General features: G+C 39.9%; 1 protein-coding gene and 1 long non-coding RNA gene across 2 annotated transcripts; both read left to right on the top strand.

Moving 5' to 3' along the window:
- The first annotated feature begins 40,430 nt into the window (after positions 1 to 40,430).
- LOC102663663 (uncharacterized) lies at positions 40,431 to 40,940 on the top strand. Its single transcript, XM_006584287.1, has one exon. It carries the CDS (start codon positions 40,431 to 40,433, stop codon positions 40,938 to 40,940), a length of 510 nt encoding a protein of 169 aa, XP_006584350.1.
- A 7,281-nt stretch (positions 40,941 to 48,221) lies between these two features.
- On the top strand, positions 48,222 to 49,421 carry LOC100815992 (uncharacterized). Its single transcript, XR_415224.3, has 3 exons — positions 48,222 to 48,423; positions 48,510 to 48,677; positions 49,205 to 49,421. It is a non-coding gene; the product is annotated as an uncharacterized lncRNA (long non-coding RNA).
- The last annotated feature ends 22,668 nt before the right edge of the window (positions 49,422 to 72,089 follow it).

The raw sequence follows: 72,089 nt of genomic DNA, 5'->3' as shown, positions 1-72,089 counted from the left end.
CCAGATCAAGCCAAACAGCGTACCCTTTTTCCAACAAAACACGAATATCCACACGAATTTTGAAAGGAATGCTTACGCGTTAATGCGCGGGTTCTCCTAGGATATTCATGCATTTATACCTATCTTTCCCTCAATGAACGACATCCTACGAGATGCACCTACTTTCGTTTTGCAAAGACATTCCTTACGCTATATGTCAAAGTATCTGTACATATTTTGCAAGGCATTTTGCTACCTACCTACTCCATTTTGAATGGCATTTTTGCTATATGTTCACATTTTATTCACATACATGTTCATACATTTGAGAGGCAACTTCATGCTATATATATTCACACATATTTATATATTTTCTGAAGAACAATTTCATGTTGCACATTCATTGGAAAAGCAACTTTTGTATTACTCATTCACATTTTGAAAGGCAATTTCATGCCGTATGTTCCTATTTTGAGAAGCATTTTGGAGCCACATTTAACATATATGCACATTTGCGAAGCATTTGACTACCTATTAAACATTCATATGTACATGCTGAACGACATTTTCACACCACCTAGGTATAAAGAAATCATCATGGTGCACCCCGAACCAAGTGCTGGCCTAAAGGGGAAACCATGCCAACATGCTCTCACTTCCATGCCTTCTTTCATTTCAAAAATCAAAGGCTTGGGTCCCTAGGCCTAAATCATATTTTGGAATTTATCCTAACTTCCGCAAGCTGTCCACATATCCAAAAAATGGTAATCATACATGCACAAGCCCAACCTATAAGCAATATTCACAAACTTAGGCGGAAACACCATTGAGACTTTTCACCGAGCACTTGGTGGGCGCACTTTTGGGTACCAACAACAAGGGAATAGGGGCAATGTTGTTGGATCGAGTGGCCTCAGTATAATTAAGAAGGGGGGGTTGAATTAATTATTCCTAAACCTTTACTAATTAAAAAATTACTCTTTTAAGGCTTTTACAAAATTGTTAAGAGAATGAGGAGTAGAAGAGAAAACTTAACAGAAAGTAAAAGCGAAAATTAAATGCACAGTGGAAAGTAAAAGAGTAGGGAAGAAGGAAACAAACACACAAGAGTTTTTATACTGGTTCGGCAACAACCCGTGCCTACCTTCAGTCCCCAAGCGACCTGCGGTCCTTGAGATTTCTTTCAACCTTGTAAAAATCCTTTTACAAGCAAAGATCCACAAGGGATGTACCCTCCCTTGTTCTCTTTGAAACCCTAGTGGATGTACCCTCCACTAGAACTGATCCACAAGAGATGTACCCTCTCTTGTTCTCAGTCAAACCCAAGTAGATGTACTCTCTACTTGTACCACAAAGGATGTACCCTCCAATGTGTTAAGACAAAGATCTCAGGCTGTTAAACCTTTGATACTTTGTGAATGGGGATTCAAAAGAATTCTCAGGCGGTTAAACCTTTGAACACTTTTGTATTAGGGAATGGGAAGAATCAAAAGAATTCTCAGATTGTGTCGTGTTGAATTCTTTGACAAGGGAGAAGGGAGACACAAAAGAATTCAGGCGGTTAGTCCTTTGTTCTTTTGGAAAAGGGAGAAGAGTGACACAAAAAGAATTCAGACAGTTAGTCCTTGGAGAATTCTTTTTGGCAAAGGGAGAAGAGAATGAAAAGGATGAATAGCACAAGTTTTCAAGGTTTAGAAAACCAAAAAACTTCATAAAGCTTTTGGTACAAAGAAGAAGAAGAAGTTCAAAGAGATTCAAAGAGATTCAAGGCTTGTAAAGCATTGTATAAGATTCAATAGGAAAAGTAAAACAAAGCCTTGCTTTTATAGACTCTTCATGTCTGGTCAAGAAGGCCATTCAAAAGAGTTATAACTTTTAGAAAAACTTAAAACCCATTTGAAAAAGTCAAAACCTTTTTGAAGAGTTACATCTTTAGATTTTTCAGAAACAAACACTGGTAATCGATTACCAAATAAGTGTAATCGATTACACAAAGCTTTTGAGTGAAACAATGTGATTCTTCACTTTTAAATTTGAATTTCAACATTCAAGGGCACTGGTAATCAATTACCAAAACATTGTAATCGATTACAGCCTTTTGAAAATATTTGGAACGTTGTAAATTCAGTTTGAAAACTTTTTCAAACTCATTTTGCTACTAGTAATCGATTACAACAATATGGTAATCGATTACCAGAGAGTAAAAACTCTTTGGTAAAGGTTTTGTCAAAAACTCATGTGCTATTCAAAATTTTGAAAAAACTTTTTAATACTTATCTTGATTGAGTCTTTTCTTCATTCTTGAATCTTGAGTCTTGAATCTTGATCTTGATTCTTGAGATCTTGAGTCTTGATTCTTGATTCTTGATTCTTGATTCTAGGCTTTCTTCTTGAGTCTTGAATTCTCCTTGATTCCTCAACTCTTGACTTGTTCTTGATTCACTTGAGATGTTCTTTGATTCACTTGAGTTGTTCTTTGATCTTTTGAGCTTGTTATTCATCACCTTTGTCATCATCTTTTGTTGTCATCAATGTTATCATCAAAACATCTTTGAATCATTGTTGATTCATCATGAAGCTTTGCTTCCACAAATGTGGCTTGCCCCATCATTTCAGAACACAACCTAGGCCTAAGGCCATCCCCTACAGCCCCCCAATTCAAAGAATCAAAGCACAAATTTGCCCTAAATTGTCTCACGAAATTGGTCAAATCGTGTACAATTTAAAGCATAAAAGGTATTAATGGGAAGCTAGAAACCAAAGGATAGTGCATTTACTTGTATGGAGTGGCAAGGACACTAAAATGGAAGCAAAACGCACATAATGGTGGCCTTGGGTCAGAAAAAGCTAGCAATCCCGTGAGTGCAGTGTTCTTAAGTGAGGGGGAGAAGTTTCTTGGGTGAAAACTACACTCCCCCTCTCTCTTTTTAAATCATTTCGTGCATGGGGTGCTCTCCCAGGCGAGCTCAGCTCGCCCAGGTGAGCTAACCCTGCATTTTTTTTATAAAAAAAAAACAAAGGTACGTGCTCTCTATGGGTCGGCGTTCGCTTACTTGACCCGCCTAGGGTAAATTAGGCATCCGACCATCACCTCAAAGAAACAACAACAATAATAAGTAGGAATTTAATGGATACTAGGCTGCTTCCCAGTAGCGCTTCTCGCTTGTCCGGAGCTGGACGTGGGACGACGATCCGTTGATCATTGGCCTAGCCTCCACTCGTGCCTGTCCCTAAGTACCTGAAAGCAGGCAACAACATTGCGCAGCAAATCGTGGCCGCGTTACCGCTTACCTCGATTCGTCTCTATCTCTGGATTTGGCTCGGTATTTGACTATTGCCTAAAATGATCCTGCTCCTGTCATAAGATAACAAATATGCATGTGTATGCGTATGCATGAGCGTTTTCAAAGGCAATAATATTTTAGCAAAAGCTTGTCGGGTTCAGTTTCAATTAAGCGCATGGGGCATCCCATGAGCGAAAAGGCTCAAGTTATCAAATACTACATATCTTTTAAAGCACAAAGCGAGGACCGGAACCTCAATCCTATGTTCTTTTTTTTAAAGACTACGATGAGAAAATTACAGAGGACAGGAATCTTTGGGGGAAACCAAGAAGAACAAACAAAAATAAAAACATGCAGCGACTCCCTCAATTGCCCCAGATCTTAAGCGTAGTATCGCTTGACAACGTCGGAATTCACGGGTGAAGGTAGCTCCTCGTCATCCATGTTGGCGAACACTAGGGCCCCTCCGGAGAAAGCCTTTTTTACAACGAAAGGCCCTTCGTAGTTCGGGGCCCATTTTCCTCTGTTGTCTTTTAGAGCTTGGGAGACTTTCTTCAACACCAAGTCCCCTTCGCTAAACCTGCACGAGCGTACCTTCTTGTCAAAAGCGTTCTTCACTCATTTCTGATATAAATGCCCGTGACTCATGGCGGCCAAACGCTTGTCTTCTATGAGATTAAGCTGATCGAATCATGCTTGGGCCCTCTCCGATTCCTTTAATCCAGATTCCGCCAAGATTCTTAATGATGGGACTTCCACCTCAAACGGTAGCACAACCTCATTTCCATATACCAATGAGAACGGTGTTGCCCCGGTTGACGTGCGTATTGAGGTTCGGTAACCATGTAACGCGAATGGGAGCATTTCGTGCCAATCCTTGTATGACACGGTCATCTTCTGGATAATCTTCTTGATATTCTTATTGGCTGCCTCCACGGCTCAGTTCATCTTTGGTCTGTAGGGTGTGGAATTGTGATGTTGTCTACAAACGTCTGGCATTTGTGACACTTCCTCACATGGAGACAATAATCGCTCTCCATGGTGAGCCAATAGTAACCCGCCCTTAAGATCTTCCTAGCCATGGGGTGCCCGTTAGCATGCATACCAAAAGAGCCATCATGGACCTCCCTCAGCATGCTCTCAGCTTCCTTAGCGTTCACGCAGCATAGCAGAACCATGTCATGGTTTCTCTTGTATAGTATGTTTCCGCTCAAGAAGAAGTCGGCCGCCAATCTCCTCAACGTCCTCTTGTCGTTGTCGGAAGCCTTCGGTAGGTACTCTTTGCTTTCAACGTATCACTTGATATCGAAATACCAAGGCTTACCGTCCCGCTCTTCTTCCACTAGACAACAATGTGCGTGTCTGCCACGACACCTGAACTCAATGTACGGTAAGTCTCTGTGCGGTGTCAGCTGGAACATGGACGCTAAAGTGGCAAGCGCATCCGCCATTTGATTTTCCTCTCGGGGAACGTGATGGAAGGAGATCTGTTAGACAAATGGCCTCAGTTATCTTAAGAAGGGGGGTTGAATTAAGATACAAAGACTATTCCCTAATTAAAATTTTGCTCTCTCTTTTTAGATTAACAATGCACCCTTAACATGAATTATTCAAAAGACAATTCAGAATAAACTTCTTTAAAGCAAAAGATAAATGCAATAAATAAAAGAAGTTTAAGGGAAGAGAGAAATGCAAACTGATTTATACTGGTTCAGCCACTTCCCGTGCCTACGTCCAGTCCTCAAGCAACCCACTTGAGATTTTCCACTCTCTTTGAAAAACTCCTTTTACAAAGTCTGAACCACACAGGGACAACCCTTCCCTTGTGTTTAGGAATCCTTTACAACAAGAAACCCTCAGTCTCTTAATCCCTTTTCAGAAGTAAGAAGAAGAGAAGAAGAAGTCTCTCTTGAAAGAGATAGATTGTACAATGAAGATCAATCACAATTCCTTATTGAATATGCAAGTGTTTGACCAAGGAATCTTTGAGAGGATAAGACATTTCAATTCAGAAAAACTCTCTTAATCTTTTGAGAGGATAAAAGTTTTTGGGCAATGAAAACTCTCTCACAATTCGTGTTTCCAAGTCACATATAAATAGACCTTTGATGGCCATTCATAAACCATTTGAATAGATGTGAATCTTGGAAGTTATTTTCTGAAAATCTCCTCTAGTAATTGATTACATGATTTATGTAATCGATTACAGGTTTTAAAATTTGAATTAAAACGTTTATTAACTCCTGGTAATCGATTACCAATATTGTGTAATCGATTACACAGTCTAAAATTTGAATTCAAATTTTTAATAGCTGTTGTAAACATTTTTGGCCACTGGTAATCGATTACATCCTCTGGTAATTGATTACCAGAGAGTAAATCTCTTGAAAAACACTTTTTAACTTAAATTACTTGGCCAAACCTTTTGCTATATCAATTTGGAATTCCCTTCCTAAAATACTAGTGATCATCTTGATGTTGTGTCTTGTATTCTTGAATCATTGTCTTGAATTTAAACTTGAAAAGCGCATTTGCATCATTTGCATCAAATCATCATGATCATCATCAAAACATCAAAGTCATTTGTTTCTACAAGATCTCATAAAAAAAACCAGCCAATTCCTTGATATAGGCCTGGTAGGGTATCAGCTTGTGGTCTCTAGTTTCCCATTCTCTTCTCAACTGGTGAATCACTAGCGCTGAGTCTCTGTACACCTTGAGTAGCTTGACGTTGAAGTCAATTGCTGCCTGGACGCCCAGAGCGCATGCTTCATATTCAGCCATGTTATTGGTGCAGTCGAACCCCAGCCTGGCTGTGAAAGGTATACATTGATTGTCCGGAGAGACCAATGCTGCCCAAACGCCATGGCCTAGAACATTTGAGGCTCAATCAAACCACACGATCCACTTGTCCCTGTCCTTGTCTAGTTTTTCCTCGAACAAGGCCATGATGTCCTTGTCCGGGAACTCGGGATGCATGGGTTGATAGTCGTTGAGAGGTTGCTGAGCCAAATAATCCGCCAAGGTACTTCCCTTTATTGCCTTTTGGGGGACATAGGCTATATCGAACTCAGATAGCAAAACATATCACCGGGCGATCCGCCCCGTTAGAGCAGGCTTCTCGAAGATGTACTTGACCGGGCCCATTTTGGATATTAGCCTGGTGGTAAGGCTCAGCATGTATTGTCTTAGACGGTGGAATGCCCAGACTAAAGCACAACAAGTTCTTTCCCGCAGGGAGTAATTCATCTCACAGGCCGTGAACTTTTTACTCAAGTAGTAAACGGCACGCTCTCTTTTCCCAGACTCGTCATGTTGCCTCAGCATACTCCCCATGGACTCGTCCAAAATCATCATATACAAGATGAGAGGTCTTTTGGGCACCGGTGGCATAAGTACGGGAGGGTTCATGAGGCACTGCTTGATCCTACCAAACGCCTCTTGACAGTCCTCATTCCAACGGATGGATTGGTTCTTGCATAAGAGCTTGAACAACGTCTCACAGATAGCGGTGAGCTATGATATGAATCTGGAAATGTAGTTCAAACGCTGCAAAAAACCTCGGACCTACTTCTCGATACGCGATTCTGGCATTTCAAGGATGGCTTTCACCTTTTCGGGGTCCACCTCTATCCCTTTCTGGCTTACAATGAAACCCAATAATTTCCCTGACTTGACCCCGAAGGTGCACTTAGAGGAGTTTAACCTCAATCGATACTTCCTAAGCCTTTCGAACAACTTCCGTAAGTTGACAAGGTGTTCCTACTCGGTTTTAGACTTGGCGATCATGTCGTCCTCATAGACCTCAATTTCTTGGTGCATTATGTCGTGGAACAAAGCCACCATAGCCCGTTGATAGGTTGCCCCGGTGTTCTTGAGCCCAAAGGACATCACTTTATAACAGAATGTCCCCCACAGGGTGACGAAGGTAGTCTTTTCCATATCCTCTGGCGCCATTTTTATCTGATTGTAGCCGGAGAACCCGTCCATGAAAGAAAACAGAGCAAAATTGGTCGTATTATCCACGAGGATGTAAATGTGCGGCAGAGGGAAATTGTCCTTGGGATTGGCTCGATTTAGGTCCCGATAATCCACGCACATTCGTACCTTCCCATCCTTCTTAGGGATTGGTACAATGTTGGCAACCCACTCTGGGTACCGAACGACCGCCAAAAAACCAGCGTCAAATTGTTTCTTTACCTGTTCTTTTATTTTCAAGGACGTCTCGGGCTTCATCCTCCTCAGCTTTTGTTTTACCGGGGAACACTTAGGATTTAGAGGTAATTTGTGTTGTACGATGTCAGAACTCAAACCAGACATATCTTGGTATGACTAGGCAAAGATGTCTTGGTAGTTTTTTAGCAGGGCCTTTAATTCTTCTCGAATGGGTGCGGCCATACCCGTGCCTATCTTTACTTCCTTTTTCCCACTGCCAGTTCCTAAGTGTACTAGTTTTGTCTCTTCTTGATGAGGCCTCATCTCTTGGTCTTCCTGAGCGTTTATCCTCTCCAGCTCTAGGGGAAGTCTCACATCCTCATCCTCTTCACTCTGCATCCGTCTCACTTCTTGCTCGAAATCGACGGCCGGGTCTTGGGTATTTGTACCTTCGAGGGACTCGTCGTCGGATCTGGCGTATTAAGCGTAAAGAAATAAACATGCAAATGAATGAGAATGGGTAGAGGCGTAGGAACAGATGAAGAAAGATCTTTATATTATAAATTCAAGAACAAAAGATATAATGCCTTAACAAAAGGAAACTCTAAAGCCTAGACCCAACCGTAGAGTTTTAAAGCTACAAAGGGTTACATTATGCTCGTCGCGTAAACGTTTGGGCGCTCCTCCACTCGCCAATTTCCTAGTCGAAAACCAGGAGGTCATGGCCATACCAAATCCAACCTCCTCGGGGAGTCATCCTCGCATATCGCAGCGACTTGACCCTTGTGTCTTAGACCCGCACTTATAAAGCTTCTACTAATGTGGCACGGCGGGGCCCCTTCGGCTTGTTGTCCCAACCGCGAGCCTTGGCCTCTGTTCTTCCTTTCCGCGATACATTTCCTTATGTCCACTTGCGTGGGTTTATAACCTAACCCAAACATCCTGCGGTTTTCTCTGGTGCTTACCAGGCTGGTTCTGCCACCGTTGTTCTTGCCCAAACCCATTCCGGGCTCGTAGCCGTACCCCAACATCACCCGGGCAACCATCATTGCCGTAACGGACAGGCAACTTGCCCAGAGAGGGAATCTACGGAGGCAATGTTTACTACCTCAAAAGATTGGAAGGTCATTTCCAATGACTCCTCCGCGGCTTCCACATATGGCATAGAGGAAGGGCAACTTACCAAGACGTCTTCCTCCCTCGATACAATGACCAAATGCCCCTCCACTATGAACTTCAGTTTTTGGTGGAGTGTAGAAGGAACGACTCCCACTGAGTGGATCCACGGGCGCCCCAAAAGACAGATGTAAGCCGGGTTAATATCCATTACTTGGAACGTAACCTGGCAGGTATGAGGCCCTATCTATACGGGGAGGTCGATCTCTCCCCTCACCTCTCGGCGGCTGCCGTCAAAGGCACGGACCACCATGGAACTTGGCTTTAGATGGGAAGCGTTAAACGGAAATTTCTCCAACGTGCTTTTGGGCATTACGTTCAAACTGGAGCCGTTATCGATGAGTACCTTGGCCACGACGTGATCCATGCATTTGACTGACACATGCAAAGCCCTATTATGCCCTCTCCCCTCGGCAGGGATTTCCTCTTCAGTGAAGGCGAGTTAGTTGTTGGTGGTGATGTTATTGACGAGTCCCCTAAAGCCTTCTACGAAGATGTCTTGGGCTACATGAGCTTTATTTAATACTTTTACTAGCAAAGCTCGATGAGGCTCAGTGCTCATGAGCAGTTCCAAAAGAGAGACTCTAGCCAGGGTTTTGTTGAGCTGCTCAATGACTTTGAATTCGCTTTGTTGAATAATGCGGAGGAACTCGCTTGCCTCCTCGAGCGATACTTTTTTCTTGTCACAGCCATCCCTTCTCTCAGAAACACATTTTATTGGAACATCCTCGTCCGGAGTGGGGATCACTTTGACATTTTGTCCTTCCGTTATCTTCGCCTTCCCTTTGGTGAAATGTATCACCAAAGGTTTAGGCTTTCTAAGACCTTCCTTATCTGCGGATTGCATGCATATATGCTGCTCTTCACCCCCCCCTCATCGTCGACTTCCAGCCGGCCTTGGTCTATCATTTGTTGCAACAGATCTCCAACTGCTGAACATGCTTCCATGTTATGTGAAGCGTCGAGATGCATCAAACAAGAATCTTTCTCGTGCCCATCGCGGGGAATTATGCCCCCTTTTGTAGAGCCTCGTAGATAAACCTTCTGGGGGTCGTCATGTCCTTCAAAGGTTTGGACCTGTGTGGCCTACCCGACTTGACGGCATTAACCGCTCCCCCTCCATGATTGGCAAGCGAGTTTGTCTTTACGTTGGGCCGGTCCTCTTGAAATGTCAGCCTTCCGGGAGATATCACAGCCATCTGGTTGGCGACGAGGGATGGCAAGAGGTCTTCGTATGTCATTGGGATCGAGGCGAATTCTGGAGTAGGCCTCAGGGGAAAGTTCCTTATCGCGTTGGAACTGACGCCAAAGTGGGCATTGCCGGCCGGGCGAGTCGGGGTTGGAGCCAGAGCTTGGGGGGCCTCCCTCTGGATGGGCGCGAGCGCCCTAGGTTGTACGGGTGCTGAGTTGGAGGAGTCCCCAACACAAGCTGAGAAGCTCGGGTGATGTTGCGCATACTGATGGGTACCATGGGAGATCTGCGGCGGCTTGATCCATGCAGGCGTTGAAGTGACAACATGGGTATCTCCTTTCTTCCTCTTTGTCCCAGTTGCTCCGATCCTTCTAGCGTTGGTACCTGTGGAGGAGACGTAATCAAACTTCCCTCTTTTCAAGCCTACTTCGATTCTTTCCCCGGCGAATACCAAGTCTGCGAAGCTGGAGGGCATGTAGCCTACTAATTTCTCATAGTAAAACACCGGCAAGGTGTCTACCATCATGGTAATCATTTCCCTTTCGACCATGGGAGGGGCTACCTGCGCTGCCAGGTCCCTCCAACGCTGAGCGTACTCTTTAAAGGACTCGCTTTCCCTTTTAACCATGTTCTGTAGCTGAGTCCGGTCATGGGCCATATCAGAGTTGTACTGATATAGTCTAAGGAAGGCGGTAATCAGATCCTTCCAAGTGCGGATGCGTGAAGCTTCTAGATTAGTGTACCAAATGACCGTGGCCCCAGCCAAGCTATCTTGGAAGAAGTGCATCAACAACTTTTCATCCCCAGAATGCGCCCCCATCTTGCGACAATACATTTTGAGATGGTTCTTAGGACAAGTCGTCCCTTTGTACCTATCGAAATCAGGTACCTTGAATTTCGGGGGGATGACGACGTCCGGTACTAAGCAAAGATCAGCCATGTCTGCAAACGGATAGTCGCCAAAGCCTTCAACAGCTCTCAATCACTCTTTGATGAGATCGAGTTTCCTCTTTTCTTCCGCTGCCGGGGGCGGCCCTCCTACGGACAAAAATATTGGCTGTGTTAGGGGGTTTCGAGGTTCTCCCGTGAGGTTGGGCTGAGGTAGTGTGTTGGGTGCCGGCCCCTCGACGGGGACTAGGAAGTAGGAATCGATGTCTCCTTGGGCATGCTCTCAACGATCCTCGTGAGCCTCGTCCGACTGTCGAGGAGGCTCCCCTTTAAGGATGGGGGGAGGGACATGACCCGTGTCATCACGTATGACTGGTGGCGTGTAATTAGGTGGTAATCCATAGGGGTAAGCCACTCGGTTGTATCCCGGATAGGGGTTGCTGATGTGCCCCAGTGTGCTCCTTTGCGTCCTACCACGTTTGGGATAGGATGGTGTGTGGTAGCTGGGAGAGTTGGGTATGCTTCGGCAGCCAAACTAACAGCGGCAGCGGTGGCCACGTTATTCTCCATTAGTTGCCTCATTCCTAGCATGGCATCCATCATGGAAGCCATTTGCTCTTTCAAAGCCGACATGTCGACTTTCATCTGTTCCTGTACTTCCTCTTTGTCATTCATCGTCCTAGATTTGGATCTGGTTCGATAGGGATGCCTTTGGGGGCGTTTAGTTATGGCGTCTTTCCTAAAAAACCAAATGTGAGGAGTACGTAAAAAAAATGAATGCATGCTAGAGATAAAATGTGGGAGTGATTTGATTCACACTAATTTTGGAGTAAAAACGTGGGATAAACTTTTTTTATTCAGAAAGTTATAACTAGTCAAGATCTGAGTGACAATACAAACTTCCTAGCGGTTCCTAATTATATGGGCCATTAAGTCTATCATATGCTGACAATAGCTAAGAAGTCTGTGGATCTCCTCGGGGGCGGAGTAGGCGTCTGCCATTGCTTTGGCCTTGGCCAGCAATCGGGGAAGTTCTTAACTCCCGTTCAAAGTAAGAGCAAATCGGTCCATCCACATCATAGCCTCTTGATGTAACGAGTCAATCACCCTCCCCCTAGCCTCCTTTTCCGCATAAACTTGGGCATACTCGTCCGCCACTTTGTGCTCGTGGGTCGTGGCTAGATTTCATTCTTCTTGATACTTGCTGATGATGGCTAGCATGTTGGTCTCGGTCTCGCGTAACCGCTAAGACAAACTTCTCGTGGACCTTAGGCAAATCTTCAACTCATCCTTCAAGATCAAACTATCTACTCGTGATTGGTCCCTTTCCTCTCTCCGGAGCTTATGCTCACTGTTATTGCCCCACAGAGCCCCTCGGAATTTGTTCCGGCCATATTCTTCCCTACGGGCCCTTTTGGTCTCTTGTTCCAAGGCCTTGGTGGTGGCTATATTTACGTCTCTTAGTTCGGCATTCTCCTTTTGGATCTTAAGAGCTACTGATTTGAACTTTTCTTTGACTGTTTGGGCTTTCTCGAGTTTTTCCCTGAGGGCTTGCACCTCTTCGTCCTCCTCCGGAGCTTCAACTTCCACCCCCTTAGTGGTTCTCAAACTCGGGAGCCAATCTAGACCTTGCATGTGGGCTTTCATCCACCTACGGTAGCCGCCGATGGGCCCGTTGTTACTGCCTCTGAGTTCCTTGTCCTTCTTTTGCACCATCTCCCATGCCTTACAGACCTTCTAAAGTGCCTCCGCTTTGGTGCTATTGAAACCTCATGCAATAATAAGTGCGAGCTCTTCCTCTAGTGGTGCCCCTCTAATAGGGTAGCCAAGTTGTCTTATAGCCAGGACGAGATTGTAATTGATGCAACCCCTTGTCCCAATCAAGGGAACATTTGGAAATCCTTCGCACGAAATAAGAACCCCGGTTCTTCCTTCTTTCCATCGGGGGAACCAGTTGACAGACGCTCCTTCTTTGCTTGCTAAGAGTCGGTCCCAACTTGCCTCTTTTTTCTCTGTGCATGAACGGTGGCTTTCTAGCGGGCAAGCATGTCTCACCTCTTGGCGGAAAAGGTGTGAAACCAACCATACGTAGAGGGCCGGAGTACAACAAACAATCCTTGTACTGTTCTTTTCACATCTTCGGTCGAAGGTGTCATATAGATCGGCTAGGATAGCGACAACCGGGCTTTCCTTGCGGTCACGAAAGGCGAGAAAAGCGTCGATAGCCGCTAGGTCCACCAACCCATCCACATTTGGAAAGAGGACTCCTCCGAAGATCAAAAGCGCGACGATGTCTATGAATGGGACCCATTTGCCTTTACTTGCCAAGATTCTTGCTTTTGCTTCCAAACATTTCCTCGGTACTCCAACCACCCCATTTTTTACTTGCTTTCTGTGGTCTAATTCCTGCGCCGAGATTTGGACTCTCTTAGAAATCCTAGCTAAAGAGGGATAGAATCCCGAGAAGAGGTATGGTTTCCTTCCCCCTGGAGGGCATCCCAGGATCTCTTCAAACTCTTCCACCATGGGTGATAACTGGAAGTCCCCAAAGGTGAAGCACCTCAACGACTGCTCATAATATTGGGCGAGGGAGGCAATGGCCTCTGTGGAGACCTCTGCCATGGCTAGGTCCCAAATTTTACCGTAAGCTTTGCGAAAGGCTTGTCGCTGGAGCTGACCCATCAACTGCCCTAACTTTTTTAGACTGGTGACTCCTAGGCTCTTGACCTTGACTTGATAGAACCTCCTTTTAAGCGAAGGCGCCTGACTCGATCCCATGTTTTACTAAAGTGAAACAAAACCCAGTGCGAATCAAGACTCCGACATCTATCATGGGTGGAATGGATGAATGCATGAAGAAATTCATATGACACAAATGCATTTTATGAATATGGGAGCCCGGGAAGCTGTCCCCTTCTTAGATACAACATTCGGGCAGCATGGCGCCTGACGTATGCATTTAAGAAGGCGACACGGACACTCTGTCGATTTGACAAAGTGAGGGGATCAAGACGCAATCCGTGCAAGATGCAGATGCGGAAAAAAGGCACAACACGGGGATGCACATAGTACGACAATATCCACAAATAATCATAAGCAAAGGCGTACATGACATTTAGGACTACATGCATGGCAGTGTTTAAAATGGAACGGATCGTGTTTGCTTTATGCCCCTATTTTAGGGACCTACACAGGAATAACTAAAAGGCTTTTAGTGATAATTCCCAAGGTGTCATATCTCTCTTGATGGTTTCTAGAGGTATCATCCCCTTCAAAAAAAACATATTGCGGCAGTAGGGACTACCAGCAATAATATGTTATCAAAGAGAAAAACTCTAAATGAGGGTTCACTGTTATCAAGCAAGTCGGAGACCTAGCATGACCACAGATTCACCTCCACTCCTTATGTTCCCATGGACCCGGGTATAGGGCCCCCCTTTTTCAACTCACCGTGTGTGCAAATAGTGTTGGTGTTCGTGTGCATCAAATGAATAAATATCTATCTCATGCATACATTAAAAAAAACACACTAAAAGCATCAAAGAGGTTATATATACAAGAACATAAGGAAAAAGATAAATAAAAAGAACAAAGAAGAAGTCATGGTAAGGAAAGCACACTGATAGATTGGCCTAACTCTCTAAAAACAGTCCCCAGTGGAGTCGCCAACTGTTGCAACCTACCCTTCAGCGGGAGGGCGATGCGAGACTCACGGGTGCGTCTTCCAAGAAAGGAAAATGCACGGAGTCGCCACCAACGTTTATTCGAGGAAAACGTCGGAAAAACCAGAAAAGGTGTGGTCTACGAACTTTAAGTGTGAAAGGTTCGGCAGTTGTTTTTACGCACGGGGAAGGTATTAGCACCCCACGCGTCTGTCACAAAGGACGGCAGCCTTTAATCAAGTGTGCAAATGTGACTTCAATTTGTTTTATTTTCTCTTTTACACTTTTTATGTCTTTTTATGCCTTTTTATATTTTTTATCATTTTATGGTCAGCAAGGGTATTTCCCTTGCTCCTACGTATTCCTCAATTGTGGTAAGCAAATCAGACCTACGTAGTTCTTCGAGAACTAAACGTTGGTTAAGTTGTTTTTATCTTTTTTGCATGATATATTGTGATCAAACAAAAAGTCATTTTAAGGCATCGGACCATTTAAACGATCTTTTGATTCTTTTGAAAGCAGAGAAAATATTAAGGCATTGGACCATTTAATGATCTCTTGGTATTTTGAAAGAAGTGACAAAGTTATGTGTTGATTTTAGGCTTTTGAAAGTCCACGTTTAACCAATAAAAGCAAAGAGGACCATTTAAGGCGTTAGACCTTAAAATGGTTTTTTAGGTGATTTTTATGGACAAAGCTCGATTTGTAAGTTTGATTTTAGCTTTAGTTTCACTTTGGTTATTAGTCAATTCACTCAAGAAAAATCCCAAAGAAAAGCGCCCGATTGATTTTTTGATTATTTTATTTAAAGATATTTTTGAATATTTTATTATTATTTTGCCTCTTTTGGTTTTAAACGTGGTTACGGCGTGAAAGATTGGTTGGATTTTATTCTAACAGAGATTAAACGATATTACAACTCAAATGATCAGTGGAAATTCATTTTATTATTTATTAGGCGAGAAAACGACTTAAATGAAATGGTTAAAGCACGTCAAAAAGGGGTACAAAAAGCAAATTGAATAAAAATAAAAGCACACGAAACAAGTGGGGACCACTAAGGGCACATAGAATGAATTGAAAGGTTCAATTTCGGGAACTTACCGGTTGAAGAACGAAGAACGATGAAAAACGGTGGAAAATCTTCACGAAATCGGTCACGGAAACGTCTCAGAAGCGTTACGAAAACGCCTCGACTTGGATTTTCTTCAAGGAAACAATTTTTCTCACTAATTTCAAATGAATCCTAAATACCAGAAGGGCTGAACGAATTTACGCTGCCCTCTTTCCCCTATTTATAGGGGAAAAAAGGGAGGTGGTTGCCGCCCAGCTCGCCCAGGCGAGCTAGGTTGCTTCCACCAGAAGGCACCGCCTTCTGTTGGAACACCCTAGAAGGCCCAAGTAGGTCTGGTTACTATTTGCACACCCCTTTTTACTAAATACACCTCCCTTTGCCTTTTTGCTGATTCTTTTTCCATAATGTCACAGAACTTTACGGATTATGTAACGATACTTGTTTTCTTTCCGTAATGTCACGAAACTTTACGGATTATGCAACAATCCCCTCTTTGACTTCTGGAATGTTGCGAAACTTTACGGATTGTGCAACAATGCTTCCTTTCGACTTTCGACATGTCGCGGAACTTCACGGATTGCCTAACGATGGGTGTTAAGTACCTCGAAGCGGTCAAGCGAAGGTTGCATGCCACCAAACAAATGGTCCCCGGACGAAATTAGGGTATGACACCTAGCAAGCAAATTATTATGTGCCAATAAAGCATCATGTGATGATAGCTCTAACAAGCTTTTCTTTGTGGGTTGATGAACTTTGTCGCTCAGAATGGCATGATCGCTGGCTGACATATTCTTAATTATCTTAGTTGCCTTTTCAGCGGTCTTCAACTTTATTTTTCCCCCTGCTGAAGCATCTAGCAGTTGCTTGGCTTGTGGTCTCAGCCCATCTATAAACATATTTAATTGAATTGGCTCAGAGAACCCATGGGTGAGAATCTTTCTCAATAAACCTCTAAACCTCTCCAACGCTTCACTCAAGGACTCGTCAGGGAACTGATGAAATGAAGAGATTGCAGCTTTCCCTTCCGTAGTCTTTGACTCTGGGAAATATTTCTTCACAAACTTTTCAACAACTTCTTCCCAGGTTTTCAGACTGTTACCCTTAAATGAGTGGAGCCACCTCTTGGCTTCTCCTGCCAAGGAAAATGAAAACAGGCTGAGTCTAATAGCCTCATCTGGCACTCCTGCAATTTTTACAGTGTTACATATTTCAATGAATGTTTCCAAATGTGCATAAGGGTCCTCATTAGGTAATCATTGGAATAGGTTCCCCTGTATTAAATGAATCAAAGAATGAGGATAACTTATATTGTGAGCTTGCACTTCAGGACGTGCAATGATGGTAAAGAATTGCGGCACTAAACTGCTTGAATAGTCTGTTGAACAAGCGGCCTCAGAAATAATAAGAAGGGGGGCTTAAATTAAGATTCTGTTGACTATTCCTAATTGAAAATTTCCCTTTCTTTATTTTTCCCTAGATTCAATTATTTCTTTGTTAACAAGTTACTGAAATAATAAATGAAGGAAAGTAACTTAAAGAAATATAAACACAACAGAAAGTAAAAGAGATTAAAGAAATGTAAAGACAACAAAAAGTAAAAGAGTTAAGGGAAGAGAGAATGAAAAATCGGATTTATACTGGTTCGGCCACAATCCGTGCCTACGTCAAGTCCCCAAGCAACCCGCTTGAGATTTCCACTATCCTTGTAAAATCCTTTACAAGCAATAAAGCACAAAGGAATCCCCTCCTTTCTATTCAGTGATAATAACTAAGAAGTTGTACCCACTTCTTGCAATGAACCCAAAAGTCATTGGTCTTTTGTGTCCAGTGATCAATCAAGAAGCAAATCCTGCTTCTTGCAATGAACCTAAGGAACGTTGGTCCCTTGTGTTTAGTGTTCAACCAAGAAGACCTTCTCTTGAAAATAGTCACCAAGAGTAGGTTTCTTGAAAAGCTTTTTGTAAGAATGGAGGAGAAGAGGCAAATAGAATAGCACATGTTTTTGCCCAATGAACTTTTCTTGACAAAGCAAGTGTTGAACAAAAACTCTTAGAAAGATGTTTAGAATGAATGAATGAATCAGGTTGAAATTCGTGCCATGGTCACATATTTATAGCCATTTGATGGCTTTTGAAGAAACCATATTAAAAGTTGTGATTCTTGGCAATTTCTTCAAAACTAGTCACTTTAAAAGTTGTGACTCTCTTGAAAACTAGTCACTTTAAAAGTTGTGACTCTTGGCAAATTCTTCAAAAAACTAGTCACTTTAAAAATTGTGACTCTTGGCAATTTATTTTTCAAAACCAGTCACTGGAAATCGATTACCATTATAGTGTAATCGATTACCATCAACAATTTTGACTCTTCATGTTTAGATTTGAAAATCAACATTTAGAAACATTGGTAATCGATTACAAATGTTGTGTAATCGATTACACAAGTTTGAAAATGTTTTATCACAAGTTGTGACTCTTGAAATTTGAAATCCAGCGTTCAAAAACATTGGTAATCAATTACATGCCCATGGTAATCGATTACTACTTTGTAAAATAGTTATAAAATTGTTTTGGGCTTCTGGTAATCGATTACTGCCTCATGGTAATCGATTACCAGAGAGTAAACATTCTAGTAAAAGATTTTTCTTTGAAAAATTCTTTTGGAAAAATTGTGCTATTCAATCTTTTCTTTGAAAAAAAATTCTTTCTATCCTTATCTTGATGTTTTTCTTGATGTTCTTGCATTTCTTGAGTCTTCTGTTGATTCTTCACTTGAATCTTGATTCTTGATTGAATGACTGTTTGATTCTTGAAACTTGCTTGAATCTTGATTCTTGACTTGAGTCTTTGGCATCATCAAAATAAGCTTGGAAGCTTTGCTTCCACAATCTCTCCCTTTTTGATGATGACAAACCTGAAATCAAGATAATACATGCAAGATTTGTTCTATCGTTCACTCATCTCTTTCTCCCCCTTTCTTTTTGAATTCATGCTTAATTTTAAAACTTAGCAAATATAATATCTTGATTTCTAAAAATACCCATTTTCTCTCCCCCTTTGGCAACGTCAAAAAGCCAAAGTGTGCGAAAATGGAATAAAATAATAAACACATCAAAGACTACCAAACATAGCAACAAGATAAAAACACAATGAACACCTATTTATCTAAGTCACTAGCATCTAAAAGACCAAGTTCTCTTCTAATAGAAAAGAATGTTTCCTTTGGGAAAGGTTTGGTGAAGATGTCAGCAAGTTGATTTTTAGTATCTACAAATTCTAAAACACAATCGCCTTTAAGAACATGATCCCTTAAAAAGTGATGTCTAATCTCTATATGCTTTGTTCTAGAACGTAGTACTGGATTTTTGGATAGATTAATGGCACTGGTATTGTCACTGGTATTGTCACACTTAATGGGTATGTGATCAAGAATAATTCCATAATCAAACAATTGTTGCTTCATCCATAAGATTTGTGCACAACAACTTCCAGTAGAAATATATTCTGCTTCGGTAGTGGATAAAGCAACACTATCTTGCTTCTTGTTGTGCCATGAGACCAGAGCAGATCCTATAAATTGGCAAGTTCCGCTAGTGCTTTTCCTATTGGTTTTGGATCTGGCAAAATCTGAATCAGAATGACCTATTAAGTTGCATCTAGAGTGATGCAATCCTACCCCGCAAGGGCATTGGATAGAAAACTCCAAGTAGATTGGGCCAGAGATGCAAGAGAAGGCCCTAGGGTTCTTATGAGCCTTAGGGTAGATTTTGGGCCCATGGGCTAAGTACGAGCCCACTTATCTTTATAAATATTAGATTAAGGTTTCATTATTTTTGGGCCTTGTATTTAGGGCTCCATAATGTAGGTAGGGTCCCTTAGAAATATAGGATTTTTCAGCCCTTGTATTTTAGGGCACCTAGACTAGTTTTTGTATTAGGGGTAGTTTTGTAATTTCACATGCACTAAGTGGATATTTGATGTGTGTGGTTGGAAATAAATTTAATTGAATTGGTGGAAGCCCAATCCAATTAAATTTTAGAGGGGGAGGTGAGCATTTGCTTACTACACCCCATTGCCACATCATATAGTCACACTTTGTGCATGTCCTTCATGCTTTTCATGCCTCATGACACCTAAGCACACTTAGTGGAGAATCTTGGAATTGATATTGGATTAGTGGGCTGAACCATAACTAAAATTCACTAATCATAATTAGTTAAATTTTGGCTCCAAAGTTTGGCTCCACAAATTCAATTTCAAATTCAAGTGAAATTTGAATTTCCCTCCAATTTTGTGTGACACTTAGGCTGTAAATAGAGGTCATGTGTGTGCATTTTTTTCAACTTTGATGATTTGAATATTAAACTTCAGATTTCAAAGCTCATTTAGAGCACAAAATTTCGTGCTCTTCTCTCCCTCTCCCTTCATTCATCTCCTTCTTCCTCCAAGCTCTTATCCATGGCCTCCTATGGTGGTGAGCTTCTTCTAGACTCATCTTCTCCTTGAAGTGGCGTCTCCTCTCTCTCTTCCTTTCTCCATTCCGCTTCCATTCATCTTTCAAGAAGTAAAGGAATCCATTGATGAAGAAGATCCAAGGCCTACAAGCTCCAATGGAGCTTGCATCATGTGGTATCAAGAGCATCTTCATCTAGGTGATGTTCTTTTGCTTCCTCTATCTTTTTGTTCGGTGAATTCTCTTTAATTCCTTGTTCTTTATCTTATTCTCCATGTATATCCTCCATTGTCTTGTGGTTTGGTGCTGTTTAGAGTAGATTGAAAAAAAAAATAAAAAAATAAATCGATTAAATCTTAGATCTACACTTGTTCTTGCATTTCTATGGTTCAAATTTTGTAAATCTACTCTTGAATCATGTTTTTGTGTTGATTTTAGGTTCTATCATTTTTCATTCCTAATATTCTTGTGCTGAACCTTAGATCTAAATTTTCTTCCAAAATATTGATTAGAAAAAAACACAAAAATCTAAGTGTAAATCACTTAATCCATGTTGTCTTAGAGTCATGTTTAGTCATAGTAATTGTCACATTATGCTCTAAGTTTGTGTTGAATTTTTATTTTGTTTATTGAATTCTAGATACATTTGTTCATGTATTCTTGTCATTCTTAGCCTATCTTTTGAATTTTGAGTCTAATTCATGCATTTTATTTAGTTCATAACATGTTCTAAATCAATTCCTAGAAGTAGTCTTGTTGTTGAACTCTTTTTTGTTTTCTAAGATTCCTACATGATGCCTATGATGAAGTTGAGTTGTGGTGCTGAGTTGTGGCTGGATTTGTGAATCAAATAAGTCTTAAGCTCTCTTGAATTGTGTTATTCAAGATAATTGAGCATAAGCAAACACAAATTGTAACTATCCAAGCCTTAAGCAACATAAACACTACTCTTGATTTCTAGGTTGAAATCGCTGGTGCTGGCAGCTTGAACATACAAAATTGTATAAATTACTGGGAATTGGTCACTACGAGTTTTGAGCTGAAAGTTTTACTGAATTTTCTAGACATCTGGAAACAAATTATAAAAAATAACCAAGTGATTTGGATTAAAGGGAAAAATAATAAAAATCACACAAGTTGGCATAAAAATCAGTGTCCAGAAAAAAAAAGTGAAAGGGAAGTGTGCTTGTTGTTTTGGCTCAAAAATTTGTTCTATAATTGGTGCCTATTTTATACCAATCCTAGTTCTGAAATTTAAATTGAAAATTATTGTGAAAACAAGTGCCAAAACTAGAGGTTTCTTGAGTCTTTTTTTTAGTTTTTCTACTCTACTCTAGAGCCATTCTAGGTTTCTCTTTGAGTCCTAGCTTGCTTTTTTGTGCTTTTCATTGCTTTAATTGTTGAATAATCCTTGAAAATTTGTCTTGTTAAAACTCTATTGGTTTAGCTTTCATTTTTTTTTTGTCTTTGGTTATTGCTTGTCTCTTTGTTTCCTTGCTTGTGAGTTGCCATATAGGGAATTGGAAAGGAGTATTGGTGCCATATCTTGAAGAATTTGAGTAAAGAAGCAAGGGGCCGACCACCTTAAGAGCTATTGGACTAAGAAGCACTCCAAATTGAGTGAAACACTAAAGAGAGAATAGCCACCACAATTGAGGACTTTTTTTTTTGTAATTTTGTAATTGGCAATTTGTTTTGCTTTCAAATTTTGTAACAAAAGGCCTTTCATTGGAAGTAAGTTGGGAGCCTCCAATAGGTCACCCTACTTCCATTTGTGTGTAATAATTTTAGGCAATTTTCCCTTAGGATAGTGAGTGTTTTGTTGGGAACCTTAAATGAGGTCATCCAAACACTCTTAGGATCCGCCTAGTTTGCATTTCTTGCACTTTAATTTCTTGCTTACTTTCATAGCTTATTTCCTTTACCCTCCATTGTCAAACCGCCTAGATAGCTTGCCTTTTACCAATTAGTTTTTACCTTATCTTTCACACCTCTTTTAGTGTTTATTTTGGCTAGTTTCAACCATAGTTTCTTTTACCTTTTTTTCAAATCCCCAACAAGAAAGAACCATAACTTAGGAACCAACATGAGTCTTCATTCTTCATCTAGTGTTAATGGTGAGGGTTCTACTCCTAAGGACCCCTTGTATAAGATATTAGATGAGTTGAGATCCCTTAAGTTGTGGAAAGAAAGAAAAGAAAAAGGTAAAAAAAGAGTGGAAGAAATAAGTCAAGATGAAAGAGAGAAAATAAGAGAGGAAGAAAGAAGAAAAATAATGAAAGAAATGAAAAGAGAAAAACATGCCTCCTATAGTAGTCATAACTCTTGCAAGAGCCTAAGTGAAGAACTTCGTGACTATTATGAAGGAAGGAATAGGTCACATCTTAGACCTCACTCCCATAGGAGAGAAAAGGAAAGAAAGCCTCAAGAGGCTAACATTAACCTCCCATACTTCCATGGGAAGGACAATGTAGAGGCTAATTTAGATTGGGAAATAAGGATAGAGCAACAACTTAAAAGGAAGTCTACTTCAAAATCTTATGGCTCTCACTCTTATCCAAAGAAAGACCAAGGTCAAGGAATCTTAGGGGTGAGACCTTCTAAGCCCAAAGATGATAAGGGGAAGACAATAGAAAAGCAACCCCTTAAGGCTAGTATGCAAGAGAAGACTAGCTCCATGAAGTGCTTTAAATGTCTTGGAAGAGGACACATTACTTCTCAATGCCCCACCAAGAAAACCATGATTATGAGGGGCCAAGACATTTATAGTAGCCAAGATGAGGCTACTACTTCACCTTCCTCTAGTAAAGGTGAAGAAGCAAAAGGGGAAGAATCTAGTGAAGAGATCTACCCCCAAGAAGAAGGACAACCTTTAATGGTTAAGGAGGAGTGTAAGGAGGTAAGTGTCTCCTCCAAGAGGTTAGCTAAGAAGGAAAGACATTTTGAAATAAAGACAAATATTAAAGAAATTTCCCCTCTTAAACAACCTCCAAATTTTCTCCTTTGTAAAAAGACACTAGTTAGCATTGCCACACCTCTTAGGCTTGAGTTTATTCCTCAAGTAAAGGAGTTGTTGGATGAGGGTTTGGTTTGCAAGAGCTTAAATCCTTGTGCTTTGTTGGTGCCCAAAATAGGTATTATTAGGTGCAACACTCATTTGTAAAATCACTCATTCACCCAACATCTTCATGATTTGTGTACATAGGGACTCATTAGGTAGGTTTGTTCTTATTTTTAGTTTCAATACAAACTTAGGTACTCATATGGGACACCTTAGGTTTGTCATACTTTTTGGTAGGAATAATCAACATGAAAATACAGAAAAAGGTATGTTCTATTGCTTTACTTTTCTTAATTTTTTAAATTGTGATCAAGGGGTTCCCATGAACCCTAAGAGAATAAAAGTCATTCCTGAGTGGCCCTCTCCACCAAGTGTAAGAAAAATTTGGGGCTTCCATGACTTAACAAAATTTTACAAAAGGTTTGTCCCAAATTTTTCTATACTTGTAGCACCACTCATTGAGTTGGTGAGGAACTATGTTCCTTCATGGGAAGATGCCCAGGAAATGAGTTTTCAGACCTTACCTTACTTCAACATACTAAACACCACTAATACATATGTTTTTGTTCTTTTTACAGGTGTTGAGGAAAAAAGCCCAGAGTTTCAAGAACCTCGGGATTTGAGGTCAAATCCTTTTCAAGGGGGAGGTAATGATGCAATCCTACCCCGCAAGGGCATTGGATAGAAAACTCCAAGTAGATTGGGCCAGAGATGCAAGAGAAGGCCCTAGGGTTCTTATGAGCCTTAGGGTAGATTTCGGGACCAAGGGCTAAGTACGAGCCCACATATCTTTGTAAATATTAGATTAAGGTTTCATTATTTTTGGGCCTTGTATTTAGGGCTCCATAATGTAGGTAGGGTACCTTAGAAATATAGGATTTTTCAGCCCTTGTATTTTAGGGCACCTAGACTAGTTTTTGTATTAGGGGTAGTTTTGTAATTTCACATGCACTGAGTGGATATTTGATGTGTGTGGTTGGAAATAAATTTAATTGAATTGGTGGAAGCCCAATCCAATTAAATTTTAGAGGGGGAGGTGAGCATTTGCTTACTACACCCCATTGCCACATCATATAGTCACACTTTGTGCATGTCCTTCATGCTTTTCATGCCTCATGACACCTAAGCACACTTAGCGGAGAATCTTGGAATTGATCTTGGATTAGTGGGCTGAACCATAACTAAAATTCACTAATCATAATTAGTGAAATTTTGGCTCCAAAGTTTGGCTCCACAAATTCAATTTCAAATTCAAGTGAAATTTGAATTTCCCTCCAATTTTGTGTGACACTTAGGCTGTAAATAGAGGTCATGTGTGTGCATTTTTTTCAACTTTGATGATTTGAATATTAAACTTCAGATTTCAAAGCTCATTTAGAGCACAAAATTTCGTGCTCTTCTCTCCCTCTCCCTTCATTCATCTCCTTCTTCCTCCAAGCTCTTATCCATGGCCTCCTATGGTGGTGAGCTTCTTCTAGACTCATCTTCTCCTTGAAGTGGCGTCTCCTCTCTCTCTCCCTTTCTCCATTCCACTGCCATTCATCTTCCAAGAAGCAAAGGAATCCATTGATGATGAAGATCCTAGGCCTACAAGCTCCAATGGAGATTGCATCATAGAGTTTTTAGGATACCATAATCCTAGGTTAACAGTTCCTAAGAGATATCTAATAATCCTTTTTACTGCACTCAAGTGTGATTGTTGGGATTGGATTGGAATCTAGCACACATGCATACACTAAACATGATGTCTAGTCTACTAGCAGACAAATAGAGAAGAGATCCAATCATACTTCGATATTGTTTCATGTCTATAGACTAATCAGATTCATCTTTATCTAAGTAACAGCCAGTGCTCATGGGTGTGACCATGTGCTTTGAATTTTCCATCCCAAACCTTTTTATCAGTTCTTTGCAGTACTTGGCTTGGTTGACAAATATGCCTTCGTTGGTTTACTTAATTTGTAGCCCAAGGAAGTAGTTTAAATCTCCCATCATTGACATCTCAAATTCGCTTTGCATATCAAGAGAAAATTCCTTGCACAGAGAATCATTAGTGGATCCAAAATAATATCATCAACATATATTTGAACTAATAGAATATCATCATCCTTTTTCTTTATGAACAGAGTGGTATCCACTTTTCCTCTAGAAAAGTTTTTCTCTATGAGAAATTTGCTTAGTCTTTCATACCATGCCCTAGGTGCTTGTTTTAAACCATATAGTGCCTTTTTCAATCTATAAACATGATTTGGCTTATCTTAATTTTAAAAACCTAGGGGTTTTTCTACATATACCTCTTCTTGAATTAGGCCATTTAAAAAGGCTCTTTTAACATCCATTTGATAGAGCATAAAATTCATAATGGATGCTTAAGCTAAGAGCATTCTAATGGCTTCTAGTCTTGCAACAGGAGCATAAGTTTCTTCATAATCTATTCCTTCTTCTTGATTATATTCTTTTGCAACTAACCTAGCCTTATTTCTAATGACTATGCCATGTTCATCTAACTTATTCCTAAATACCCATTTTGTTCCTATAATGGGGTAGTTAAGTGGTTTCTCAACTAGTTCCCAAACATTATTTCTCTCAAATTGATTTAACTCTTCTTGCATAACAACTATCCATTGATCATCTATTATGGCTTCTTTTAAGTTTTTAGGTTCTATCATAGAAACAAATGCCATGTTATTGCATAAATCTTTGAGAGAATGTCTAGTAGTTACCCCTTTAGTGATATCACCAATAATGTTGTCAAGAGGATGATTTCTGGAAACTTTCCACTCCTTTGGAAGATCATTGTTTCCTTCAGTTTCATAGACTTGAGAATCCTCATTGCTTTCATCTCTTTTCCTTTTAGAACCCCTTTCATGAGTATGTATCTCTTCTAAGAAATCTGAAACATCATCTAACACATCCTTTCTTGGAGAAATAACATTAGACTCATCAAAGGAAACATGAATGGATTCTTCAATATTCATAGTTCTCTTATTGTATATTCTATATGCTTTACTATACAAGGAATAACCAAGGAATATTCCTTCATCCGCCTTGGCATCAAAATTTCCTAAGTTTTCTTTTCCATTATTTAATACAAAACATTTGCAACCAAAGACATGTAAATGTGAAATGTTTGGTTTTCTATAATTGAATAATTCATAAGGAGTTTTCTTTAAGATGGGTCTTATTAAAGCCCTATTTAGGATGTAACATGCAATGTTAATGGCTTCCGCCCAAAATTATTTTGGAAGAGGAGTATCATTTAATAGGGTTCTTGCTATTTCTTCTAAGGATCTAGTTTTCCTTTCAACAACACCATTTTGTTGAGGAGTCCTATGTGCAGAGAAATTATGTTCAATGCCATATTCATCACAAAACATTTCAAATTCTTTATTTTCAAATTCTCCCCCATGATCACTCCTTATAGAAATAATTTTGAGATTTTTCTTATTTTGAATAACTTTTGCAAGTTTCCTAAATGCTTGGAATGCTTCATTTTTATGAGTGATGAACAATGTCCAAGTATATCTAAAATAATCATCAACTATGACAAGTGCATAATAACTTCCACCAAAACTCAAGACTCTAGATGGACCAAACAAATCCATATGTAATAATTGTAAAGGTTGAGTAGTTGAAACAATATTTTTGGATTTAAATGATGCTGTAGTTTGTTTTCCCTTTTGACATGCATCACATAGTTTATCTTTTTCAAATTTTAGTCTTGGCAAGCCAACAGCCAAATCTTTTGAAATTAATTTGCTTAAATGTTCCATATTTATGTGAGCGATCCTTTTATGCCATAGCCAAGGATCATTGTCTTTGTTAAGGAAACATTGATTATCATTTGATTTTTGTTTTAAATCTAACATGTAAACATTATTTTCTCTAAATCCTACAGGCTCTATATCCTTATCATGTTCATGTTTAATGATACATTTCTGAGAATCAAATGATACCCTATAACCTCTATCACATAATTGACTAACACTAAGCATACTATGCTTAAGCCCTTCAACAAGTAAAACATTTTCAATAGAGGTTGAAGAGTTCATACCTATTTTTCCGACTCCAAGAATTTTACCTCTGTTGTTGTTGCCATAGGTTACATGCCTGCTTTTCTTAGGAGAGATAGTTGTGAACTTTGAGGCATCTCCCGTCATGTGTTTAGAGCATCCGCTGTCTATGTACCACTTTTTCTTCAAGGGCTCCTGCTCATCGCTTTCATGATTCTTGGTCATTAAGCATACGTTTGCTTGCTCTTTCTCATTTTGATTGAGTCTTTGCAGTTCTAACTTATGTTCCTGCAATTCTTCAAATAATGTGGCAAGAGGCATAGTTGATAGAATTTTAGATTCTATAATGGCAGTTACCATTTCCTTCTGGGAATAAGAAATTTGCTGAGGCCATATTTCTTGAAGTTTCTAAACTTTCTACAAGAAACATGCTTTGATACCACTTCTTGAACAAGCAGCCTCAAAAATATTAAGAAGGGGGGGTTGAATTAAGATTTCGTTGACTATTCCTAATTGAAAATTTCCCTTTCTTTATTATTCCCTAGATTCAATTATTTCTTTGTTAACAAGTTACTGAAATAATAAATGAAGGAAAGTAACTTAAAGAAATATAAACACAACAGTAAGCAAAAGAGATTATAGAAATTTAAAGACAACAAAAAGTAAAAGAGTTAAGGGAAAAGAGAATGCAAAAGCAGATTTATACTAGTTCCGGCCATAGCCCGTGCCTACGTCCAATCCCTAAGCAACCCGCTTGAGATTTCCACTATCCTTGTATAATCCTTTACAAGCAATGAACCACAAAGGAATCCCCTCCTTTGTGTTCAGTGATTACAACCAAGAAGTTATGCCCACTTCTTGCAATGAACCCCAAGGAACGTTGGTCCCTTGTGTCCAGTGATAATAACCAAGAATTTGTACCCACTTCTTGCAATAAACACAAAAGACGCTGGTATTTTGTGTCCAGTGATCAACCAAGAAGCAAATTCTACTTCTTGCAATGAACCCAAGTAACGTTGGTCCCTTGTGTTCAGTGTTCAACCAAGAAGACCTTCTTTTGAAAACAGTCACCAAGATTAGGTTTCTTGAAAAGCTTTTTGTAAGAATGAAGGAGGAGAGGAAAATAGAATAGCACAAGTTTTTGCCCAATGAACTTTTCTTGACAAAGCAAGTGTTGAACAAAAACTCTTAGAAAGATGTTTAGAATGAATGAATGAATCAGGTTGAAATTCGTGCCATGGTCACATATTTATAGCCATTTGATGGATCTTGAAGAAACCATGTTAAAAGTTGTGACTCTTGGCAATTTCTTCAAAACTAGTCACTTTAAAAGTTATGACTTTCTTCAAAAAACTAGTCACTTTAAAAGTTGTGACTCTCTTGAAAACTAGTCACTTTAAAAGTTGTGACTTTTGGCAAATTCTTCAAAAAACTAGTCACTTTAAAAATTGTGACTCTTGGCAATTTATTTTTCAAAACAAGTCATTGGTAATTGATTACCATTATAGTGTAATTGATTACACATCAACAGTTTTGATTCTTTATCTTTAGATTTGAAAACCAACGTTTAGAAACACTGGTAATCGATTACAAATGTTGTGTAATCGATTACACAAGTTTGAAAATATTTTATCACAAGTTGTGACTCTTGAAATTTGAAATCCAACGTTCAAAAACATTGGTAATCGATTGCATGCCCATGGTAATCGATTACTACTTTGTAAAATATTTATAAAATTGTTTTGGGCTTCTGGTAATCGATTACTGCCTCATGGTAATTGATTACCAGAGAGTAAAAACTTTGATAAAAGATTTTTCTTTCAAAAATTCTTTTGGACAAATTCTGCTATTCAATCTTTTCTTTAAAAAATTCTTTTTATACTTGTCTTGATGCTTTTCTTGATGTTCTTGAATATCTTGAGTCTTCTCTTGATTCTTCACTTGAATGTTGATTCTTGATTGAATGACTCTTTGATTCTTAAAACTTGCTTGAATCTTGATTCTTGACTTGAGTCTTTGGCATCATCAAAATAAGCTTGCACCTTTCTCTCTCTAGAAATCTCTAAACATGCAAAAGCTTCGAGAATTGCCCAAACTCCCTTCTCCATTTTTGATTTCAGGCTTAAATAGGTGGCCTTGTTGGTGCTTGTGTGCTTAGCGCGAATAAGTGAATTTCGGCTTGGCGCTCGACTTCTCGCTTAGCGAATGCATGCAAGCAGTGCACTTAGGGGGATGAGCCCTCGCTTAGCGCATATGTCCAACTCATCCTTCTTCCAGATTCTTCCTCGCGCTCAGCCGCAAGAGTAGTGCGCTCAACGGATGGCTTGCTAAGCCGGCAGATTGGCTTAGCGAGCATATAAAAATCAGCACTTCACAAACTTGCCTAATTAACCTGAAATTGAAAGGAAATTATTATTAAATACACAAAATTGGAGTACTAAGTATTTATTACCTATATTTAACAAAAAGTAATTACAACACTACAAAATAACCATAAATGGGAGGAGTTAGATACAATTTTCACATATTTCTTAGACAAAAGTTAGTCGTATTCATCAATTAACAGTCCTCACCCTTCAAGATGAGATTTCCCATACACAACCAACCATTGCTAGACTAGGAACCACTAGATTTCAACAACCTATCATCATTCCCATTGGACTTTCAACCAAGCCTCAACTAGACTAGCAATACCACTAGATTTCAACCTTGCTAGCCATTGCTAGACTTACAACAACAAAAGAGTTTTGTTATTTAGACTGCATAGATACAAATTATCACCTCACAAAGGGTTTCCGCTCAAGAAAATAAAATCTCTCATTTTTATCTAAGATATATTACAAATTACAAGCTTAATACAAAAATTGCTCACTTTCAACATAAAGGGTTGAATAAAAAATTGTAGCTCACACAGAGATTAGGTTCGAGTTTCTCCCATTGGAATGCTTCAGCTTAAGTGGTCTCCACCCAACTGACAAAATTATGGATCAAGTAGACAGGCTTGCCCAATGTCTGAAAATGACGGCTTACAAAACCATTATGAGTAACCTTTCTGATGAGCAATATGAAGTATCATAAGAATAGTCATTTTGATGTTTGCTGAGAAAAAATCTATACTTGTAGTAGATTCTTTTGATGAAGCTCAACTGATATGCCTTTCTCAAGTAACATAGCTTCATCAATCTTAATGTATCTTCACTACACAAAGCATTCGAAAGAAGATTAATTCAAAGCTACTGAGTGAAGTTACAGTTGGTGTGTTAGTGTTTTGTCCAGGGGTAGACTATGTAGTATCTTCAGTGTTTTATTCTGATGCTTCTCATCAGAGCTTCAAATGGATAGATTTAACTTTCAATAGGATTGCATCTTCTAATGCAGTTAACATTCCCCTTCTAATGTGCCCTTTGTGTGTGTGACAGCATGTGAAAAGAGAGATATTGTCAACCTCAGTCTTGTGATGCAACTTCATTGTTATTGTTAATGTTGTCCATGTGGCCTTTGATAAGTCTTCTACGAAAGGCCTTGTTGTTTAGTGGTTTTCTAAAAACCAACTACTCAGAGGGAAGCATTCTCCATCATGTAAATGGGCTTCAAAAGTTCCTTTGAGTTCTCACCTCTTGGCAATTGTTTTGGGACAACCTTTCTAAGCACTTCAGAATGAATAAACACATCTACTTCTTAAGACAAATAAAACTGAAACACTTCAGTAAAGTGTTAGTCATCACTTGTATCCATCATCCTTTCATTTTGCATTGCTTATGGTTTGTTATAATTAAAATCAAGGATATGAATTCAACAACCACAACTACCTCATAGGTCAAAGATGTTTTGGGTAGTTTCAAACTTTCAACACGATCATTGGATATAAATGAGTGTATTGCACTAGAATCAAGTAGGATATCTAGCAGTCTACTATCCATGATGCATTTACCTTGAATTGGTTCATTAGTTTCCATAACCTTAGAGCTACTCATTGTAAAAACCTTTCCATCAACTCTTGGCTTCATGTTTTGTCCACTACCATCCTTGTTGTTCATTCTTGCAACACCCCCAATGTTTTGTCCATTCTTTGGTGCTAACAAATAGTTGCTAGTCGTGTGTCCAGACTTTCCATAGTTCTAAGAAGTAATGTTGGCTTTTGTCAAATTACAGTCCTTCGCTTGGTGATGTACCCCACAATGATAACATTGAGGCTGCCGATGATTGTTGTTGGATTTTTGATTGGATCAATTCCCCCTGGCTTTCATATTAGCATTAAACACTCCATTTTGTCCATGGTTGGGGTTTAAGTATGGCTTTTTTTTACCTCCAAAGTTTTTCTTATGGTTCTCTATGGACCTCTAGACTTCCATAGTGTTTGCTTTGCTTTATTGTCGTCCTTATAGATTCGATACTTACTCACCAATGTTGGAAAATTAGTGATTTGTAGATAACCTTCAACTTGTTTGATGTCATCCCATAATTTATTCTCAAACTTAGAATAAATCGCAGCAGCATCATTTTCTTGATAATAGGGAAAATACTTCAGAAGTTCGTCAAACTTAAGCATATTCTCCATGGACATACTCCCTTGTTTCAAATCTATGAATTTGTGTACATAGTGCTTGCGTAAATCCTTGAGAAAATACTTCACGAGAAACTTTATCTTGAAAGCCTCCCAAGTATTGATACCTTCCTCTGTCAACATTGTTTGTTTAGCAAAATGCCACAATTTTCAGCTTCTCCACTTAACATGAACATAGCAAATTAAAGGTAACCTTGTGTCCTCATAACAACCCATAGCATTGAAAATCTTCTTAATTTCAACTAGCCATTTATGAGCTCCTTCAGGATCAAATGTTCCATTGAACTTCAATGGATTGTTCTTTCATAATGTAGCCAGTGCATTTTTTAGGGCACATGTCACTTTGAATTTCTACAAATAATGACTCATTTCTAAATTTGGTTATTTGTTACATCATGTCTTATATCACAATCCACTCACCCATCTCAATTTTTTGTAAAATCATTTATGATAGAAATGGGTTGGGCTCTTTTGAAAAATAGTGTGAACAATTCAATTAAGTTTTGATGTTTATCTAAAAAATTGTTGGAGAACTTGGTTAACAAATATTGGACATTTTCATAGTGTCGCAACCTACCCTTCAGCGAGAGGGTGACGTAGGGTTCATGGGTGCGTCTTCCAAGGAAGGAAGCCGCGCGGAGTCGCCACTAACGTTTATTTGACGAAAACGTTAGAAAAACTAGAACATGTGGTCTACGAACTTTAATTGTGAAAGGCTCGAGAGTTGTTTTTATGCACGAGGAAGGTATTAGCACCTCACACGTCCGTCACAAGGGACGACAGCCTTCAATCAAGTGTGCAAATATGACTTCTAAAACTATGTATTTTCCCTTTTTATGTTTTTTTATCTTTTTATGGGCCTTTTGTATTTTTATTTTTTTGTGGTCGACAAGGGTGCTTCCCTCGCTCCTACATATCCTCAATTGCGATGAGGAAATCAGACCTACGTAGTTCTTTCAGAACTAAACGTTGGTTAAGTTGCTTTTATCTTCTTTTGCAAGATAGGTTTTAATTGAACAAAGGTCATTTAAGGCGTTGGACCATTAAACGATCTTTTGATTTTGAAAAGAGAGAAACGTTAAGGCATTGAACCATTAACGATCTCTTGGTTTTGAAAGAAGAGAAACGTTAAGGCATTGGACCATTAACGATCTCTTGTTTTCTTTTTAAAAGGGGTGGTCGACAAAAGCGGGGCTTTTGCTCCTATGTATCCTCGATTTGTCATGAGGAACTCAGACCTACATAGTTCTTGCAAAAGCAGTAAAGTTATGTGTTGATTTTATGCTTTTGAACGGTCCATGTTAACCGATAAAAGCAAAGAGGACCATTTTAAGGCATTGGACCTTAAAATGGTTTTAAGTGACTTTTGCGGACAAAGCTTGGTTTGTGAGTTGATTTTAGCCTTAGTTTCACTTTGGTTATTAGTCAATTCATTCAAGGAAACTTTCAAAGAAAAATGTCCGATTTGATTTTTTGATTATTTTATTCAAAGATATTTTTATTATTTTATTATTATTTTGCTTTTTTTGGTTTAACCAAGGTTACAGCGTGAACAATTGATTAGATTTTGCTTTAACAGTGATTAAACGACATTACAACACAAATGATCGGTTGAAATTCATTTTATCAATTATTAGGCAAGATAACGGCTTAAATAAACGGTTAAAAGCTCATTAAAAGCGGAAGAAAAGAAAACTAAAATTGAACGAAATGAAGATGAAAACCAACAAAACATGAAATGAATTGAAAGTCTCGGATTCTAAAACTTACCGGTTGAAGACCGAAGAACGTATGAAGAACGACGAAGAAAGATGGAAAATCTTCATGGAATTGCTCATGGAAACGTCTCAGAAGAGTTACGGAAGCACCTCGGCTAGGATTTTCTTCACGGAAACACATTTTTTCACCCAAAACAGCTGAAATGCATAGCATAGGAGTTAGGGACCCTTTGGAACAGCCCCCTTCCCCTATTTATAGGAGAAAAGGGGAGGAAGTTGCCGCCCAGCTCGCCCAGGCGAGCAGGTCGCTTCCTCTGGAAGTTTCTTATGCACCCCCTAAATTGATAAGTTCACCCCCCTTTTTCGTATTTTACGGAAATGTTACGGAAGCCTATCAGACTTGATTTTATTTTTTTTGTGCTTCCTATCACCAATCTTAAGTGGAAAAGGCTTACCCAGGGTTACGGGAATTTTATGGAAGCATTACGGAAGCCTTGGAGGCCCGTTTTCAGAAAAAAGAAGAGAGGTGCTTGCCGCCCAGCTCGCCTAGGCGAGTTGGATTCTTAGCCAGGAAGGAAGAAACAATCCAGAAACCTCTAGATGGGCCAAGATTCGAAAATTTTTATTTACACCCACATCTTGATAAGTTCAATCCCCCGCCATTTTTGTGCTTTTTGGCTGTTTTCTTTCCGAAACCTCATGGAACTTTACGAATTCCATGGCGATGGGTGTTAAGTCTTCCAAAGTGATAAAAAATGGTCTCTGGATGAAATTAGGGATTAACAGTCTATTTACACACCCCCCCCCCCCCCCACTTTGCTAAATACAGTTCCATTTTCGTGTTTTTAGCCAATTTCTCTCTGAAACATCCCAGAACTTTACAGATTCCACGGTGATGGGTGTTAAACATTTTGAAGTGGTCAAACGAAGATCACATTTTGACAAACAATAGTCCCTGGACGAAATTAGGGTATGACTGTTGCCCCTCTTTCCTTATCTTTTATTGGAGATAAAAGGGAAGTAAAGATAAAACACTAATTTCGTTTGAGCTGAATCTTTACCCGACCGACCACTAGCACAAATCCAAGCAGTAAAACCCGTGAAGGCATAAAGACATTGAAATCCCTTCTTTTCTCGTTTAATTCATTTTCATTTTCATTTTCACTCTTTTTTTAAAATCGTACAAACAAAGGACGTCGAGTCCTACGAAGCACATGGGAAAAAGATATTGAGGTTTTTGAGGTGAAGACATTTTCATCTTTGAAATGCAAATGAAGACATTGTCGCCTTTTGAAGGCATGCAATGACTGAAGACATTGTCGTCTTTGAAATGTAGATGAGGAAATTGTCGCCTTTGAAGGCATGCAATGATTGAAGACATTTTTGTCTTCAAAATGTGTGAGGACATTGTCGCCTTTGAAGGCATGCAATGACTGAAGACATTTTTGTCTTCGAAATGTGTGCGGATTACCTTATAGGGCATCTCCGTATGCTACCTAACTTCTCACAGGTCGGGGTAGCATAAATGTGTGTGTGTGCGGATAACCCTTGGGTATCTCTGCTTTCTACCTGACTTCTCACAGGTCATGATAACAGATGTTGTCTTTGTACGGGTAACCATTTGGGTATTTTTGCCTGCCACCTGAGTCACAAGTCATGATAGCAAATGTTGTCTTTGTACGGATAACCACTTGGGTATTTTCGCCTATCACCTAACTCACAGGTCATGATAACAGATGTTGTCTTTGTACGGATAACCACTTGGGTATTTCCGCCTGCCACCTGACACATGGGTCATGATAGCAGATGTTGTCTTTGTACGGATAACCACTACGGTATTTTCGCCTGCCACCTGACTCCTAGGTCATGATAACAGATGCTGTCTTTGTACGGGTAACCATTTGGGTATTTTTGCCTGCCACCTGACTCACAGGTCATGATAGCAGATCTTGTCTTTGTACGGATAACAACTTGGGCATTTTCACCTGCCACCTGACTCATAGGTCATGATAGCAGATGTTGTCTTTGGGTTCATTGCAAGAAGTGGGTATAACTTCTTGGTTGTTATCACTGGACTCAAAAGACTAACCACTTTTGAGTTCATTGCAAGAAGTTGGCATAACTTCTTGGTTGTAATCACTGAACACAAAGGAGGGGATTTGTTCGTAGGTTTTGGAAAGTGCACTGGATCGCATAAGTAGTATAAAACGGTAAGAACCGAGTATCGAACACTCAAGGAACTTGTGTTATTTGGTAAGCTATTTCAGCAAATAGGTGTCTGGTGTGTGTAAATGTAAGTGTGAATATGAACAGGTGTATAGACTATCTATGCAAAAAAGGAAGAAAATCACGCGAGAGAAATGATGTGTAAAAAAAAACAAGTAGAGAACACGTTGGTCTTCCTAATAGGTGCCTGATGCTAAAAAGATATTCTCTATCTAACAATGCTCATGTGTTCTTATGGTGTCTCCTGAGATACTAAACCCCGATTCCTCATGATAGTTTAGCCTAATCCTGATCAAGCATCGTCCACAGATTCCTCTTGTAAGACTAAACTCAACCAGGACCACATTAAGACACACATACTCAACTAAATTATCACACCCCGATTCCTCATGAAAGCACGACAACTCAGCCCTGCATTATCAAGGACTTTAGAGTCATACCAATTTCCACTGTTGAATGACCCTAACAAAGCATGCATCTACATGATCAAGGTAAAGGCATACTGGAATGAAAAGCAGATAGCACAGAGAACACACAAAACATCAATAAATAGATAGAAATACATTTACATCATGTACCTATAGGGAAGATCCAACAGAGGATTTAGCTTTCCATACCAGGAAGCTTTCTTAACAACAAAGAGAAGAACAAGAAGAAAGATTGCAAAAATACAAGTGGTGAGGATGTCTCCTTCACCTATAGGATCTCACAATCACTCACAAACTCATCTCAAGCTCTCAAACCACTCCTACTTCAACCTCTGGTCTCTGCATATCTTCACACAGCAAAATCTCTCAAAACTCTCTGGAACTTGGACCTTTATCTCTCTAGAAACCCTAGACATGAAAAGCACTGAATCCCAGTCCAAACTCTCGTCACAAAATCTGATTTCAGGCTTAAATAGGTGGCCTTGTTCGTGCTCGTGCGCTTGGCGCATGTTAGTGATTTTTGGCTTAGCGCGCCTTTCTCGCTTAGGGGATGAACTGAAGCGGTGCACTTAGTGAGATGAAGCAGTGCACTTAGTGAACCTGTACAACTCATCTTCTTCCAGAGTCTTCCTCGCGCTTAGCCCAGGAGTGTTGCGCTTAACGGACGCTCGCTAAGCCAGCAGATTGGCTTAGCGAGAAGGTGAAAAACAACACTTTCCAAAGTTTTCTTAATTAACCTAAAATTGAGTGAAAATGATTATTAAACACACAAAATGAAAATACTAAGTATTTATTACATATACTTAACAGAGAATACTTATAACAGTACAAAATAACCATAAATTGGGAGAGTTTGGTACAATTTATACAAGTTTTATACACAAAAGTTAGTCGTTTTCACCGACTAACAGGATTCCTTTGTGGTTCATTGCTTGTAAAGAATTTTACAAGGATAGTGGAAATCTCAAGCGGGTTGCTTGGGGACTGGATGTAGGCACGGGTTGTGGCCAAACCAGGATAAATCAAGTTTTGCATTCTCTCTTCCCTTATCTCTTTTACTTTCTATTGTCTTTACATTTCTGCAAGTTATTTTCCTTCATTTATTATTTCGGTAACTTGTTAACAAAGAAATAATTGAATCTAGGGAATAATTAAGAAAGGGAAAATTTCAATTAGAAATAGTCAAACAAATCTTAATTTAACCCCTATTCTTAATATTTCTGAGGCCACTTGTCCAATACTTTCTCCTTCTCCATTCCACTGCAATCAAACCTCAAGAAGCAAAGGAATCCATTGATGAAGAAGATTCGAGGCCTACAAGCTCCACATGGAGCTACATCATGTGGTATCAGAGCCTCTTCATCTAGGTGGAACTGATATTAAGGAGGAGGAAGCGACAGATTTAAGGTCAAATCCTCTTCAAGGGGGAGGGGATGATGCAATCCTCCCTAGGAAGGGACCAGTTACCAGAGCCATGAGCAAGAGGCTCTAAGAGGATTGGGCTAGAGCTGTTGAAGAAGGCCCTAGGGTTCTCATGAACCTCAGGGTAGATTTTTGAGCCCATGGGCCAAGGTTGGGTCCACTTATCTTTGTACATATTAGATTAGGATTTCATTATTTTTTTTGTCTTTGTATTTAGGGCTCTATAATGTAGGTAGGATACCCTAGAAATATAGGATTTTTCAGCCCTTGTATTTTAGGGCACCAAGACTAGTTTTTGCATTAGGGGTAGTTTTGTAATTTCACATGCACTAAGTGAATATTTGATGTGTGTTGGGAAATAAATTTAATTGAATTGGTAGAAGCCCAATTCAATTAAATTTTAGAGTGGGAGGTGAGCATTTGCTTACTACACCTCATTGCCACATCATATAGTCACACTTTGTGCATGTTCTTCATGCTTTATATGCCTCATGACACCTACGCACACTTAGTGGAGAATCTTGGAATTGATCTTGGATTAGTGGGCTGAACCATAACTGATATTCACTAATCATAATTAGTGAAATTTTGGCTCCAAATTTTGGCTCCACAAATTCAAGTGAAATTTGAATTGAAATTCAAATTTCCCTCAAATTTTGTGTGACACTTAGGCTATAAATAGAGGCCATGCGTGTTCATTTTTTCAACTTTGATCATTTGAGAATTAAACTTCAAAGTTCAGACTTCCTTAGAGGCACGAATTTCTATTGTCTTTACATTTCTGCAAGTTATTTTCCTTCATTTATTATTTCGGTAACTTGTTAACAAAGAAATAATTGAATCTAGGGAATAATTAAGAAAGGGAAAATTTCAATTAGAAATAGTCAAAGAAATCTTAATTTAACCCCCATTCTTAATATTTCTGAGGCCACTTGTCCAATACTTTCTCCTTCTCCATTCCGCTGCAATCAGATCTCAAGAAGCAAAGGAATCCATTGATGAAGAAGATCCAAGGCCTACAAGCTCCACATGGAGCTACATCACTTACCGTTTTATACTACATACCGGCCGTCGAACAAGTTTTTGGCGCCATTGCCGAGGAACTTCTTTATATTTGGAAAGTTTAGTTCAGTTCTTTAAGTGTCCAATTATTATTCTTTGATTATTTGTGAATATTTGCTTTTGATTCATATTTTTTTTCTTCTTGAATTGGATAACCGCTATTGCTGTCAGTATTTTGTATGCATAATCTCCCACAGGCAACCTAGTTCCTCTGGACTTGGAAATTGAAGCTACCTTAAGAAGGAACAGAGCTGAGAGGAGAAGGAAGTTATTGCAAGATAGGACAATAGCTTCCATTCTAGAAGAAGAAGCTCAATCTTCTGACTCTACATCATCCGATCCACTATCATCAAGGGAATCCGCTATATACTTACTAGAAGCCTCTGTCATGGCTGATGAACACCAGCAAAGGGTTACCCTTGAGGATTATTCTAGTAGCTCAGTGCCGCAATTCTTTACAAGTATTGTGCGTCCTGAAGTCCAAGCTCACAACATCAACTATCCTCATTCTTTGATTCATCTGATACAAGGGAACTTATTTCATGGATTACCCAATGAGGACCCCTATGTACATCTGCCAACGTACATAGAAATCTGTAACACTGTGAAGATTGCTGGAGTACTAGATGATGCTATCAGACTCAACTAATTTTCATTTTCTTTGGCAGGAGAGGCCAAAAGGTGGCTTCATTCATTTAAGGGAAACAGTCTGAAGACATGGGAGGAAGTGGTTGAAAAGTTTCTAAAAAAATAGTTCCCCAAGTCAAAGACTACAGAAGGGAAGGCTGCAATCTCATCATTCCACCAGTTCCCAGATGAATCCCTGAGTGAAGTATTGGAGAGATTTCGAGGTTTGGTAAGGAAGACTCCCACTCATGGACTCTTTAAGCCAACTCAGCGGAATATATTCATAGATGGGCTGAGACCACAATCCAAACAGTTGTTAGATGCTTTAGCGGGAGGAAAGATAAAGCTGAAGACCCCTAAGGAAGCAACTGAGTTGATTGAAAATATGTCTGCCAGTGATCATGCTATTCTACGTGATAGAGTGCATCAACCCGCCAAGAAGAGCTTATTGGAGTTATCATCACAAGACGTTGTGTTGGCACAAAATAAGTTTCTTTCTAAGAAACTTGAGATCTTAACAGAAACAATTGGTAAGTTGCCAACTAAATTATCTACTGGTCAACCTTCACAGTCTTCTGTTTTGCAGGTTACAGGTTGTACCATTTGTGGTGGTGCTCATGAATTCGGCCACTGTATTCCTTTAGAAGAACAAATGCAGGAAGTTAGTTACATGGGGAATCAACAAAGGCAAGGATACAACCAAGGAGGATTCTCAGGTTTCCAGGAAGGACAATGGAGATGACACCCTGGCAATCAATTCAATAAGGACCAGGGTGGACCTTCCAACAGGCCACCTTAACAAGGGCCAAATATTTTCCAGAAGACTACCAAACTGGAAGAAACCCTGGCTCAATTCATGCAAGTGACCATGTCCAACCATAAGAGTACTGAGTCATCACTGAAAAACCTTGAGATTCAGGTGGGCCAACTGGCCAAGCAGTTAGCTGAGAAGTCATCCAACAGCTTTGGGGCAAATACTGAGATGAATCCCAAAGAAGAGTGTAAAGTTGTTGGAACATGAAGCAGGAAGCTTGTGGCTGCTGAGGATGAAGATGTTGTTGCTTTGAAGGACACTACTGTTAAAAAGAAGAATGAGGTAACAGATGCAATAAGTCATATGAGGGAAAAACAAATAATGGTCGAAGAGAAAGAAATAAAAAGACCAAGAAAAAGAAATAGAGGAAGGAAAAGACAAAGAAAAAGAAGAAAAAGAAAAAGTTGAAAAAAATAAAGATGAAGAAAAGAGTAGGAGTGAAAAAGAAAGAGAAAACAGGAAAGAAAAAAGCTTCAGATAGGGGTACGGAAGTGCCCTATCCCATGGTACCTTCCAAGAAAGATAAGGACCGCCATATGGCGAGATTCCTAGACATTTTCAGGAAACTGGAAATAATTATGCCCTTTGGAGAAGCTTTGCAACAGATGCCACTCTACTCAAAGTTTTTGAAAGATATGTGGACAAGGAAGCACAAATACGTTCACCAGGAGAATATTGTTGTGGAAGGCAACTGTAGTGCTATGATACAGAAGATCCTTCCACCAAAACACAAGGACACTAGAAGTGTGACTTTTCCTTGTTCAATAGGTGAAGTCACGGTGGGAAAGACTCTCATTGACTTGGGAGCCAGTATCAACTTAATGCCACTCTCCATGTGTAGAAGGTTGGGAGAGTTGGAAATCATGCACACCAGAATGACTTTACAACTTGCTAATCGATCCATCACAAGGCCTTATGGGGTAATTGAAGATGTTCTAATAAGAGTTAAGCAGATGATCTTTCTAGCTGACTTTGTGGTCATGGATTTGGAGGAAGACCATGAGGTTCCCATCATTTTGGGACGACCCTTTATGTTAACTACAAGCTGTGTAGTTGACATGGGTAGAAAGACATTGGAAATGGGTTTTAAAGATCAGAAGATCAATTTTGATCTATTTGAAGAAGACAAGCCTATGTCGGATTAGAATGTCTGCTTGCAAGTGATGGAGGGTTGTAAGGAGGTCCTGAAGTTAAAGGACAAAGTGGATATCACCCAATGAGGTATATGCGTCAAGCTAATGACGTTAAAGAAGCACTTCCTGGGAGGCAACCCAGTGTTGATTTCTTTCATTCTGTTTTAATGCATTACATAAGTTAGAATTTTCTTGGTGATCATTGAAAAAAGGGGTTTATTAGCTTGTTTTTAATGATAGATATAGGGGTTTCTTTTAAAAGGGGACTGATCTTAACATAGAAATTTTTTTCTCAAAAATAGTCCTCTCGCTAAGCGCAGCCCTCTGGCTGAGCGCATGCCTTCAATGCGCTAAGCGCGTTGTAATGGCACTAAGCGCATCAACCCCTGCATCTTTATATATTTGGGCTACCTAAGCTGATCATGGCTGAGCTAAGCCAAATTCAGCATGGTCTGAATTGGTGGCTAGGCGCAGTCACCTTGCGCTAAGCCCTGTTCTTTGCGGCCTAGATAGTGCTAAGTGTGCACTTATGTGCTAAGCACATACCCCTCTGTATGTAGCATGAAGTATATCAGCTAAGTTGGCCATGAGCCTGGCTTAGTGAGAGTTGCAGGAATTTTCACTTGCACAACTCGCTGAGCGCGTCCATTTGCGCTAAGCCCAATAAAAGAAATTGAATTTCAAAATTTGGGCTTGGGCTCAGCGAAACAGCCCGCTAAGTGAGCGTATTGAGAAACCAGACATCTCTCACTGCCGCTCAGCAGCCGCACTCGCTAAGCGAGTTGGTCAAAAAATAGATAAGTGAGTGTAACAGCAGTTACACTCACATTTACTCAGATTTTCTAAAACGCATCTCCTGCAACCTCTCTCTCCCAAATATTTGCGCATTGCATTTGTGCATTCTTCGTGCATCTTTTGTTAATCTTCACGAAGCACTTCTGATCCAAGTAAGTTCCTCACTTTATTTATGCTTTTGCTTTTGTGAGAGGATGAGAGAGACAAGGATGTCAAATTTATCCATATCATTAGCATTGTAACTATGGTTTACAATAATGGCATAAACTTGAAAATCCTAATGAGTCATTAGAGACATCTAAAAACAACCTTCAAATTGCCCCATGTGTGGTATCGCTTGTCAATGTTATGATTCACAAGCGATTCTCCTCAAATTTCAGTCAGCCAACATAATTAGACCTTGCACCTTATGCTTTAGGGTCCCACAATGCTCAATGGAATGCCCCGGGGCCCCTCCATGATAAGCACATGTTGTGTTCGAGTCGTATCCTCGGAAAAATGTAGGTTGAGGAACCTTGGCGGGGGTTATGGCAACCATTGAATTATCGAGTAGATACGGGAGCAAGTTAGCATAGGACACCGGAATTTGGGTGAATTCTATAGGCTTTTTCGCTGCAAAATTCCTTCCTTGGTTGGTGTTTTGGTTTGTGCTAAATGTGGTGTTTGGCATTGGGCGTGTGGTAAGCAGGTAGGCCTTGTGGATGATTTGGGGATGGCTTTTGTGGATAACTGAGTGGTGTGTAAGGAGAAGGGTTGTTATTGGTTGAGTAATGACATTGTTGGGTTGGTGGGAAACTTGGCCGTATAGGAATGGCAGTCACAGCATGGGTTTCTCCCTCATTCTCACCCTTTTCATTTGCCCCAGTTTTCTCATTCGTCAAAGCATGATGATCAAATTTGCCTCTTTTCAGACCAACTTCGATCCTTTCGCCGGTGAAAACTAAATCAGCAAAGCGTGAAGGTGTGTAGCCCACCATCTTTTCATAGTAGAATACTGGTAATGTGTCTGTTGTCACTGTTATCATCTCCCTTTTCATCATTGGGAGCGCCACTTGGGTTGCCAGATCCCTCCACCTTTGGGCGTATTCTTTGAAGGATTCATACCCCTTTTTATCCATGTTTTGTAGTTGCATCCTATCCGAAGCCATATCAGGATTGTACTAATACTGCCTAACAAAGGCAACCATTAGGTCCTTCCAAGAATGGACTCGGGAAGGTTCCAAGTTAGTATACCAGGTGGCAGCTGCCCCAGTAAGACTTTCTTGGAAGAAATGTATCAGAAGTTTTTCATCTTTTGCATATGTCCCCATCTTCCGACAATACATCTTTAGATGGTTATTGGGGCAAGTAGTTCCCTTGTACTTGTCAAAGTCTGACACCTTGAACTTGGGAGGGGTGACGACATTGGGTACTAGGAACAACTCTTAAAGGCATAATCTCTGCCTCCTTCAATGGCCCTGAGCCTTTCCTCTAGATTATCCAACTTTCCCATTTCTGCCATAGCAGGAGGGATTTTACCTGTTGTGGAATGCAAGGGTTGTGGTTGGGGGCGAAATTGAGGGCCCTCTAAAGTGTTTTGCAGGGGTATACCACCAACTGCTTTCCCTTCAGTGGCATATCTGAGGCAAGGCTCGAAGTCGGCTAGATTATGGTGGGGTATTTCATATGTCTCCCCCATGGGTTGAGAGACATGTGCATGATCAATTTGAGGTTGTCGGCTTTCAATGAGTATGGGAGCAGAATTATTGACATCTTCACCCGAAGTGTACGCCACATTGGGTGGTGTATAGTTGGGAGGCAAGCCATATGGCGGGAAGGCATGCTTGGTTTTTGCACTAAATGAGGGCCGCGCCGTACCTCCTAACTCTTTGCCTTCCAGACCTACCATATCTAAGGTTGGATGATTTATTTTGTTGAGGCCATATGGGGGGGTCAGGTCCACCTCAGCAATGGTGATGGTAGCGACTATTGCAACCGCATTGACCTCCATTATCTCCTTTATGCTCATCATGACCTCCATCATTGTGGCCATTTTCTCTTTCAAGGCCTCCATGTCAGCCTTGATCTATTCTTGTACCTCCTCTACTTCACCCATTACTCTAGCTCTAGCACGGGTTTGGTAAGGGCTCCGTAAAGCGCATTCTTTCATTTGATTACAATGATTACAATTTGGTTTTCAAGGAAAGAATGCAATGAGCAATGCAACCAATGAAAAGCATGGATGTATGCGAATGATGCACGATTGAAGTATTGCGAATTTTCACGCAAGACATGGGGTTGAATCAATTTAGATTTTCAACATGGTCCATGACATCTTTGTCAAAGTGAAACTAGAAGTAATAGGGACATCAACAGTCCTAAATTTGTTTGGCAGTAGACAAAGTAGCAATGTAAGATGGTTACTTCCATACTTCAACTTGATTTGACGAACCTTTTCTTAAAAGCTTGAGCCTGGTTCAACCCCATAATCCAAGGAAAAGAAATTTTCATCGCCAATACTTCGACAACATTTCATAGAGATGAATGACTCGAGCATACTTATGCTATGCATGGAAAATGTAATTATGAGATTGAGATGCCCAAAGAAACCTCGTTTCCTAGTTAGCCATGCATTAGGTACCATGTCCAATCATTTTTGTTTTTTTAAGAGAAACCGGTTTATGATCCCACCATGGTTGGCTCATGGTACCTAACACATGCATCTAAGAGTGTAGTGTAAACTTTCATGCTTCCCTTTTTTTGTTTTTGTTTTGCAGAGGAAAGCGCAAGGATCATGCATGAGTAAAGATGAAAATAAAAGGTATGCAAAAAGCATGTTAGATGCAGATGCATGGAAATGAAATGACTTATGCAAAATGCAATGCATGAAATGATAAGTGACAAATGCAAGAACGATATGTCCATGATGCCATGAAGAGATGCTTATGCGATGCATGATATGAATGCATTTACGGACACGAGAGCCTGGAAAACCACCTCTTGTTACTTGCAACATTCGGGGGTGCAGTGCCCCATGTGTGCAGTTAAGAAGGTGATATGAACCTTCTAGCTTCCCGTGATAAAAGACGAGACCAACACACAAAGCGTGCGTGACGACATGATGTAGACGCGCAAAAGTGCAACACCAGGATGTATACAATACGTCAATATCCACAAATAATCATACAACAAAGGCGTACATGACATTTAGGTTATATGCATGGCAGTGTTTAAAAGGCACGCAACGTGTTCGCTTTGTGCCCCTATTTTAGGGACCTAAATGGGAGGAACTTAAAGGCTTTTAGAGATAATTCCCAAGGTGGTCATATCTCCCTAAACGGTTTCTAGAGATATTATTCCCTTGATATCAACATTGTGGTAGTAGGGACTACCAGTGACAATATATCATCGAAGAGAAAAACTCTAGATGAGGTTTCACTATCATAAAGCAAGTCGGAGACTTAGCATGACCATAGATTCACCTCCGCTTCATATGTTCCCATGGACCCAGGTGTAGGCCCCCCCCCCCTTTTTCCAACTCCCCGTGTGTGCAAATAGTGTTGGTGTTTGTGTGCATCAAATGAATAAATATCTATCTCATGCATAATTAAAAAGCACATTAAAAGCGTCAAAGAGTTATATACAAGAACGTAAAGGGAGTAAACAGAAATTGTTAAAAGGGAAAACAAGATATTGCACAAGATTAGAAGGCCTAACTCTCTTAAAAACAATCCCTAGTGGAGTCGCCAACTGTCGCAACCTACCCTTCGGCGGGAGGGCGACGCGGGGCTCACGGGTGCATCTTCCAAGGGAGGAAGGCGCGCGAAGTCGCCACCAACGTTTATTCGAGGGACACGTCAGAAAACCCAGAACGTGTGGTCTACGAACTTTAATCGTGAAAGGTTCAGGAGTTTTTTTTATGCACGGGGAAGGTATTAGCACCCCACGCGTCTGTCACAAGGGACAACATCCTTTAATCAAGTGTGAAAATATGACTTCCAAAACTATGTATTTTTCCCTTTTTATGTTTTTATGTATTTTCCATTTTTAATGTTTTTTTTTTAGCTATTTATGGGCCTTTTGTATTTTTTATCTTTTTGTGGTCGACAAGGGTGTTTCCCTCACTCCTACGCATCCTCAATTGCAATGAGAAAATCAGACCAACGTAGTTCTTTCAGAACTAAACATTGGTTAAGTTGTTTTTATCTTTTTTTCACAAGATAGGTTTTAATTAAACAAAGGTCATTTAAGGCATTGGACCATTAAACAATCTTTTGATTTTGAAAGGAGAGAAACGTTAAGGCGTTAGACCATTAACGATCTCTTAGTTTTGAAAGGAGAGAAACGTTAAGGCGTTGGACCATTAACGATCTCTTGGTTTTGAAAGAAGAGAAACATTAAGGCATTGGACCATTAACGATCTCTTGTTTTTTTTTTAAAAGGGGTGGTCGACAAAAGCGGAGCTTTTGCTCCTACGTATCCTCGATTTGTGATGAGGAACTCAGATCTATGTAATTCTTGCAAAAGTGGTCCATGTTAACCGATAAAAGCAAAGAGGACCGTTTTAAGGCGTTGGACCTTAAAATGGTTTTAAGTGACTTTTGCGGACAAAGCTTAGTTTGTGAGTTAATTTTATTCTTAGTTTCACTTTGGTTATTAGTCAATTCATTCAAGGAAACTTTCAAAGAAAAATGTCCGATTTGATTTTTTTGATTATTTTATTCAAAGATATTTTGATTATTTTATTATTATTTTTCTTTTTTTGGTTTAACCGAGGTTACAGCATGAACGATCGGTTAGATTTATCTTTAACAATGATTAAATGTCATTACATAAAAAATGATCGGTTGAAATTCATTTTATCAATTATTAGGTGAGATAACGGCTTAAATAAACAGTTAAAAGCGGAAGAAAAGAAAACCGAAAGTGAACGAAATGAAGATGAAAGCCAACAAAACAAGAAATGAATTGAAAGTCTCGGATTCAAAAACTTACTGGTTGAAGACCGAAGAACACACAAAGAACGTACGAAGAACAATGAAGAACGATGGAAAATCTTCACGGAAACGTCTCAGAAGCTTTACGGAAGCACCTCAGCTTGGATTTTCTTCACGGAAACACAGTTTTTCACTCAAAACAGCTGAAATGCATAGCATAGGGGTCAAGGACCCTTTGGAATAGCCCACTTCCCCTATTTATAGGAGAAAGGGGGAGGAGGTTACTGCCCAGCTCGCCCAAGCGAGCAGGTGGCTTCCTTTGGAAGTTTCCTGATGCACCCCCAAATTCATAAGTTCCCCCCCTTTTTCGTATTTTATGGAAAAGTTAAGGAAGTATTACGGAAGCCTATCAGACTTGATTTTATTCTTTTTTGTCCTTCCTCTCACCAATCTTAAGTGGAAAAGGCTTACCCAGGGTTACGGAAATTTTACGGAAGCATTACGAAAGCCTCGGAGGTCCATTTTCAGAAAAAGCAGGGAGGTGCTTGCTGCCCTGCTCGCCTAGGCGAGCTGGTTGCTTAGCCAGGAAGGAAGAAAAAAATCCAGAAACCTCTAGATGGGCCCAGATTTAAAAATTTCTATTTACACCCCCATCCTAAGAAGTTCACCCCCCTATTTTTCTATTTTTTGGCTGTTTTCTTTCTGAAACCTTACGGAACTTTACAGATTCCATGGTGATGGATGTTAAGCCTTCCAAAGCGATCAACAATGATCCCCATATGAAATTAGGGTGTAACAGTCTATTTACACACCCCCACTTTGTTAAATACACACTTCCGTTTTCGTGTTTTTGACCGATTTCTCTCTGAAACATTCCGAAACTTTACGGATTCTATGATGGTGGGTGTTAAACATTTTAGAGTGGTCAAAAGAAGGTCGAATATCGACAAACAATGATCCCCAGATGAAATTAAGGTATGACACATAAAAAAACACAAATAACTTAAACTAATCAAAAAGCGATATATGTAAGATTTGTGGATGGTTAGAGTCCAAAATCATTTATATTTGTATTATTAACAAACATTAATTCTTCACAAATTTTAATTAACTTTGTTAAGATCAAAACATCTTTAAGGGTCCAGACACTTGATACGTTTTTGGTTCCACTATAGTTTGGTGACTTGTATTAACTAGATTAATTTAAAAATAATACAAATTATGGTTTTTAATTGGTTGACAATGTAACAGTGTATATCCATTAAAATTATTTATTTATTAAATTACATAAATATAAACATATGTTTTAATATTTCAAATATGATATTTATTAAATATTCATTAAATATAATATATTTATTGAATATTTTAAGTATTTCATAGACGGTTATGGACTACATTAAATAAGTTCGACCAAAAAAACAATAAAGTTGAACTTATATTATTTATTTAATGTTTAAATAATATAACATTGAATGACATTAAATATTATATTTATTAAGCATTATATGTTTTGAAATGGTTTGATAGTCCACGTTACTACTTCATGTGCAGTTGCATACAACAATGAATTTCTAACTATTCATAACAACACATGTCATTAATATAAAGTCTACCCTCTTCTATAAATAATCAAAAGATCAATTCTATTTTAGGAAACACAAAATTCTCATAACTTCAAGTTTTAGATTTCATCGTCGTAGATTGCAACCTAGGAGACATGTCCATGAAGTCATTCAAATTAGCACTTTTCTTTGTGATTCTTGCCATAGAGGCCTGCTATGGTATTTGTTTCCTATTATCTCTTTCTCATTGTATGTTATATTTTCCTCATATCTACTTGTATTGAAATCTTACATTTAACTTACAGGTGATTCATTGTCAAATGAACAATTAACAAAGGATCAAGTGATAACTATAGTTCCGTGTCAAACAAAGCAGGATTGCATTCGCAACATTCGTTTTATGAAGTGTGGCCCATCAGTCGTATTCTGCTATGAAGGATATTGTGCTTGTAAACATTTAAACAAAGAATCAGGTATAAAAGTTGAAATTAATGAAAAAAAATTGTCTACAAAGGTAAAGTAGTTTTTTTACGATTGAATATAAAACATTCATATAAATTTCAGTTGGATATCTAATATTTTTAATATCAAATTGAGTTTATTCAAATCTTATTCAATTGGATTTCAAAATATGTATGGTAAATGTTAGTGAGATTGTAAATATCATGTCATTTCTAACTAATTTGAAGTATTTGACATAAAAAAATTTCTCTCGTTAATTTAATGTCCACTCTTTCCTATATAAAAAACCCATTTCTCTTTACAAACATAGAGTTTCATATTTTAGTCACCTCTTCATATCTATATTATTTCAAAAATCACAACATTCGCTTAGTAAACATTGGGTTTTAGATTCCATCTTCACATCATAAGTAAAACTTACAAGATATGTCAAAGGCTAAATTCAAATTGGTATTTGTTTTCTATTTATCTCTTTCATATATGTTATATCTTACTCATATTTTCTTCCTATATTAAAATTATGTGCTTAACTTTGCAGGTCATTCATTTTCAGAGGATCCAATGACAAAGACAGGAATGGACAGATCTACTTAATGAAACATTTTAAAAAAATGTGTTTTAAGGTTGTAAGAATCAAGGGATCCAATAGGATAGTCTAGCCATCAATAATAGTGTGAACATATATGATTCATGCTTGACATGTATAAAATTGGAGAATAAAAGAAAGGTGTCCCTTATTCTATTTTATGAGATCATTTTGAGTCTTATTGAATCAAATAAAGGAATAAATATATAAAACTCTCTTGGAAAAACCATTGTTTTTAATTTGTGGAGGAATCTTAGTCAATTTTCTAAACAACAATTCAATAATATAAAATATTCAATGGTATGTGTTTTGTCTTTTATCAAAGATAAAAGTTGAAGATGCTTTTGAGCTTTTTATTTAATGTTTTTGCATAACATTTATCGTCGATATTTTAGTATCGTCATAGACTTCTTAAAGAAAATAAAGGAAAATTGGATTCCTATCATATTATGAATGACTAGCTAAGTATTTTTTTTTAAATAAAGAATGCCTTAAATTTTGCATAGCATGTATATAAGATCTCATTATCTTCATTTAGTACAATCTTGGGCATCCATTGTATAAAATGTCAAATTATTTGGAATATCCCTTTCTATGCAAATGTCATTTCACATGTCATTTGCACTTGACATAAAGTGTTTCTCATTAAAAATTGTATCAGATTCAGGTTAACAAGTAAAATATTTTGCAACTTATAACAAGTAAAAAATTATTTCTTATAAAAGACAATTAGACTAACTTATAACAAATTAATGGAATTTTTTAATGACTTTTATTTAATAAAGATTTAAACATTTTCCTAGAAATTTTCTGCTGAACCACTATCAAAAGCACACAAGTGTAACAAAAGTAAAAAAAAAAAATCACATAAATGAATTTAATCTTATATTTGAACTTCAATAAAATAATCGTCGATAAAAGATAACACATGTGCACCATTAGTCCTTTTAAATGCTAAGAAAACTCGCTTGCTTAATGCATTAGAGTTATGCACTATAATGACAAATAAATATGCACTAACAAGATTATTTATAAAACAAGGCACCAAAGTCGATACTAATTTGATTGTTCATGAGACTTGTAGATTAGGTAAAGCTAGATTATTTATAAAATAAACTACAAGAAAAATGACTTATGACTACGAACAAAAACCATCACTAGATGTTAAAAATGCGTAGGTAGATGTAATAAAAATTTTGTCCTACGGACATTTTGACCGTTAACTTTAAGGAGGCGTACAGTGATGGATTATAATTTGTCAATAGAGGTTTTACCTACAGATTTACCTTCACCTATGATTACATTTGATTGTCACTATATATGATTCCTACAATTCACAATGTGCATAGGTAAAAGTCATTAACTTATATCTACAACCTCTAACTGTATGTAAAAACATTAACTTGCACCTACAAGTTCTAACTGTAGGTAAAAGTCATTAACTTATTCCTACCATTGAAAGACTATAAATACAAACCATTTACTTGTACTACAAGAAAATGTCTTTACCTCAAAATCATTATTTGGTTATCTTCATTGTTGCAAGTCATTACAATGACATAAAGGAATACATATTAACATATACAAATGAATATATTAAGCAAATAGATGTGATAGCTTCTCAACTACAGTTGCATATGCAACACCCTAAAATTTCGCTAATTATAAATAGATGTTTAATTGTATTCGTCATGTTATTTGATTATATGATTGACTTGAATGAGTTGAGGTATGATGTCAATTAGTCATGTGTGATTTTCTTGATGTGGGTGTTGATTTATGTGGAGTTTTATTGACCTAAGTTGAAATTATGAGATTTCAAATTTCAAATAAACCTATTCCGGTAAAAGCAAGATCTACGATTCATTAACCATTGGATTGTCTTCAAATTTGGGCTGGAAGTTCCTAAGACATTTCCCTATGATTTGACTTAAGCGAGAATTGTTGCGCTTAGCACAAGAGGAATTGCGCTCAGCGCAAATTGTCGCACTTAGCACCAAAAGTAGACTCCCGCTTAGCGAGCTCGTCTCACTAAGCGAGATCTGTAGATTATAAATACGTTTTTTAGTGTGAAAAACATGATTTTTCACTCCCCTTCTCTCCAAATGCTCACCTAAAACGTAACACCTTCTTCTCCACCAACCAAGACCATTGGCCGCCACCACGAGCCACCGTTGCTTGCCGCCAAACCACCACACCAAGAGGAACGTTTTAATCGGAGCGAAATCCTCAAAATCCACCTCAAGGATTCGATGGAGAAAAATACTTCAATCTTTTATTTCGTAGCTTCTCTGAGGTAATATTGACTTTTAAGCCTTTCTCATAGTTAGTTTGAGTTTCTCTTAGTGTCTCTTGTGTTTTGGGTACTGTAATAGGGTGTTTTTAAACTTGCTTCGAAAACCCTTGAAAATGAGACGTTGTAAAAGTTATATTTTTATAAAATTAATGTTATTTTCGTGACCTTCACTGAACTCTAGTCACATTGGCGTGATCGGAATTTCAAAATGACATCTTTTTTTAGTAGAATCCGAAACACCCCTTAGCCCTTTATGTTTTGACAGGGGTAATAGACCCTGAATGTTGTTATTAACCTTGTTTTTGAACTCTATACTAAATTTCCTTCAATTTGGTTTATAGAACCTTGTGTTTGGATTGACAAACATGAACAAAAGAGGTCTCTGAGCGACACAAAGAGGAATTGACGGAGAACTCACGATAGGTGAGGGGAGTTTATTATAATTTATGACTTTTAATACCATAGTTGGGGTCAAGGAACCTAACTATGGGGATGTATGTGTTTGGTCGCGGCAAGTGCACCGGATCGCACAAGTAGTATAAAATGGTAAGAACCGAGTATCAAACTCTCGGGGAACTTGTGTTACTTGGTAAAGCTACTTCAGTGAATAGGTGTCTAGTATGCAAGGAGATGTGTTGACTATGAAAAAGTATGTAAACTAACTATTAAAAGGAAAATCACATGAGTAATGATGCGTAAAGACAAGTAGACAACACATTGGTCTTCCTAATAGGTGCCTGATGTTAAAAGGATATTCTCTACCTAACAATGCTCATGTGCTCTATGGTGTCTCCTGAACTGGTAAACCCCGATTCGTCATGATAGTCTAGCCTAATCCTGATCAAGCATTGTCCTCAGATTCCTCTTGTTGGACTAAACTCGACCAGAACCGCATTAAGACAAACATACAAACAACTAGGTTACCGTACCCCGATCCCTTGTGATAATAAGATAAACTAGCCCTATCCTATCAAGTTCTAAGAATCAGACCAGTTTCCACTGTTGAATGATCCTAACAACACATGCATCTATGTGATCAAGGCAAAAGCATGATAGAATGAAGTTCTGATAGCACAGTGAACACACAAAACATCATTAAATAGATATACAGGTATTTACATGAAGTACTTACAAGGAAGAACCAACAGAAGATTTAGCTCTCCATAACTGGGAAGCTTCCTTTACAACAAAGAGAAGAGAAAAATGAAGGATTGAAGAAATACAAGCTGTGAGGATGTCTCCTCCACCTTTAGAACCTCACAATCACTCACAGACTCATCTCATGCTCTTAGGACGACTTCCTCTTCAAGCTCGATTCTCTGTAGGTCTTCGCACAACAAAATCTCAAAACTCTCTAGAACCTGGACCTTTCTCTCTCTAGAAATCTCTAGACATGCATAAGCTTCAAGAAAAGGCCAAACTCCCTTTCCAAAATCTGATTTCAGGCTTAAATAGGTGGCTTTGTTTGTGCTAGCACGCTTAGCGCGATTATGGACCGCTCAGTGTGCATTAGTGGATTTCGGCTTAGCGTGTGTTTTTCTCGCTCAGCGGATGGACTGAAGCAGTGCGCTTAGCGGGATGACCCTTCGCTCAGCGAACATGCACAACTCATCCTTCTTCCAAATTCTTCCTTGCGCTTAGCCGAGGAGTGTTGCGCTCAGCAGTTGGCTTGCTAAGCCAGAAGATTGGCTTAGCGAGAGGATAAAAATCAGCGCTTCACAAACTTGCCTAATTAGCCTGAGATTGAGAGGAAATGATTATTAAACACACAAAATTTTGGTTCAAGTGGCCTCGGAATAATTAAGAAGGGGGGTTGAATTAATTATTAATGTATCTTGACTAATTAAAAATTATCCTTCTTAATCTTACTAGATTCAATTAGGTTTTACTACTAAGTTATGAGAAAGTAAAGAACATAAACAATAACTTAGACAAAAGTAAAGCATAAATAAAAAGTACACAGCGGAAAGATAAAGAGTGTAGGAAAGAAGAAGACAAACACAAGATTTATACTGGTTCGGCCACAACCCGTGCCTACATCCAGTCCCCAAGCAACCACCGGTTCTTGAGATTTCCAATAACCTTGTAAAATCCTTTACAAGCAAAGATCCACAAGGGATGTACCCTCCCTTGTTCTCTTTGAACAACCAAGTGGATGTACCCTCCACTTGAACTGATCCACAAGAGATATACCCTCTCTTGCTCTCAATATAACAACCCAAGTTGATGTACCCTCTACTTGTACCACAAAGGATGTAGCCTCCAATGTGTTAGGACAAAGAATTCTTAGGTGGTTAGTCCTTTGAATTCTCTGTGCGGGGGATACAAAAGATATCTCAGGCGGTTAGTCCTTTGAAATCTTTTGTATAAATGGAACGGGAAAACGATACCTCAGGCAGTTAGTCCTTTGAAATCTTTTGTAAGAAACAAAAGATATCTCAGGCGGTTAGTCCTTTGAAATATTTTGTCAAGAGGGAGAAGGGAAGAAACAAAAGAATTCTCAGGCGGTTAGTCCTTTGAATCTTTTGGCAAGAGAAAGAAGTGAATGAAGAAGAAGAGTAGCACAAGTTTTTGAACAATGAACATTTCTTGGAAGAGAAAGTATTTAACAAAAACTCTATGAAAGAAATCTGTTAATCATGAAAATAATCAGTCTTTTTCAGTCTTAGTTTTGAAATTCGTGCCATGGTCACATATTTATAATCATTTGATGACTCAAGTTAAAGTTTGTGACTCTTGGCAATTTCTTTAAAACTAGTCACTTTTTAAAAGTTGTGACTCTTTTTGAAAACTAGTCACTTTAAAAGTTGTGACTCTTTTGAAAACTAGTCACTTAAAGGTTGTGACTTTTGAAAAACTCTTCAAAAACAAGTCACTTTAAGAGTTGTGACTTTTGGTAATTTATTTTTCTAAATCAGTCACTGGTAATCGATTACCATCAAGGTGTAATTGATTACACATCAACAGATGCGACTCTTCTTGTTTAAATTTGAAAATCAAAATGTTTAGAAACTCTGGTAATCGATTACAAGTATTGTGTAATCGATTACACAAGTTTAAATGATTTGAAAATGTTTTATCACTAGTTGTGACTCTTGAAATTTGAAATCTAACATTTTAAAACATTGCTAATCGATTACATGCTCATGGTAATCAATTACAGCTTTGTAAATCAGTTTGAAAAACAATATTGGCTACTGGTAATCAATTACTACCTTCTGGTAATCGATTACTAGAGAGTAAAACACTTAGGTAAAAGATTTTGTGAAAAATTCTTTTGAACAAAATTGTGCTATTCAATATTTTGAAAAACTCTTTTGATACTTCACTTAATGGTTCTTGCATATCTTGAGTCTTCTCTTGATTCTTTTCTTGAATCTTGATTCTTGAAACTTGCTTCGATTGAACGACGCTTTGATTCTTGAAACTTGCTTTGATTGAATGACTCTTTGATTCTTGAAACTTGCTTGACTCTTGATTCTTGACTTGAGTCTTTGGCATCATCAAAATAATCTTGAAAAGCATTGCTTCCACACAAAATGGAAGTAGTAAGTATTTGTTACCTATCTTTAACAAAAAGTAACTACAATACTACAAAACAACCATAAATTGGAGGAGTTTGATACAATTTACACAAGTTTTATACACAAAAGTTAGTCGTATTCATCGACTAACAACTCCCCCAAATTTACAGTTTTGCTTGTCCTCAAGCAAATAAAGAATAGCTCATTGGTCCCCAAGTGACAATAACATGCAGTGACTATGTACAAAGGTGTATGCAACAAAAGTTACTAATTGCATGATAGAAGAATGAAGCAAAATGCCCTCATCACTTGTCTTTCACAAAGCATGCAGTTATTCAAAGAGAAGAATAAAATGTAACCTGTACAATTAGATGAAGTTAGGCATTAGACATATATCAAGGAAAGTAGCTTAAACCACAACACTACAATTTCCTTCCACAAAAATGTTTTCCTAGTGAATATACTTGTGTTTCCTTGTTAACATATCCTTTAAAAACTTGGAGTAGAATGGCATCTGTTGTAAAGCTTCTCCGAAGGGCATGGTTATTTCTAGTTTCTTGAAAATATCTAAAAATCTCGCCAAATGGCATTCCTTCTCCTTCTTGGAAGGTACCACAGGATATGGTACTTCCGCACCTTCATTCACAGCTTTTTCTCTCTTCTTCTCTCTAGCTTTTTCAATTCTACTCCTATCTTCATTATTATTTTTTTCATCTTTTTCATTTTTTTATTTTCTTTTGCAATCTACAGATGTGGTGATTAATTTGGAATCTACAGATGTGGTGATTCATTTGGCAAATAGAATTGTTGCTTACCCCGCTGGTTTCATAGAGGATGTGCTCGTTCGGGTTGGTGAACTTATTTTTCCTGTTGATTTTTATGTCCTTAATATGTGTCGCAACCTACCCTTCGGCGGGAGTGCGACGCGTGACTCACGAGAGCGTCTTCCAAGAAAGGAATACGCTCGGAGTCGCCACCAACGTTTATTTGAGAAAAACATCGAAAAAACCGGAAAAGACGTGGTCTTCAAACTTTAAGTGAATGACTCGGGAGTTGTATTTACGCACGGGGAAGGTATTAGCACCCCACACGTCCGTCACATGAGACGACAACCTTTAATCTAATGTGCAAATGTGACTTCAATTTATATTATTTTCCCTTTTTTACGTTCTCATGTCTTTTTATATTTTTATCTTTTTGTGCTAGACGAGGGGGTTTCCCTTTCTCCTACGTATTTCTTTATTGTGATAAGGAAATCAGACCTACGTAATTCTTTGTGAACAAAGCGTTTGGTTAAGTTTATTTTTTATCCCCTTTTTTGTGCAAGATATGTTTTTATTGAATGAAAGGTCATTTAAGGCGTTGGACCATTAAAAAATCTTTCGATTCTTTGGAAAGGAGAGAAAACATTAAGGCATTGGGCCATTAATGATCTCTTTATTTTTGCAGGAGGTGATAAAACTACGTGTTGATTATAGGCTTTTTAGAAATCTACGTTTAACCAATAAAGGCGGAAAATACCATTTTAAGGCTTTGGACCTTAAAAATGGCTTTTTTAGGTAATGACAAAAGTTTGACTTATGAATTGATTTTAGCCTTAGTTTCACTTTGGTTATTAGTCAATTTGATTAAGAAAGAAAAATCCCAAAGAAAAACGTCCGATTGTTTTTTTTTTTATTATTTTACCAAAAGATATTTTTTTATTATATTATTATTATTTTGCCTCTTTTTTGGTTTTAAACGTGGTTATGGCATGACCGAACGGTCAGAATTTATTTTAACAGAAATTAAAGGATGTTACAATACGAATGATCGGTGGAAATTTATTTTATTTTTGATTAGGCGAGAAAATGACTTAAATAAATGACGAAAAACAGTTGAAAATCTTCGCGAAATCACCCACGAAAACGTTACAGAAGCGCCTCGACTTGGACTTTCTTCACGGAAACAATTTTTTTCACTAATTTTAAGTGAATCTCAGATACCAGGAGGGTTGAACATTTTTGTTCTTCCCTCCTTCCCCTATTTATAGGAAAAGGAAGGAGATGCTTGCCACCCAGCTCGCCCAGGCGAGCTAGGTTGCTTCCTCCAGAAGCAACCGCCTTCTGGAGGAACATCCTGGAAGGCCCAAGTGGGCTTGGTTTCTATTTGCACCTCCATTTTTACTAAATACACCCCTTGCTTTTTTTTTTGGTAATTCTTTTTCCGTAACATTACGAAACTTTACGAATTTCGTAACGATGCTTATTTTCTTTCCGTAATGTTACGAAACCTTACGGATCACGTAATCATCCCCCTTTCGGGCTTTCGGGATGTTACAGAACTTTACGGATTGCGCACTAACACTTCCTTTTAATTTCTGGCATGTCACGGAACTTCACGGATCGTGCTACAATGCCTTCTTTGACATCTGGCATGTCACGGAACTTCACGAATTGCCTAACGATGGGTGCCAAGTACCTCAAACTGGTCAAACAAGGATCACATCCCAACAACGGATGGTCCTCGGACGAAATTAGGGTATGATAATTGCCCCTCTTTACTTGTCTTTTATTGGAGATAAAAGGGAAGTAAAGATAAGACACTAATTTCGTTCGAGCGAAACACCATTCGGCCAGTGAATCTCCCTGCCAGCGAAACCTGCAAAAATTTGAAAATGATCAGTACCGACACATCATCCTGATACTGTTGAATTTGTTCCTCTTGGTTGATACAAGACGCAGAATGACCATAATTTGTCTCTGCGTGTTGTTGGACACGATCGAGCCTGGGTGGCAAGACACAGAATGACCATAATTTGTCTTTGCATGCCACCGGACACGATCGCCTCTGGATGGAGAAAAAGTGTGCGGAATGACCCTAATTTGTCTCCGCATACCTCTTGACTTACTGTCCCCGAATGACAAAGGGCGCCGAATTTGTCTCTGCGCGTTTATCACTCGACTTGCGAAATCTGAATGACAAAGGGCACATAATTTGTCTCCGCGCGTTTATCACTTAACTTGCCGCTCCTGAAAGACAAAGGGCGCAGAATTTGTCTTTGCGCATTTATTACTCAACTTGCTGCTCCTGAATGACAAAGAGCGCAGAATTTGTCTCTGCGCATTTATCACTCATTGAGCGTGCGGATGACCGTAATTTGTCTCCGAATGTCATCGGGCCCGCCGCCTCTAGATGACAAAAGGCGCAGAAGACGATGTTATTCTCTACGTGCTATCATGCTTTGAGTCTTAGAGATAGCAAAAGAAAGTTTAAAAGTGCGGGACCAAATGGTTCCCGCATGTCATCAGGCCCGCCGCCTCTGGATGACAAAAGGCGCAGAAGACGTCGTTAGTCTCTACGTGCTATCATACTTTGAGTCTTAGAGATAGCAAAAGAAAGTTTAAAAGTGCAGGACCAAATGGTTCCCGCATGTCATCGGGCCCGCCGCCTCTGGATGACAAAAGGCGCAGAAGACGATGTTAGTCTTTGCGTGCTATCATGCTTTGAGTCTTAGAGATAGCAAAAAAAGTGTGGGACCAAATGGTTCCCGCATGTCATCGGGCCCGCTGCCTCTGGATGACAAAAGGCGCAGAAGACGACGTTAGTCTCTGCGTGCTATCATGCTTTGAGTCTTGGAGATAGCAAAAAAAAAGTGCGAGACCAAATGGTTCCCGCATGTCATCGGGCCCGTCGCCTCTGGATGACAAAAGGCGCAGAAGACGATGTTAGTCTTTGCGTGCTATCATGCTTTGAGTCTTATAGATAGCAAAAGGTTTGTATGGATAACCACTTGGGTATTTACGCCTGTCACATGACTCCAAGGTCAGTATGACAGAGATTGTGGGGCGGCCGACAAATGGGAGGCTCTTGCTCCTACGTATCCTCAATGAGGAACTCAGACCTACGTAGTTCTGGATAACTTGTGAGACTACAAATAGTCTTGGTGTTTTCTTCACTAAAATGCGAACATGCTTTAGTAAAGAGAGAAAACTTCCAACTAATCAGAGCAACATATGCTTTTCGGATGAAAAACAATGTGTCTACCGGGGAAGGGGAGCATGCTGATGAAATTTTCTTATAACCATAAATGAGACTTTGGATGTTAGCATTTCGCTTCTAAATGACCATTTGGAGGAAACACTGGGCTCAACAAAAATAGAATAAAATCACTCAAAGTGTATCAATCTCACACTGATAAGTGTTTCATCCTAATTCCAAACCATAGATATGTCATGACTTGGCTTTGCAAGTCATTTCCTATCAAATCAAAGACTACATACGTGATCATGGATCAATAGGACTTTGTCTTGGGAATGGGTTCATTTGGTGGGAACTTTGGCTTTGAGTGTTTTTGACTTTTTCCTTTTCTGTTTTTGTTTAGCATGAGGTAAACAAGTCACCGACGCACAGGCTTTTGGTTGGCAATCAAAGGGAGAGGACCACCTCAAGTCGTGGTTTTCTTTCTTTTCTTGTTTACTTGTCACAATTCTGTGTTGTTCAAATATTGTCTGGTCCAAAGACCTTTCTGTATATTTCTTTTTTTCTTCTTCCGATCTTTGATCAGGAATTTTCTTTCCTTTCTTTGCTTTCTCCCACTCTTCGATTGGGAATTTTCTCTTTTTGTTTTCTTCTGAGGACAAGGATTGACATTCTCACCCTGGGTCAAGTTATCTCTTTTCACAAGCATGTTGTTTTTAGTTAGACAACTTTTTATTTTTTTTTATTATTTTCTTTTTTCCTTCCTTCTTTTTCTTTTCTTACTTGCTCTCTTTTCCTTTTTCCCTTTTTTTTTAAGTTACTTATCATTTGTTCATTTCCTTCCTCCTTTTTTCTTTTTCTTTTTTCTCTTTTTCTCTCTGAAATGGTCGTGCGGACGAGGGCGCACACTACCAACTTACGTCTAACCACAAGGTAAACGAAAAACGCACGAAATGGTAAGTCGCAAAAACGGTGACGAAATAACTGAGAGCCATAATGCCAAAAATTTCTAACAGGAACGAACGATAATAATAATAATGTTAGTAACGATATGAACATGAAATAGTAATGTCAACAACAATATAGACAATAACAAAAAACGTCAATAGCAAACTAATAAAAAAAATAGTAATGTCAAAAAAATGCGGTGACCTCAGTCACGCGGCTCTGCTTCCTCCCAAGAAACCGAGCAAGTCTGTCATCTCCTCATTCATGCGGGCCTCCTCTGCATCGCCGGGTGCTCCTGCAGGCGCCTCCTCTGCCTGGGCCTCGGGCCATTCTCCGGGCCATGCGACCTCAATCCTAAATTGATCTGGAGTAGGGCACGCAAAAGAAACGAAACCCTGGCCCTGCTGACTGAGGCTGAGCTGGTAGAGACACTCGGGTATCTACACCTGCCCCTGGTGGTTGGCCGCCTGTTGGCGAACCAAGTGTTGTAGATACTGCTCCATGCCTAATGACTCAGCAGGATCAGCCTGATGAGGTGGTGGTGGTGCATGTGCGGCCTGCGGTGCATCACCCTGCGCCTGCCTAGGCGTGCAATACTTCTCAATGAAGGCTCGGGTGATCGGCGGCCGGATCACCTTACTAGGTGTGACGGGAACCCCGAATGACTGGCAGAGGCCCGTGATCAATTTTGGAAACCCTAGGGCCCTGTTAGACTTATCCGGGTCTAGAGGGTGCCTGGTGGGTGACATACCTGCAAATAAATAGATGGCATCAGCAATCAACTGAGCCACATGGACGCTCATCCGTGTCAGGATGGCATACACCAACTGACACTTTGGCAGAGGAAGGTCGGAGTTATGATCACTGGGCAGGACATTGCTAAGCAGCAACGTCATACATATTTGGGTCAAGGTGGTTATACTGGTGTGCATGATCCTCACCCGCCACCCTGCAGCAGTCTGGGCGAAATCCTGACCTGGTATGCATAACAGCTGGGCAATGGCCTCTTCGTCAAACCCATCGGCCCTGTTCCTCCTCTGACTAAACTCGCACTCCTGGCCTTCCTCCAGCACTAGCGGGTCACCCAGGAACTGGCTGAGGGCATCTACGTCAAAGGGGATCCACTGACCCCTTACCCATGACCGCATATCCCGCACTCCCTCTTCTGTGGGCCAAGCATTAGCATAAAACTCCAGGACTATATCTGGGTCAAACTTAGCCATCGGAGTGACCAGTGATGTCCACTGTCGGCGAGCTATTTCTTCTTGAAAATCTGTGTACTCATCGTCCCTAAGCTGGATGCGTCTCTCTCTATGGAACGACCATCCTTTGATGGCCTTGAAACGCTGCTAGTGCTCAGCGATCCTGAAACAGTGGCCATCAAACTCAGGAGCGGCACTGGTCCCTTCAGCCGCGGCGTCCCTCCTAGATCTCTTTGCGGAAAGCTTTTTCAGAGCCATTTCTTGCGAGGACAAACATTTGGAAAGTTAATTTACAAGGAAATGCTATTTTAAAGCAAAAAACGGCATGCTAATCTTTTTGATTTAGAACAAACTTATGCACATATTTCCTTAAAGAAGAACACTTACGGCCATGCACACGCGCAAGGTATTGTGTCAAAATTACACATGTCCATATTCAACACATTCTAGTTACCACACATATATTTTTTGAAAAGAATTCATATATGCATGTTCAAGGTATTGTGTCAAAATTACACATGTCCATATTCAAAGTATTTTGCTACCAAAAATTACCTACGCATATTTGGAGTATTTTATTAACATACAAATTTTTTGTTGTTTCATTCACATTGGTTTATACATATATGCACATTGGAGAGCCAATCTCATGTCATGCACACACTTGCATTTTTTTTTTAGAAGGAATTTTCATGCCATCTATTTACACTTGAGAGGCAATTCCACATCATATATTCATTTTGGGCAGCATTCAAACGTGTGTACATTTATAAAGCGCTTGACCACCTATTCAAGATATACACGTTTTATTTGAAGGGTCTTTTCTCTAGCTACCTATCCTAACCATGGTGCAGCCCCAAAAATCAGCCGTTGGCCTAAAGGGAAATTCCTATCACGATGCTCTCATCTTTATGCCTTCTTGTATTGAAATCAAAAGCTTGGGTTCCTAGGCCTAGAATCGCATTCGGGCACTCATTTTAACCTCTACATGTTGTCCCTATGCACATAAAACAGCCCCACAATCCAAAGTTCACAAAACCATGCCCATATGTCATTGAGGCATTTCACCGAGCACTTGGTAGGCGCATGTTTAGGCATGAATAGCAAGAGAATGGGGGCAATGTGGCATGCCCCATTACTCCAGAATGCAACATAGGCCTAAGGCCATCCCTTACAACCCGTTAATTTAGCGAAAACAAGCATGGATTCACATGTGAATTGCTTCACGAATTTTGCAGAAAATGAGCAACTAAAGCACTAAAAACACATCAATGGAGAGCCAAATAACCAACGGAAAGTGCACTTACTTGTAGGGACTGAAACAAAGCATGAAAAGGGAAGCAAAAACTCAACAATGGAAGCTTTGGGGGCTGCTGTCTTCGTAGTTCCTGTGAGCTTGGTGTTTTTGATGTGAGGGGGGAGAGTTTTGGGTGCAGAAAACTCCCCCTCCCTCGTTTTTTATATTTGCAGGTGCAGGGGTGCTCGCCCAGGCGAGCTAACCTGTTTTTTTTTTTTGGGAAGAAATAAGCAAGGCTTTCTATAGGTCGGCGTTCGCTTACTCAAACCCCCTCAGGGTATATTAGGCATCCAGTATTTATTTTTTAAAAACACAACAATAAATAATTACTGGGAATTTAAAGGATACTAGGCTGCCTTGCAGCGGCGCTTTCTGTGACATCCTGGAAATTTCTACTCGGAATTTTTGGAAACGATGTATTTTGAATGATTATATATATATATATATATATATATATATATATATATATATATATATATATATATATATATATATATATAAGTATTATTCAGTGTATATGCATATATGTTCTTGATAGAAGTAGGAATAATGGGGGGCAAGATATGCGGGTTAGGCTAATTAAGGAAGAGAAATCCATAACTAGGAGGTTATGGGTTAATTCTCAATTAATTAGTCTAAAAATCATCGTTTTGCGTGTAACTTAAAATTTAACAAAACCAACCTCTGAACCATGCTCGGGGTTTTATTCTGAGCGTTTTGATACATATATTGCCTACTTTCGAAAACTGGCCCCGACGAGTGCAGAGAAACGTGAGGGACTGGAACCAGAGAAATGGCACGCAAACCGAGGTAGGATTTTAGCGTTTCAAAAAGGTCAGATTTTTCTCACTTTCTGTGGCTGTATATGGGTCACATCAAAAGAGAAAGCGGGCCCTTTTTAATCCACTCAAATGGAGACATGTGGCATAGCTTAAATAAAATAAAAAGAAAAGAGAAAAGCCTTTTTTTAAAATAAAAAAAAACTAAAAAGAAACTCTCTCTCCTCACTCAGCCCCACATTTTCAGAAGTTCTCTCTCCCTCTCCCTCACGTTGCTTTTTCTTTCTCCTTCATTCTCCATTGAAGCTCCAAACAAAGCTCCAACCTTTGGCCATCATTTCTGCTCCAAATCACGAAAGGAGGGCATTTTCGGAGTCGTGAAGCGCATCTCTACGTGTGGGACTTTGAAATTTCAGGTTTGGGTGGACTTCTTTCTCTCTTGATTTTCGTGGGTATGGGATTTTGGGAGATATGATGGGTAGTTTTGCTAAGTTTCTGCTTCATGATGGTTATTTGGGAAGAAATTTGTTGAAAGCATATTGAACTTGCCATGTTTGGATGAGCTAAGCTTACCCATTCAGTTTTAGGGTTTTTATGATGATGCTTGTGATGTTTATGTGCTGAAATTACTTATGGAAAACTGTTAGAGGTGAAGGGTAGAGTTAACCTAGGGTTGGAAGGTGAGAATATGTTGTTGTGAGTGGAAAAAGAGTGAGTCTTTGAGAGTTGGAAGGCCAAATCTGGATTTAGTGGTATTTGGAGGTTAGAGTGAGTTAATCCTAGCTTGAAATGTCTTTTAGGACTTATGAGAAAGCTTGGGCTGTGCTAGAGAGGAAAACAAATGACCAAAGTGAACAAAGAGCCATTTGTAGGGTAAATTTGGGTGTTGAAGAGTCAAATTTTGATTCGGTGAAATTTTAGGCGTAAATCCAGTTTGAACAAGTTTAAATTGATGTTATAGACTTGTGTGAGGTGAGAGTTTGCTTCAAAATTATCTCATTCTCAATTTCACTGCTCAAACCTAGAAAATCCATTAAATTGAGGGGTTTTGGACACCTAGATTTTGTGTTGCTGTGTTTTGAAGCTTGACTTTGGTTTAGACACGATTGATACATGATTTGGGACTTGTAGGATTTGATTTGGGCAAGATTGGATGAGGGAAAGTGTGATTTTCGAAATCTGCACTTTATGCAGAATTTTGCTGTGAGATTGTGCAGCAGAATTTTGCATAAGTGCAGAAAAATGCTATGTATTTGCTGGTTGTGGAAAGAGTAGTACAGAATGAGTTCTGGATGTTTGCTAGCAGATCCCAACGGTCAAAATGTATACTTATGTACTAGAGACTTTCAGTAAAATTTTCGAGTCAATCCAACGGTTAACGAATTGGAACGAAGGAAATGTTACTGGGGTATTTGTATGTGAAAAGCTGTGATTTTGAGTTGTGTTTTGGGTAGAGTTTTCTGCCTTTGCTCTGTTTTGCTTGGTTTTGTTAGTCCATGATGATTGGATGTGGAATTACCTGGATGTTGGGGAAGCTTGGGAGGATGGATGGGGACCCGGGGTTGAGAAAAACGAGGATATGGGCTACGTGGGAGTACGTGAGCTCAGTTGGAGGTGGGCAACAGGGGATGGTGGGTTTATGCGCGATTTGTGGATGTGGAAAACTTGTTGTGCACCATCGCCCGACCGCCACCTAGTACCACATGTGATGGGTACCCCATAATCCTACAAGCTTGAGATGAGGAAGTGTAGAAGGGTGAAACTTCCTGCTTTTATTCGTTGACCACAGAGTGGTACCTGGAGATATGTCGCGGGGGTCAGGAGACCTTGGGGACGTCAGGTGGGGTGCTATTGCCCAAAACCAAGCTTGACCAATCTCGACCCAACTCGGGCATAGTCAGTCAGTGAGAACCTGTGATGTACCTAAACAGGCGAGCTCCTGGCAGTCAACAGATAAAAGGAACAAAGACCACAAAGCAAGGAGGCTTGTGTGGTGGCTGGCCAGCTGTGAACTTTGATTTATATGTGAGATATGGCCTCTGGTAATCTATTACCAAGGTTGGGTAGTCAATTACAAGGCTTAAAAATGAAGACAGGAGGCTAAAATGGTCTCTGGTAATCGATTACCAGGCTTGAAAACGAGGTTAGGAAGCTAGGAGAGCTTCTGGTAATCGATTACCAAGGGGTGTAATCGACTACCAGGCTTCAAAAAGGGAACTGGGAGATTGTGGAGGCCTCTGGTAATCGATTACCAGTCTGTGTAATTGATTACACAGAGGAATGGGTCACTGGTAATCGATTACCAGGTATGTGTAATCGATTACACAGTGCCTTTTTCAGGTTTTCATGTCCTGAAGCTGTGTAATTCGAGTTTGGCCTCTGGTAATCGATTACCAAGGTTGTGTAATCGATTACCAGAGATGAAAAGCTTTAAGATACCCCTTTTACTTGCATGTAGTGGTTATGAGACGCATTGTGTTGCGGCGTAGTTAGATTCTCGTGAAAGAGTCTACCCCTTTATTTTCTTTCCTGTAGATCGTGATGGCGGCGCAGCTAATCCATGATCGAGTGGAGATGGAATGCCTAGAGGGAGCTTGGGAGACCCTCGAAGGCAACACGAGGTGCCGATTTCGGGGCACGATCCGATTCACGGCTACTTCATTAGTGCATCCAGATGAACCCACGCGCACGCTTCAGCGCACTGTGGAGTGGATACTACCCACGCCTACACCATATCGTCTAGTGGAACCAGTCCAAGTGATCGAGGTAACGTCGTCCGAGGAAGACCCTGAGGAGGATCTTGAGGAGCTACCTCCTGAGCCTGCTGTGGATGCTCTTGACTTTCTAGAGGGTGATGAGGATCCCCTTCCTGAGGTGGATTCTCCCGAGGAAGTCACGTCGGCATCTGAGGCAGACTCTACAGAGGATAGTGGCCCGGGAGAGATGGCGATCAGCGGAGGCTCTTCATCCTAGCAGACAGCTTTTCGGACTAGTTTTATATACTTTTTGAGGGTGGGTGTATCTAGGACTGACTGTTAGGTTTACTCTTTTGTTTTTGGTATGGGTAGACCTATTGTATAGGTATTTGATGATTGTATACATGTGGCTGAAGCTACTACAGTGGATACTTTTGCTCTGGATGACACTATGTATTTTGTAAAACTCCCATATTTTGGACAGCTTTTAAATGATGAATGTACTTATGTTTAACCTTGTTATTTGAAAAGAAAGCATTAGCAACCTTTATTTATAAAAAAGTTTATCGACCGTATTTTATTCTTTTATTTTCACGTGACGACCTAAAGTAATGGCTGGTACGTTATTCCTTTTGAAACAGCAACATAGTTTAGAGATTATGAGTGGTAAGAAAGAAATGACTCCGAATAGAGTTGTGAACTGGCCATTCAGGACTCTATAGTGAGGATTTTCCTTCTAAACCTAGTTATGGTGAAAAGAGAAAGAAAAGAAAAAGAAAAAGAAGAAAAAAAAATTTACCATGGTTTTTGTTATTTAAATCGTTACTATTAAACCAATCATTATTTTGGGGATGCCACACTTTCCGTTTGTCCAGAGCTCGGCAAGGGAGGATGATCCATCGGTCGTGACCCTAGCCTCTACCTGCGTTCGTCCCTAAGTACCTGAAAGTAGAAAACGGCATTGCGTGGCACACCGTGGCTGCGTTATCGTTTTCCCTTGATGGGTTTCTGCCTTCAGCTTCGTCCCGACATCTGAGCACTGCCTAAGACGATTCTGCCCCTGTTATCATAAAATATGCATGCGTATGCGTATGCATGAGTGTTTTCAAATGCAATAATCTTTTTAGTGAAAGTTGGTTAGGTTCAGTTTTAATTAAGCGCTTGGGGCATCCCATGGACTGAGCGAAAAGGCTCAGGTTATCACAACTGTACATGGTTTAAAGCACAAAAAGTGAGGACTGAAGTCTCAAACTCATATTCTCTTCTTTTTAAAAGACCGTGACGAGAAAATTATAGCAAACAGGAATTCCTGGGGGAAACCAAGAAGAACACATAGAAATGAAAGAACATGCAGCAATATCCTTAATTGCCCCAGATTCTAAGTGTAGTATCGCTTGACAACATTAGAGTTCATGGGTAAAGGTAGCTCATTGCCATCCATGTTGGTAAGCACCAGGGCCCCTCCGGAAAAATCCTTTTTCACAATGAAAGGTCCTTCGTAGTTCGGGCCCCACTTCCCTCGATTATCTTTAACAGCGTGGGACATCTTTTTCAGCACAAGGTCCCCCTCATGGAACTTGCGCAAGCGCACCTTCTTGTCGAACGTAGTCTTCATTATTTGTTGATACAGGCGCCCGTGGCTCATGGTCGTCAAGCGCTTACCTTCAATAAGGTTGAGTTGGTCATAGCGTGTTTGAGCCCACTCTGATTCTTCTAAACCTGATTCTGCTAGTATTCTCTGGGAAGGGATCTCTACTTCAAATAGGAGTACCGCTTTCGTTCCATAAACCATGGAATACGGCGTTGCCCCAGTAGAAGCTCGTACCGAAGTTCGGTATCCATGCAAGGCAAAAGGCAACATCTCATGCCAATCTTTCTATGACACTGTCATCTTCTGAATAATTTTCTTAATATTTTTGTTGGCTGCTTCCACGGCTCCGTTCATCTTTGGTCGGTAGGGCGTGGAATTGTGATGTTGGATTTTGAAATCCGTGCACATTTCCTGCATCATCTTGTTATTCAGATTGGTACCATTGTCGGTAATGATCTTCCTAGGGAGTCCGTACCGACAAATCAGCTCCCTCTTGATGAATCTGACCACTACACTCCTCGTGACATTGGTGTAGGAAGCCGCTTCGACCCATTTGGTGAAATAATCTATTGCCACGTGAATGAAGCGATGACCGTTCAAAGCCTTGGGTTTGATGGCCCCTATGACGTCTATCCCCCACATGGAAAAAGGCCAAGGAGAGGACATGACATTCAGAGGATGTGGCGGAGCATTGACATTGTCCGCGAACGCTTGACATTTATGGCATTTCCTTACATGGATGCAGCAATCACTTTCCATGGTGAGCCAGTAATCACCTGCTCTTAGGATTTTCCTGGCCATAGCATGCCCGTTGGCATGCGTTCCGAACGAATCCTCGTGGACCTCCTTGATCATGTGGTCTGCCTCTTTGGCATCCACGCACCACAGGAGAGTCATGTCATGGTTTCTTTTATATAGTATGCTCCTGCTCATGAAGAAACCGGCCGCCAATCTCCTCAATGTCCTTTTATCATTGTCGGAAGCCCCCTGTGGGTATCCTTTGCTTTCAATGAATCGCTTGATATCGAAATACCAAGGTTTACCGTCCCGTTCTTCTTCCACCCGACAACATTGCGCGGGTCTGCCACGACACCAGAACTCAATGTATGGTAGGTCCCCGTGCGGTGTTAGCTGGAACATGGATGCCAGAGTAGCAAGCGCATCCGCCATTTGATTTTCCTCTCGGGGAACGTGATGGAAGGAGATCTCATCAAAGGAATCAGCCAACTCCTTGATATAGGCTTTGTAGGGTATCAGTTTGGGGTCTCTAGTTTCCCGTTCCTCTCTCAGCTGGTGAATCACCAGTGCCGAGTCCCCGTACACTTTGAGCAGTTTGACATTAGAGTCAATTGCCGCCTGGACGGCTAGGGCACACGCTTCATACTCGGCCATATTGTTGGTGCAGTCAAATCCCAACCTGGCCGTGAAAGGTATACATTGATTGTCTGGAGAAACCAATACTGCTCCAATGCCATGGCCTAGAACGTTTGACGCTCCATCAAACCATAGAGTCCATTTGTCCCGGTCCTCGTCTAATTTTTCCTCAAACAAGGTCATTATGTCCTCATCCGAGAATTCGGGATGCATGGGCTGATAGTCTTTGAGAGGCTACTGAGCCAAATAATCTGCTAAGGCACTTTCTTTTATCGCCTTTTGGGTGACATAAACTATATCAAACTCAGATAGCAAGACTTTCCACCGGGCGATCCGTCCTGTGAGAGCTGGCTTTTCAAAGATGTACTTAACCGGGTCCATCTTGGATATCAACCCGGTGGTATGGCTCAGCATGTATTGTCTTAGGCGGTGGGACGCCCAGACTAAAGCACAACACGTTCTTTCGAGCAGGAAGTAATTCATTTCACAGGCCGTGAACTTCTTACTCAAGTAGTAGACAGTGCGCTCTTTCTTCCCGGACTCGTCATGTTGCCCCAACATACATCCCATCGACTCGTCCAAAATCGTCATATACAAGATGAGAGGCCTTCCGGGTATCGGTGGCATAACAACAGGAGGATTCATGAGACACTTTTTGATCCTTCCAAACGCCTCTTGACAATCCTCATTCCAGCGGACGATTTGGTTTTTGCGTAAGAGTTTGAACAAAGGCTCACAAATAGCAGTGAGCTGTGATATGAATCTGACAATATAATTCAAACGTCCCAGGAAACCTCGAACTTGCCTCTCGGTACAGGGTTCCAGAATTTCAAGGATGGCCTTTACCTTTTTGGGGTCCACCTCTATCCCTTTTTGGCTTACGATGAAACCTAGCAACTTCCCTGACTTGACCCCAAAAGTGCACTTAGCGGGGTTTAACCTCAATTGATACTTCCTAAGCCTTTCGAACAACTTCTGCAGGTTGACAAGGTGTTCCTCCTCAGTTTTAGATTTGGAAATTATGTCGTCCACATAGACCTCGATCTCTTGGTGCATCATATTGTGGAACAAAGCTACCATAGCCCGTTGATAAGTTGCCCCAGCATTTTTGAGTCCAAAGGACATCACCTTGTAACAAAATGTTCCCCATAGGGTGACAAAGGTAGGCTTTTCCATATCCTCCGGTGCCATTTTTATCTGATTGTAACCGGAGAACCCGTCCATAAAGGAAAACAAAGCGAAATTGGCCGTATTATCCACGAGGATATCGATGTGCGGCAAAGGAAAATTGTCTTTGGGACTGGCTCGATTTAAGTCCCGATAATCCACACACATTCGCACCTTTCCATCTTTCTTAGGGACTGGTACAATGTTGGCAACCCATTCTGGGTACCGAGCGACAGCCAAAAAACCAGCATCAAATTGTTTCTTCACCTCTTCTTTTATTTTCAAGGATGTCTCGGGCTTCATCCTCCTCAGTTTTTGTTTTACCGGGGAACACTCGGGATTTAGAGGTAATCGATGTTGTACAATGTCAGAACTCAAACCGGGCATATCTTGGTACGACCAAGCAAAGATGTCTTGGTAGTCTTTCAGCAGGGCTGTCAATTCTTCTTGGATGGGTGTGGTCATACTCGTGCCTATCTTTACTTCCTTTTTCCCACTGTCGGTTCCTAAGTTCACTAGTTTTGTCTCTTCTTGATGAGGCCCTATCTCTTGGTCCTCATGGGCGACTATCTTCCCCAACTCCGGGGGAAGTCCCACATCCTCGTCCTCTTTATTGATTCGTTTCTTGCTCAAAATCGATGGTCGGGTACCAGGTATTAGTACCTTCGAGGGACTCGTCGTTGGATCTGGCGTTTAAACGTAAAGAAATAAACATGCAAATGGATGAGAATGGGTAGAGACGTAGGAACAGATGAAGAAAGATCTTTTATATTACAAATTTAGGAACAAAAGACATAAAGCCTTAACAAAAGAAAACTCTAAAGCCTAGGCCCAACTGTAGAGTTTAAAAGCCACAAAGGGTTACATTATGCTTGTGGCGTAAATGTCCAGGCGTTCCTCCACTCGCCAATTTCCTAGTCGAAAACTAGGAGGGCATGGTCGTACCAACTCCGACCCACTTGGCGAATCATCTTCACATATTGCAACAACTTGGCCTTCGTGTCCTAGACCCGCGCTTATAAAGCTCCTGCTGATGTGGCAGGGCGGGCCTCCTTTGACTTCTTGTCCCAATCGTGAGCCTTGACCTCCACTCTTCCTTCCTGCAATGCCTTTCCTTATGTCCGCTTGTGTGGGTTTATAGCCTAACCCAAACTTCCCACGGCTTCCTCTAGCACTTATCAGGCTGGTTATGCCGCCGTTGTCCTTGCCTAAACTCATTCTGGGCTCGTAACCATTGCCCAACATCACTCGGGCCATTATTACTGCCGCATCGGACAAGAAAGGTTGCACAGAGAAGGAATCTACAGAGGCAATGCTGACCGCCTCAAAAAACTGGAAGGTTGTTTCTAATGACTCCTCCGCGGCTTCCACGTATGGCATAGAGGACAGGAAACTCACCAAGATGTCTTCTTCGCCCGATACGATAACCAAATGCCCCTCTACTACGAATTTCAATTTTTGGTGGAGCGTAGAGGGAACGACTCCCACCGAGTGGATCCATGGGCGCCCCAAAAGGCAGCTGTAAGCGGGGTTAATGTCCATTATTTGAAAGGTAACCTGACAGGTATGGGGGCCTATCTGTACAGGGAGGTCGATCTCTCCCCTAACCTCTCAGCAGGTGCCGTCGAAGGCACGAACTACCATGGAACTTGGCTTTAGATGGGAAGCATTAAACGGTAATTTCTCCAAAGTGCTTTTGGACATTACGTTTAAACTGGAACCATTATCGATAAGCACCTTGGCTACGACGTGGTCCATGCACTTGACTGATACATGAAAAGCCCTGTTATGCCCTCTCCCCTCGGCAGGGATTTCTTCTTCGGTGAAGGTGACATAATTGTTGGCGGTGATACTATTGACGAGTCCTCCAAAGCCCTCTACAGAGATATCTTGAGCCACATGAGCTTCGTTCAAGACCTTACTAGCAAAGCCCGATAAGGCTCAGAGCTTATGAGTAATTCCAAAAGAGAGAACCTGGCCGGGGTTTTGTTGAGCTGTTCAAT

Source organism: Glycine max, chromosome 7 (assembly GCF_000004515.6).
Source record: "Glycine max cultivar Williams 82 chromosome 7, Glycine_max_v4.0, whole genome shotgun sequence".
Lineage (NCBI taxonomy): Eukaryota > Viridiplantae > Streptophyta > Magnoliopsida > Fabales > Fabaceae > Glycine > Glycine max.
This window is presented reverse-complemented; position numbering and strand designations above follow the sequence as displayed.

Coding starts and splice junctions, on each gene's coding strand:
- LOC102663663 (XM_006584287.1), top strand. CDS start 40,431: ATGTGGACAAGGAAGCACAAATACGTTCACCAGGAGAATATTGTTGTG.